Here is a 72,089-nt window from a genome sequence, read left to right on the forward strand (position 1 = left end):
AGGGAGGGAAGAATGGAAGGATACAAGGGATGGGATAACCATTGAGATGTAACAAGAATAAATTAAAAAAGAAAAGAAATGGAGTACAGAGTTAAATAGAGAATTCTCAAAAGAGGAACACAGGCTAAGAAACACTTAAAAGTGCTCAAAGTCTTTAGTTATCAAAGAAATGCATTCAAAATAACTCTGAGACTCCATCTTACTCCTATTGTATTGGCTAAGATCAAAAATTCAAGTGACAACACATGCTAGCAAGGGTGTGAGAAAGAGGGACACTCTTCCATTTCTGGTGGAAGTGCAAACTTGTACAACCACTTTGGAAATTAATCTGACACTTTCTCAGAAAATTGGGAAGAGTGCATAAGTGTCTTCTGAGAAAATTCATCCAGTAGTTCATGGAAACAGACACAGAGTCTCACCACCAAACCTTAGGCTGAGATGGGGAGTTTTGGGGATGTGTGGGAAGAAGGATAGAAGGAGCTGGAGGAATCAATGACACCACAAGGAGACTTACGGAGTAAACTAACCTGGGCCCAAGGGGGCTCACAGAGATTGAACCACCAACCAAAGAGCATGGACTGGACCTAGCCCCCCCCCCCACCCCGAACATATGTAGCAGCTGTCCAGCTTAATCATCAGGTAAGTCCCCTAACAATGGGAGTCAGATCTGTCTCCAACTCTGTTGACTGCCTCTGGATCCCTTTTCCCTAGCTGGGCTGCCTTGCCTGGTCTCAGTGGAAGAAGGTGTGCTTAATCCTGCTGCAACTTGAGGTGTCAGGGTGGGTTTTTACCCCTTGTGGGCCTCCTGTTCTCTGTGAAGGAGGAGGTATGGCGGAAAGGAGTTGTGAGGGTACAACAGGGAGGAGAAGAGGGAGAGCTAGTGTCAGGCTGTAGAATGATTCAATAAATAATAATAAATAAAGCGTCAGACACCTAAGTTTTGCCAACTGTGTCCATGTGGAAAATCACCCCTACTTTTACGAGGAAACACAGCCTTGTCAACATCTTGTCTGTGCAAGCTGCTCCCAAGCTTCTAATAGGTATAAAGCAGTAGAGGCATATCATTCAACAAACAGATACGTAACCATCTACCACCAGTGGCAGTAGAAACTTGACAGAAGCATTTAGACTTTCAGACTGTCTGAACAACATAATCTCTGGTGTTGGCACTGAGAAAAATTCACAGGCAAAAGCAATAATGCCAGTAATCAAATCAATCGACTGCATATGAAATTACTTATCATAGTTGACGTGAGTGCAGAACAAATGCTTCCAGAAGGCGGATGTACTGAAATGGAGGCGCGTTCCCACATCAACCTCTCACACAGGTAGCATGAATAAGATGTAGTCATTGAATTTCTCGACACCTTGATGTTTAGGAAACACTGAGTTCCAAAATAAAATCGTCAGGTAGCTGTACAGCACCAACTCAATTCAATAGATATTAAATTTACCTATTACATTGTAATTAAAGGTAGGCTCTTTATTACAAATGTCATCTCTGACCTTTACAACTATAGCTTCTTAGCTTGTGCACCATGACCCAAAGTCTCACGTTTCCCACTCAGTTAAAAATCAAAGTAAGCTAAAGTAAGCCTTGTCCTAGTAGGAATTTTAGATAACTTTTCATCCAAAGTAACGTTCCTCTGTCGTTTTTTTTTCATGCAAATGTATGAACGGCAATGTTCGCTGATGTGTAGAGGAAGTGTAAATACAGTCGATACAGGTAGGAAACCAAGTGTCAGATGCTCATATATACTTACAGAAAAGAAAATACAGATATGGTTGAAATAGTTAAGTGTACTGTGTTTAGGCATGCAAACAACTAAATGCTCCAGTGCTTCGAAGGGGACTGCTAATGAAACACAGAAAGGAAGGGCTGTTCAAGCATGGCAAATTCAAAGAGAATCGTGTAACAAGTGTCTTTGTTTTGCTTGGGGATTTGAGCACTAAATAAAACATCAGAGAATGCCTGCCTTACTTCAGAAGGAGAATGTCTCAATGGAAATAAGTGATAAAATACAATGTTTTCTCTACAGTAAAGGACATCAGCAAATAAGTTCAGCAAATAAGTAGTCTCTGTGCTCCTTGCCACTAAAATTCATAACACAAGAATTCCTGATCTCTTGTGAACTGATTTAGTAACTGTGTGTAGTTGTTGCACTCTGGACAGGTATAAAAAGCAGACCTCCTTGACATAATGCGTTGCGTTTTATTCCTGATAGATTCCTCTAACATTTCATTCTAACGTAGCCCCCTTCTCTTTCTCTGACATTCTCACTGCATTGAGCGCTAGAGTTACCTTACAGCTACAGAGATGTGCAAAACAGAGAACTTGTCCATGGTGAATAATGTTGCTGTAGTTGAGATGGGCGGCAGCTCTGTGGACTTCAGCACTTTCTAAGGAGTGGTGTCCAGGAAATATATGAGCCTCGTTCCACCTCTGTATGTTTTGCTAAATCAAACAACCCAGATCTGACAACTACAACTCATTCTATCCAAGCTTTCTTTTCTCTTAGTGTTCTCACTTCTGGAGAAAAAAAAACCCTAAACCTAGAGATACATTTCCCCTGTTTTGTTTTTTGTTTTTTCATTGGTTTTTTTTTTTCACAATACAATGATGAGTTTTTTGTTTTTGTTTTGTTCTTAAATTGCTAACATTCCCACTGACTGTTTTGGTTCCTTTGGAAGTCAGTTTCAATGACAATTCCTAGTAGATGTGCATTTGCTCCTCAGTGCTGGGAATCGTTGTTTCTTTATAGGCACATCCTGTTTTCAGTAATTGGATGTACCACCAAGGAGTAAAACAAAAGATGAAACATCCTTCAAAGGAAGACAAATGGAATTAATATTCCAGTTGGGTAATTACAACCCAGAAGCAGAGAGGAACCCCTTTCCTGTTCAGTCGTGGAAAGTTGTGCAACATGGCTCTGTTACACTCGGAGCCAACTTCCTTATACTACACAGGAGAAGGCTTTGCAAGTTTGGGTTAAAATAATTTAATCTTCAGAGTGGCTAGTTCATTGACTCATTCACAATTGCCTAGCAGAATACAGCAAATGATCTAATTTTTCTCAATGTTCTTGTAACTCTACTGTTATTTAAGCCCCAAGTGTTATGAACTGTTCTGCGTTAATCACAATGCAATGTGAGTTATTCCTTTTACTGTAAAGTATGGATTCAGTATATAAAAACACAGACTCAGGAGTCACATTATCTCTGCTTAAATCTTAGGAAAGCCACTGAGGAGATGAGACAAGTTGTTTCATCTTCATGTTTCAGTTTCTACTCTGCTAAACACTAATGATCCCTGTTGTGTATATACAGTATCTTTGTACACATAGTGTGGTGGTAATGTCCATCAGGCATGTGTGTAAATATGATCACCCACTGGAAATATTATCTGGCAAAAACTGAGTATCCAAAAATGCTTAGTAGTAATGATGGATGACTGTCATTAGATTTGGTTACAATCTTAAAAATAAAGACAGATGTAATAGACTACTTAGTGACTTCTTCTGACTCGATTTAGATAGGTTTCTTTTTTATTATTTTTACTCTCTAAGACAATGTTCAAATTTAAATATATCTTGACCATTTTCTTACCCTCCCATGAAGGAGATTTCAAAGGTCTCATTTCAGTCCTACTAAGAAGAAAATATGAGCTCCTATCCAGAATAACAAAAGTTTTATATTACATAATTACAATTTTTAAAACCATAGTATTTTTCAATTAAAAATAAGTTCCATATAGACAAGTCCTAGGTAACAAGAAAGAAAATATTTGATTATAATGCCAATTCTAAAAAATATGAAAGGCTCATTGAAATACTGAAGACATGCTGTCAATCTTCTTCTTTGTTTAAAACACAACTTTTGTGATAAGATGAGGAATATGTTGCTGTAGGATTAAAGATTAAAGTCTTAGACTGCTCTTTTTCTCAATATGTATCACAATTTCTAAGTTTAGGGGAACTAAATGCTCCAGGGATTTGTGGTGAAAATAGAAGCAAATCTAATAGAAAGATGTCATTGCGGGTGGCCATATGCATCTTCAATGCACTTGAGGGCATACAGACCTCCCCAGTAGTAACTCATTCTTGATAAAGGATGCTTACCAGGAGATAATTTTATTGGCAAAGGCTTACTGACAAAAAGCATTTAGGTGTGGTATCACAAAGTTGTGATCCCAGCACAAGAGAAGCAGAGGCAGGGATTCCAAGATCACGCAGCCTAAGCTCACCAGACAAATCAGGATCAAAAAGTATCCCAGATCTCGCCAGTTCTCGGCTAAAGACTAACAACAGTCACATAATATTTTTACAATTCTATAAATTTGCAAGAAAGAACTGCCTGTCATTCAAACTCCCAATTTCTTCATTAATAGTGACTTTTTTGATTATACATCTTTATAACTATGGCATTTTCATTACATTCCTGCTCTAGTTTATTTTAGTTAGTTAGTTAGTTAGTTAGTTAGTTAGTTAGTTAGTTCAAGTTCATTAGTTAGCTAATTTGGAATTTGATTGGTTGGTTGGCTCTGTGTGTGTGTGTGTGTGTGTGTGTGTGTGTGTATGTGTACACATGCACACTTGCACACTATCCAACCCAGATATTATAGAAGGGGTAATTTACCAATGTGTGTGCATGCACTTACAGTTCTGTAATCTGCTGAATCCAACCTGAAAGGACCACATCTGGTGAGGACTTAGCTGTGTATCATTAACATGTCAGTTTGGTTCAGAAAAGGGGCCAAACTCAAGCTTAGCAAGACCTTAGTCTCATAATAATGAAATGACACCAGCAATAATGCTAATCTGCTCAACTTACTTTCCCGCAAGGATCCTGTTTCAACACTATTAGACTGGAAATTAGAATCTGCCATATGACTTTGAGGAAATACTCAAACAAAGCACTAATATATACGTTCTTTTTCTAGTGCTTTGCTTATTACCATTTATCATGACAGAGTTTAAAATTTTACCAAGTTTAATAATAGTATTTCTATTTGGGATTTTAAAAAATGAATATATATAATATATATTAATTTAATATATATTCCAAAGTTATTATTTTGCTTTCTATGTTCAACATTGAATAGATTTACTGTCTTTGTTAGGGTTTCTACTGTTGTGATGAAGCATCCTGTCCAAAAGCAACTTGAAGAAGAAAGTTGTAATTGTTTTTATTTCCTCAGAGGAAGGGATGAGATCACAGACATACCCAAGATGTACAAATACAAAGCTTGGGTTGAACCTAGAGTATTTCTTTCTCTGCTTTAGCTATCCCTAGACCTAGGCCTGGGAGCTTCTAGTCACTATACAGTCTAATCTTCTGCAAACCTGGACCTTGTAGGTTTTAGATTCCAGCCTCCATCAGTGGACCTAGAATGTTTTCAGCCTTCAAGATGTACTGCTGAACAAATTCAACCAGTTCTTTCTGATCTCTGACTCACTGGTTCAACTGAACTCTTCTGACTCAAACTCCTCTCCAAGCTGATTGATCCAACCTGGCTTTTCTCCTCCTCTCACTGAACTGTTCTGTTTGGAAATTTTGCCTATGAACTCCACACACTCATCTGCACTCAACTGAGTTGCACTGAACTGCACTGAATTGTACTATACACCCAAACTCCACTGTACTGTCTCCACCACAAACCCTCTGCTCTCTCTCTCTCTCTCTCTCTCTCTCTCTCTCTCTCTCTCTCTCTCTCTCTCTCTCTCTCTCTCTGTATGTGCATGTGTGTGCTACTCTTAGTTAGCATCTATTTCCTGTCTGTTCTGATGAGAGCTGGGTGTATCCTATCTCTGACTCATTCTGTCAAATATTTCCCTGATTTTTCACTTTGTCTGCCCCTCAATTAGATGTCACTTTCAGGAATGCCTGTTTCCTTCTATAAACTATTCTTATTTTCATTGTTTGGGATTAAGGGTGTGTATAAGGGTATGTCTGCATTCCAACCAGACCACATAGACCAAGAAGGTCTTTAGAAGTGACTGCTTGCCAGAGCAGCCATGTTGCTGGATTAAAATTCCTTTAGGAAAGGGTTTGTTCTACCTACACTTCCAGGTAAGAGTCAATCACTAGGAAAAGTCAAGGCAAGGATTCAAACCAGGCAGACACACACATGAAGGCAGAAGGTTATGTCGAGGCCATGGAGAATCATTTCTCCCTGGTTTGTTCTTCATGACTTATGGAGCCTGATTTCTCATATAACTCATTACCACCAGCCCAGGGTGGTACCTCCCACCATGGGCTGGGCCCTATCCCATCAATTACTAATTAAGAAAATTGTGTACAGCCAGATATTATGGTAGCATTTTCTCAATTGATTTTCCCCCCTCTCAGATGACTCTGCCTTGTGTCAAATTGATATAAAACTAGCCAGCACACCCACTATGTGAGATCATCTGTTAAAAGCTAAAGACGTGAAATTATATGTATATATATATATATATATATATATATATATATATATATATATATATAATTTATTATGGGAACTGGTTAATAGCAGAGGCTACTCTCACAGACAACCTGGATTTTTTTCCAGTACCTACATGGGAGCTCAATGTCATCCATAATTCCAGTTCCAGGGGGTCCTACACCATCCCAAGAACAAGTTATATAAGGAAGGCTGGCTTGTGACAGACCTAATCATAGTTTTCCTGGCTCTTAACTTTTCTAGAAAAGAATAGCCATCTTTTCTTACTTATTTATTTTCAGTCTTGTAAAGTTTTCTGTATGCTAAAACAGTTTCAAAGTGAATTCTTTATGATTCATAAATTCTGGCCAGCTCCTACTACTACATAGACTCTGAAGTCCCCTCTCCAAGTGATAGCTAAAATTGGGAGAGTTTTGGAGTCTCTCTTAGGCAGGTATAATGCCCATCATTAGTGTGGGAAAAGTTCCAAAATTGATTTCACTTGTATGTAATATATGAGTAAAGAATATATTTTTAAAAGGGAGAAAAATTGTAGTTCAGAAGTATATTCTGTTATTACATAGATGGAATATGTAATGAATGTCTGATGTGTCTCCTGTTAATACTGCTATTCAAGTAGGTCACTGACTTCTCTATTCATGATGAATTGTATCTTTCCCCTCTACTTCTGTGGAATCTTGCTGCTTCTCTACTATTATGTATATAACATGTTTGTGTACTTATTCTATTCCCATAATTGATTGACCTTTATGCCACTAGAAATAACCCCCTTATATATAATAACATCATTTTAAAGTTTATATTACGTATTACTAGTACACAAAACAAAAGCCAATCCATAGCTTTTTCTACATATGTTTTTTTTTATATTCTTGACTTTTTAAGCTAATTTGCACCTTTGTATCTAAAGTGTGCATCCTAAGATATGAAAGAGATGGATTTAACATTGTATGACATTTGGGCTGTTTGCTTGTATTTCTTCTTCCTTCAGATTATGGGATTTCTCAGCCCCTTAGATTGTCCACGATAGCAGTCAGCACAGATTGGAGGATGAAATGATCATCATAGTGATTCAAATCTTTCTTTCTTTCTTTCTTTCTTTCTTCACTTTACATCTTGATCATAACCCCTTCCCTCCTCTCCTCCCACTCCTCCCATCCCTCCTTCTTACATTACCCCGCATACCCACCCCTACTCCTCAGAAAAGGAGGGTCTCAACATCAAACAACCCCAGCACATCAAGTCACATCAGGACTCTGTATCCTCTTCCTCTGTGTTCTGGTGAGGCAGCCACTCCAAGGAGAAGTGATCAGAAAGCAGGCAACAAAGTCTATGTCAGAGACCCACATGTAGACTGAGCTTGCCATTGGCTACACCCACGTAAGGGTCCTAGGTCTAGTTCATGCATAGCCCTTGGTTGCTTAATCAGTGTGTCTTTCCATATGAAAAGGGTTCTGTAACCAAGGTCCACTTTTTGTCAGAATCCTCCAACCTAAGTCCCCTCATCTTCAAATGAATGACAAATTTAAGTGGTATTTCAGGGATTTTCTTTCCACTAACAGGTCTTTTTGTTTCTGGTACTTGGAAAGGTGTTGAAGGCTCTTTTATTTCTATTTATCTTTGTCCTGCCCATCAGGATATTGTGCCAAGCACCACAGCACACTTCATGACACTAGTGAGGGATGGAATGTGTCTTTCTCTTAGTCTGTTTCAGGCTCCTGTCTTAAATTTCTTCTTGTCTCTCTAGACAACAGTTTTCTCTGTGAGAGACTGAACAGAGTAAGACATGAAGAACAATACATGTAAGTACTCAGGGACTTAAAATGCAACATAATATAATTTGATTTGACTAAGGGTTGAAATATAAACATAGTGATGGTGGCAGACTGCATGAGTCCAGCTCAAGGCCCTAAAAGTGAAACATAAAGAATGTTATTAGTAGTCAACTAGCCAGTCAGATAAAGCAACTTGAGTGTTGTCATCACCAAAAGACCACATGCAGATTTCTGTCTTGCTTTTCTCTAATAAGCATCTCAACCTAAGGTATACTTACACCCCTATACGTATCTGCGCATCTTATACATCTATTTAGAACAGATTGAAATCTTGAAAACTAAGCCTCTTTCCTGGAAATGTCCAGCACGGAGGAGGCACAAGGGAGAGAGTAGCTGGAAAAAGAATATTAGCCATGTGCCTGCTGGTGCTGTTGCTGCTCTGCTTTGCCCTGCCTTTGTTCTAATGTTTATGAGATTATTTCCCTGTCTGGTGTTATTAAAGTCGTGATTAATTATTCCACTAATTTCTCCTCTTTAGGGTAACTAAGACTGTTGCTGGTATTGATGACATAGAAGACTGGACACCTCCAGGTAACATCTCTATAGTCTTCTCTTCAGAAACGCACTCTCCATATTTTTTGGGTCTGACCCATGTCCACATTTTCAGATGAGGAAACATCTTTCCTTAACTCTTGTGGTGCCTTCTCACGGGCCTTCCTGGCAGCTCTAGTTTACCCCAGCCTGGCACAAGCCACATCATCATCACTAGGTACTTTAGGCTTGGCTGCATCTCGGTGGTGAAAAATTCCACCTAGGTTTGTGTTTTTCCGTATCTTTCTCTTACAGTAACAAGATGTACTGTCTCTTATCCAGACTTCTGTTCATCTGATCACACAGATGTAGATTCTAATGTGCTGTCTTATTTGAAAATCTCATAAAAGTTAAGACAAGAAATAGAAGAAGATGCATATGCATAGCTTTGGTGTGTTAACCCTCCAGTTTATCATCTGTGGTCCACTTCATTTATTCCTATGGATTCACGTGACTGGATTAAGCTTCCATCTGTAGTCATTTCCTTCATCCAATACCATTTCACATTCACCCATCTGTTTCCTTGTATTTTACAATAAGTTAATTTCTATATGTTATAGGTCCAACAATGCTATATATATACATATGCCTCTTTCTCAGAGACTGTTTTTCTTCATTATTTTTCTCTGGTTTTTTTTTTTTTGGTATGCATAATATATACTAATATATGTTCAAGTTTTCTCATTCTTTTCCTAGAAGAAAGTTCTTTTAGAGAAAATCTTAATTTTTCAAAAGATGTGTAGGATACTTAGACTAATAATAGTCAAGATAGACTTCATACTAAATCATTTTACTATATTTAAACATATACATTATGTATATTTAAAAATATACATAATAATATCGCAGTACCATATAAATTTTTATTTCATTTATTATACTAACTCCAAAAATTCCTTTATACAATAATTTCCTTCTACTGATACGACACACTTCATCGCAAGTTTTCTTACTTCTTTTCTCTCATAGCTACTATTTTACTTTTGTTTTTTAAAAAGTATATACTTTAACCATATGCTCCTCTGCCCCAACTCCTCCTAACTCTTTCTTGCTTTCCTACCCACCAAACTTAATGTTCCCTATATTTTCTATCTCCTCTTGGCACAGGACATTTCTCTTGTTTTAACAACAGTTTCCTTTAGGTCTGTGAACATTCTTTCAACAGCTACTTTGAAGTACTTATTGATCATAGCCCATTTCTGTTTCATTTTATATACAGTTTCTGTTATCTACTTTCGTTCTAGCTTTGACTGATTATCTTCCATTTCCTTGTGTGTTTCATATTTTTGTTGGTAAATGAACATTTTAGTTAGTAAACTGCAGCAACTCTCATTTCTTTTCTCTTCCCTTCAAGGTTGCTATTTTCTTCTTTGTTTGTTCTGCAACTAACTGTGTTATATTACTGAAAACTGTACATTGTTGGCTTTCATAAGCAAATCTGTCCAAACCTGAGCTTCTTTAAAAATACAGTGCCCAATGTCATTGTTCAAGATTCCTATTGGCGACAGAAAGGCTCTTTCCAGCTGTCTTTCCTCATTTCTTTCTAACAAAATAGCTATTTTATAGTTTATCTTGTATTTTCCTTTAATCTATGAATTGTTTTTCAGTAATTTTTCATCAAAATGCTCACTATTTGGGGCTGTTTCTCCTTATGTTGCTCATGATGTTAGTTTATTTAAAACATTAATCTGACTTCTATTCCATACAGCACATACAGGGAAAATATTTTGTTGGGTACTTTTTTGCTTCAGACAAGGAGGTTGGGGCTTAGAAAGCTGCCTTCCAAATATGGCACATGGGTAATCAAATTAGTACTCAAATACCAGTGAGGGAAGAAAAGGGCTTTCTCTCAGGTTACCTTTTCTGTCTCAAGACCACATATGCCAAAGATAAAAACAATTGCTTTCACATTTTATGGAAATGTCATTTTAAAAAGAATGATTAATCTTGTATCATAGGGGAAGAGACAAAATTCAAAGGCATACCTGAAGCTAAGAAGAACTTTGTCCCAGGCTTCTGTTGATTTTCTGAGCTAATTTTCTCATTTATAAATCATTTACTGTTGGCTATAAATTTGCCTCCAGCCTCTACTTCTTTTTGTTTCTCTCGCTGTCTCTCTCCCTTAAGCCTCAACTATCTGGCTTTTCTTTAAGTTTCATATCTTTTATGGCTTTGTGCACATGTGCATGGTACCCTTGTATGCTTTTTCTCCTGTTACTCTCTCTTCTCAGTTATTTTAGCAGTTATGACCAAAAAAATGTAAAATTCCCTATAAGAACAATAGTGAGCCTGTTTAAATGATATTCCACTTTAGCAGATAAGACCCCTGTAATTGAAATTGGATCAAAAGCCCAGAGTCTTGAGTTTGCATTCCTTGCTCTTGTCATAAAATTGTTATCCATTAGCCAGAACAAGGGATTTGAGCTACCAGTATCTTCAAACACCACTCTGAAGACAGAATCTCCCTTAGCAGAAGTTACTGTAAGAAGTAAGTGTCTTCTGCCTCTTGGCCACTGGACACTTAACACAGACAAGTACCTATGTTCGAGTAAGAAATTATGATGACCAGAGAGCTGAAGTAAACAGCCTGGCAAATGAAAAGAGATTGTCCCTGTGTTCCTGCCCACGCCAGGCTGGAGAAGTCTTTCTAGGTGACCCAAGAATAGGAAGGATGTGAGTCCTGGCTCTCACATCTTAAAATCCTGTAGTTCTCAGTGGGTTGTAGCAGGTTGCCTTGAAGACTTTCCATTTATTGCGTCGAATCTCCTGACATTTCAAACTCTTGCTTTCATCTCCAATGTTGCCAGTTTAACTTGTGTAGTAAATACTTTTCATGTTTCTGTGGCCAAATGTCTGACAAGAAGCAACTGACAGGAGGGGAGGTTTATTTCAGGTTACAGTTTGGGAAGTCACACAGTCTGCTCTAAAGGGAGGATGTGACAGTGGGAGCATCAGGCTGCCTATTCATTTTGTGTCCTCAGTCAAGGAGCGGAGGGAGATGGATGACATGGATTGGTTGACTTTGTTTTTCTTACACATTCTGGGTCGTAAGTCCATGGGACAGTGCCACCCATATCCAATGCCATTCCTTTTCAGTCAACTCTTTCTGTATATGCCCTTTCACACACACACACACACACACACAGAAGTGTGCTCCCTTTGTGATCTAAATCTTGTAAAGGTGACCAGCAAGATTCACCAGCGCACTTAGGAGTGGGTTCTACAAGCTCCTCACACAGTCTTGCGGGTATTGACTATGTTTTATCACCATTTTCCAATTTCTCTAGGATGTAGTTCCAGTATATTTCCTCATCTCCAATAAGTGTGCATTTTAGGTATGCCATTGCTAAGCTCACATACCAGCTTGTCTAGGTGTTTCAGTTTAGAGCTTCTGGTAGAATTGCATTACTTTATCATTATTGATGTTTACATCTCCCTGATAACTAATTTTATTAATTATCATTTATTATTTATTATATTTTTACTCATTGGTCAAATTAACATATTTCCTTTCAGCAGCATTTTTCTCCTTTTTTAATTATAGAAGGCTGGTTTTGTAAGCCTTTGTTTATTTTACTTTAGGGAATTTCTTCTTTTCTTATTATTTCTGTCTTCACTTTTTTAGTGATGTTTTCTGTTGAACAACTATTTATCTAGTGTAACTTTCTTATGGATAATTTTGAAGTATAGTTTCAAAAATATCATTATCTCACTTAAGATGCACACACACATCAGCAAATTTTTACCTTTGACAATAATCAACTATCTTAAATAACTATTCACATAAATGATATACTTAATGTCTATTTTATCTATTTGGTTGTATAATTTGTCTAAACTTCCTTACTGAAGAAAGGAAGAAAGGAACTTATTCCAGTTAGCACAACATATGCAGGTTGCTATGATCTGGACAGGATTTGAGTCTATCTCCTAAAAGTTAATATATTAGAACCTCATTACCTATTGCAAGGATACTGCAATGCTGTGTCATTTTAAAGAAGTGGGTTCTAGTATGAAGTGAAAGGCTCACTGGGAGTGCTGCCTCAGGAAGGATTGAAGTAGTTCTAACTGGGCCCTGATTAGGCCTTTTGAGAAAGTGATTGTAAAATATCAAGGTTAGTTTCAGCTTCTTATCTCACCATTCTCTCTCTCTCTCTCTCTCTCTCTCTCTCTCTCTCTCTCTCTCTCTCTCTCTCTCTCTCTCTCTCTCTCCCTCCCTTCCTTCTCCTCCTCCTTCTACTTCTTTCTCTCTCTCCCTCCCTCTCTCCCTCGCTCTGTCCCTCTCTCTCTCTCTCTCTCTCTCTCTCTCCCCCTCTTTCATGCTGCTACCACAGTATCATCTTCCATGATGTGATGAAATATTAGGAAGGCCAACTGCCAATGACCTCATGGCCAAGCAACTCTATTTTGTGAAACCTTCAGCATATTGAAATGTCCAATAAATGAATTTAGATAGGTCATTGGCAGTTGGCACTTTGTGGGAGACAGTTGAGACAAGGTTTCTCTATAGAGCCTTAGCTGCCCTGGACCCGCTTTGTAGAGCAGGCTGGCCTTGAAGTCTCAGTTATCCACCTGCCTCTGCCTCCAAAGTGCTGGGGTCAAAGGCATGTGCCAGGTGTGGTGGCAGTTGGCACTTTTGTGTATATTCTCTGCTTAGTTTTGATGTGGTGTTCAACAAAACAAATGTCTTTACAACTGATTGCATTGTCTTTTACATTATTTTTTTGAGTAGTAGTTTATTAAGAGAAGAACCATGGACGAGAGAATGATTCCTATTTTAAAAAGTCTTTATAGAGACTGTAGGAAGGTAAGAAAGCAGAATGCAGTGCTCAGGTGACACACCTTTGGTTTCCCTCATACCTATACAGCATTCAAACCTTATGCTAAGGGATGCTAACCACAAAACAGACATATTGTGATTATCTGTAAACAGTAGAGGATTCAGTGTCAAGCTGCACTGCCTCCACTAGGACTCCAAGCCATCAACACGGAAGTACATTAGAAGCTGACACTCTCAGCAGACTTTGCAGAATCACTGGCAGCGCCAACATCTGATCGATATGCATGTTCATCAGCCAAGCTGACTGGTACATCTGTTCTGTGAAGAAACATACATTCTGCCCCTAGTACAATCGGTGTAATTAAAAATTAACATGCATTAATTGTTCGAGCTGATGTAAACAGCTGATGTTCCACTTAGCACTGTCTTCTGTACATATCATTAGGCAAAGCCAAATATTGTTAAGTAAACAGGCAGCGCTTACAAAAAGCAGAGAAATAAGAAACTAATTCCAACTAAATAAACCGGCACTGTATTATAAGTCAAATTAAAATGATTAAGCAGAGCCAGATTAAGCTCTGGATCTTCAGAGGAAAACAATTATAAAAGTCAAGCTTAATTATTGGAATCTTATTTCGGTAAATGTAGTTAGGCTCAGCCTAAAAGAGTTGCAACGTCCTTGATTCAGTAGGATTTCAGGAGAGTAGAAAAAACCTCCAGGAAATAATTCAGGATTGATTGATGGTCGAAGTACACCATGGGATGGTATCATTCACTGCTATGCCAGTCACTGCACTCTCACGGGAGACAAAAATCTGATGTTTGTGTTAAAATGGTCCGTTCTCTTCCGCGTCCACGGGCGAAACAGTGTGGGAAGGGAATTTCATGCTTCATACTGAGAAGAGATATGCACGTCATGACTTAAGTTGTTCTCCCCCCTCCTCTCTCAATCCCTAGCTCTTTCTCCCTCCCTCCCTCCCTCTCATGTCTTAGGAAAATGATTTCTCCATCTTGTTCAAAGATAGAAAAAAAAATCCCTAACATGTGAATCTGTGCTACGAGGCAGCTCCCAGTCGGTTCAGAGGTAGCTGCGTAGTTAACAGATGGCCTGGGGGCACTCTGCTTCTTAGGGCCCGAGGCTCTTCCTTCAGGGATGAAGCTTTCCCTGAAAGCGACTAGCCTATCACCGGAAAGTCCAATGAAAATCAAGATGATTTCTTAGGCAATTCACAAAGTTTGAAGTGTTTTGTTTTCCTAAAGAAGAAAAAGAGAGAAAACCGTAAGTGTGATTTCAGATAGAGTTCCTTCCAAAATCAATTTAAATAGAAATCATTGTGCATTGGGCGGGGCGGGGCGGTGGAGGGGGGCGGGGGGGCGGGGGGGGCTGGGGGCGGGGGGAGGAATAGCTATTCACACTAGTTTGACCGTTTCTTTCCACCACCATCCCACTTTTCACTCCTTGGTTTTTGTTCTGATGACCAAGGCATTATGAAAAGGATAACTAAACATTCCTTTACCTCAATGACATGAAATGCTGAGGCTCCGGGTCAGCTGCGTCGTGGCGGACTTGAGACAGCAGCCAAGTTGTCTGTTCACAGCATGTAACGTCCAACCAAAAGCCAAATGACAAAACACTGATTCTAGTCGCAGTTACAGCATCAGGTATGTGACGGCCTATGAGTTAAGTGCAGCACAGAAAATTAGGACAAGGACCTTAGAGTTCACCAGTAAACTTCTGCATTTAGTTTGCCTCTCGGAAGTCACAGTTAATCCGCACACTTTAAGTACAAAGTTGAATGAACTGGAAGTTATAGACAGTGCTTTGGAGATTAAGTTTAAAGCCTAAAGACGGCATCGTCACTAGTCTCAGTTTGACAGCTACGGGACAATAAGGCTTATTATTATTACCTAAAGCCAAAGAAGGCACTTCTCTGGCACATTAAAAGAATTTTCCTCTCATTTTTAATAGTAAAAGCATTCTATTAGAATCTCAGATAAACTGTGATTTACAGGAAAATGAATTGAAAACGATGTTTTTGTTGATGAAAAGTTAACATATTAGAAACGAAAGAAGAGGCTTTGCTCTGGATAAGGTCTACGTTGAATATAAATCATTTCTTTACTTTTCCTACTTATAAAATCTGAATGGTTTCATGATTCTTTAAACTCTAGGGAAATTTTTCAATAGTTATTCATGAGATATTGTAGGTATTTTTTCCTTACATTTTTCTTACAGACTATCTCTCATATCAAATTTCTTGCTAACAAAAGTGTGTGCACATTTACATGTATGTGTATATGCATACAATTTATATACGTAGAGAGCTGTGGAAATTTTTATCCAATTCCAGATCATTATGTTTGTATATTTATTATACAAGAGTTTTCTAAAATAAAAGTTGGGAGAAGTTTTATATCTATTTTGTTAAAAGTCAAACCCTTTAAAGACAGGTTCTCACCTTTCAAGGAAAGAGAATGACCGGTACCCAGCACATGAGGCAAAGCAAACAAACAAACAAACAAACAACAAAACCAAAACAAAAAAAAAAACTTTGCATCTTTCTAAATCTTATGAACTTTAAAATCAATAATTCTTAAAGCTTTACAAATACACATTTTCCTGCCTCCAAAAATGTGAACATCTTACCTGGAATCTTGTACATTTTCCATGAGACTTCCAGAAATATAACAGGGATAAAGTCCTGATGATTAAAAGTGAGGGAGAAAAAAAGTAGAAAAATTATGAGTACCAAAATTTCTTTAATAGCGGGAGTTTCAGTGAGTGCTAAACAGTGTTATTTTTATGCTTCACACTGTCATTTCTACCAATCCCTACTAAATTCTTTGTGACATCACTTTGGGAAACCTCTTTTTCTTCATCGGATGATAAGCTTAGACTGTTTTTTCACATCTGGTTGTGCCCCAAGGTGATAGAACTTCCAAGCAATTGATGTGTATACTAGTTCATAGTGAGAAATGTATTTGATTGGCCAACAATCTTGCTGATTAGGTTTCAAAACCCCAACCAAGAAATTGATGTACACACATTTTTCTGATATAGAACAAAACAGATATCTATATTACAGTTAACCATGTTGAATTTTTAATTTACCTCCTAGGAAATGAAACATTTCTTACCTCTAGAGGTTTTTGTCAGATTGTTGACCATTGATTTTCTTACTCTTACTTTAGGACAACTTGAATAGTCACCAGTGTCATAAGATAGCACTGCATGTAACTTCTAGTTGGGGTTTCCACTATTTATGAGTTGTAGAAGAGAATAGAGAGTGCCAACAGGAAATGGGCTCTGGAGAGGGCACAGCTTCCTCAGGAGTCATGCAGATGTGACTGGGTGTTAAGGTTTGTTCCTTCATTGTTGACACACTTGTTTTCTGTTTGTTACTAGTGTTTGGATATGAGAAGCTCACCTGAACCCCTGTAGCTGCAGAGGTAGATTGCAATAAGTTAGGTCATTTGGAGGCATACTCCTGAAGGGCGCATGAAGACCTTGGCTTTTCCCTCTCATTCTTGCTTGATTCTTGACTTCCAGGAGATTCCAAACTGGTTTGCTATGCAATCCTACCACGGCCCTACTTTCTTTGCCTCAGGCTGGAAGGAAATGGGAACAAGCAGCTACAGACATGAATTATTTCTGAAACTGTGAACCAAAACAGGCCTTTACTCTTTATTGGTTGATTCTCTTGGGTATTTTGTCATAGTCTTCAGATACAATATTCACAATAAGAGTCAGGAGGCTCTCTAATGCTAATAAATTATCTCACCACCCTCAGAGAACCAAGAGATCTTTAGACCAGAATCTTGCACAGATTGTTACGGTCAAGTTGCCCAAAGAGAAAGAGTATAGCAATTTGTGCATATTCAGAAGAGCATCTGAAACCAAAAGTTGAAGTTAAAATTCAACTCTCACTCTTTTGTCATCCTACCCCAAAAATTACACACTTTATTTAGGAAGTATAAAAGCCACCAGGCATATTTGAGCATACCTAAAAATCTCAGGACACATGAAGCTGAGAAAGGAGGGTCATGAGTTCAAAGCTAACCTGGGCTGCATACAGGAAAAGAAAGAGAAAATATTAAAGAAAAATGAACAGGAATAAGAATGATAGAGGATAAGAAAGGGGGAAAGAAGGGAGAGAGGAAGGGAAGAGCTGAGGGGAAAGGGAGGAATGGGGAAGGAAGGGAGAGAGGGGAGTTAACTGAAGCTTCCCTGGATCTGGCTGTGTCTCTTACCTTGCTCTCTCCTTAATGCTCTGCATTGTAGGAAAAAAAAAAGCGTCATTGTCAAGCTTCTTTCTCTAAACTTGTAGCCACTTGCAAGTGGATAGGTCATGTTCTGTTGCACAGAATATGATTAACACAGTAAATTAAAATTGCATTAAGATCCTTCTGGTAGACTTATAAAACCTTCTCGGTCCCATTCTTTAGTCTCTCTTCATGTAGAAAAGACAGGCCTCGCCTTTCTCAAATATCTTCTGTGTCTCGCCATTTTGAAGTGTCAGAGAAGCTGTCTATGATATCAGTGCCCTCTCCTTCCTCAAGCCTGTGCTTTTTTTTTTCCAGTTGTTTGTATGATGATTTCTCAGTTCTCAACTCTTGATTCCTGAACATTAATTAACATCCTCCAAGGAGGAAACACCAAAAAGAAAATAACTGTGCAAGAAGATATGCCTTGGGTAATCAAGCCTACAAAGGAGAAGGAGAGGAGAGCTTCAGATCGGGGTTGATAATCCCAATAAAGGAGTCCATGGCAAAAGATGCACTGGTTAGGGCAAGTCTTAAATAGGTAACACAGTTCTGTTTCAGCCAGGCAAGTATTTCCTGGAGTGTGACCCACTGTGCTCAATTGATAACTGAACAGCCAAACAATTGTGCCTTCAGCCCCATGTGAACACAGAAGTGCAAATCTGGAACCATCATTCAATTAAGTCTCTATGGTAGGATTCTGAGTGCGAGAATCTCTTGGTAACATGCCTACCTCCTAAAATTCATTATGAGCTATCTCCCATCATTAGGATGAGGGTCGTCTAGTTCACAGATGATACAACTAATGAATTCTGTTTAGTGTTTAACTTTTGTTTTCTTTCCCCGGCATCTAGTGATCCCTTAAAGGTTATTTTCTCCTGGCTTCTCTTAGTACTTCCAGAATTTTCCTCTTAAATCTCCATTTCTTGTCAGATTCCTCCTATGAGAATCATACTTAAATTCCACTTTCTATTGTTTCTGAAATTAGAAAATGTCATTATTTTGTGCCATGGTAGACATGTGATAAACCACAAAGCTTCGAATTACCTCGGATTTTATGTCCTGTGAAAATTTTATATATTGAAATATCACCATCTGAACTTAGTTACTGTTCTACTTAACATTCTTCACCATCACAGACCCATCTTTTCTTTTTTGCACAAGTTTTTTTTTCAAACTACAAGCCATCTCCCTTCTCACTTGTATTATTGTTTAATCGCCTACCTTGGTTTCATTGACACGAGTTTTCAGTTTACATACTGAGTGACCTTGCTGTAATATAAATATGATTAATATCAACTTCTTCTTTAAAAATTTATGAATTTGTACTTTCTTCATGTCTAATGGAAGGCATTTTAATACCTATCTCCTGGCTTCTCGTCAGCCCTACTCTGTTACCTGCCACTAGACTCTACATCCAAGTCTCAACACTTCATCCAATTGCCTGCCTGTAAAATGTTCATTTTTTTTGTCCTGTGGATCACCACTAATTTCTTCTCTGACCAACTTGTATCCATTTGTCGGTGACTTCTTGAGAAACCATCCCTAAACCCTCAAATTCAAATTTATTAGCCAATTCATGACTTGAGAGTAGTTTATAATGTTATCAGGAATAGTCAGGACCTGGTTTCATCTGCTAGCTCAAGAATTCATGAATATTGGAATTACATCTCCCAAACATGCATTTTTACACCATTATTTCAGAACCACTGTCTTTTCTCTTCTATTCTGCATCTCATACATATCCAAATGTTTAATATGGAAATGAGGACATCTAAGTCAGAACCTTTCTGCATTATGACTATCTGTAACACATCGAATGTATCTCTCTAGCTCACAGTTTATTGATGTACACTGCGTTAGGTAAGTTTCCTCCAGGAAAACACTGGTTTTCAGTACACTTTTAACATCTTTCCCAGCTAATTCTAAAATATGTTGCTGCTTATATACTATTGAGTTAAGGTAGATGACCAGGGTACAGAAGATCATCACTCAATTATATTCAGCAGTTGATAGTAGCATTTCCTCTTCAGGTGGCCTTCTTTAACTAATTTAATTATTAGAAAAATTTGCGTGAGATCATATCACCAGGCTATATATGTCCATGTGTCTTCAATCTCAGATCCTAACACTGCTCAGATATCCAGTTTTCAGCTGTCCTGGATTCTGGAGATGTTTATGGCCTGCTGAGTTCACTAGTCTTCAGCTTTCTCTACAGAGTGCATATGATAACAGTACTCACGCAGAGTTTTGTAAAGAATCAATGTTACTTTTCTTAAACCGAAAAGTTTTATATAATGCTTTGAACATTTTTATAGCAAAGAATAGATACTTTCATTTTTATCCTGGCTTTGTACATGAACAATTCACCTGTCCCCATGATTATCATGACTTTAAAATGGATTTTCCCTTCCAGATATACAAATATTTCTCTAGTTTTCAAGATGCCAAAACACGCCGACCATAGTTTAACAACTCTGCGACTTCCTTTTGTGTTTTGAGTAAGCCAGGTCCTTGTTACCAAAATACATCAAAAGCATAACCTAATTACTTTTGATTTATGCCCTGTGTCCCCTGCAGATTCATTCCTACTATGCCTTCCTATCCTTCACCTCCTTCCCCATCATATGGCTCAAATAAATATGACGAGTGTTTTAGAGAAACAAGCATTGTGCTCTTTTATTTCTACTGTAATGTCTATGACCTCAAACCAATTTAACCTTCTCAAATCCATCTTGGCTTTAAGGCGAAGAGAGCTTTTCCTACAAAGACTTACTGAAGATGATGTAGAAAATCTAGGACCATGGCAAACAAAATGTCAGTTGTATGTCTGAAAAGCTAGCCCAACAAAACATAACTCTTAAGAGATGAAGACTATAATACTAGTATTTCGCAAGTGGAAAAGAGAAAAAAAAGAGTTTGTTTGTTTGTTTTGGTTTTTTTTTTTTTTGCATTACCTAATTTGAAGAATTAGGACCATCTATCCTCAATATTCATTTCTTCTGTAACCTCATCCTGTCCTTACTTCCATTGCTGCCCCAGGCAATATGGCATGAAAAGGCTCAGAGAGAAATATTCATTTGTAAAAGAAAAACAAATCATTATAGCAACACTCACTGGTCATTCTGTAGCAAATGTGCAATGTTCAGATTTTATATTTTCCTGAAATAACATGCACATTTTAGGCATGAAATTATGATTGTTTGACTGTGAAATGCTGCACCCAAACACCATGTGGCTTTTAGCAGCATATCATCATATCAAGAACTATTTTTACCCTTTGGCGATTTTTCCTGCTTTGGCTCCGAGAGCTAGTCCATACGGTATTTGTATGTGGCATCAGTGGCAAAGATTTTTTAGTAGGGAAGATTTCTTCATTTAAACAGCATTACTGTGGCATGCATGTACCAGTGATAACAGCGACGCTAAACCAGAAATCACAATAGCCGCCTTTCCGGTTCAAGTGCCAAGAAATAATGGCACTGTGAGTAGGGAATTAGTGAGGTTACGAGATGCCTTTCTTTTTCTTTAGCTGTTTGGAGCACACCACCACACTTAGGGTACCATGAGAATGACAATGTGTTTTAAATGCGCACTGCGCATTCTATCCTGGTGATTCTGACTCCTGGTGGCAATGAACTTTGCCCAGCATCTCATTAGATAAAAGCAGACAGAAAGCCTTATGACTTCCATGCATTCACTGCTTTTCAGAAGCCTGGGCAGAAGAAAAGAGCAACTCCTTGAAAGATTTAAGCACATATTGGTCCCCTTCCAGGATGCAGACATGAAACCATATAAGAAATATTTTGAAAAGACAACCAAAATTAGCCAAACTCTTTAAACTTTCAAAAATGCTTGGAGCAAAAGTCTGTTTTAGTTTAATCCAAATTAGTTTGCAGACTTAACTAGAAAGAGAAGCTATAGGAAAATATGAGCTGGCTTAACGTGTGTGTCTTGTCTGTAACTACAAAGTTGGCTTTTGTTTCTTGAAGAAACAGATCTGGTTATGGGGTTTTCCAAACCTGTGATGACATAGAAACACAGTGCATGCTATACTGAACATGGATTCTCACAGTCAAAAACCTAATTTGCATTGGAAATAATGGAAAACTACACCAGTTCACATAACATTCCCACTGCCTTGCTCTCTCAAAGGAGAGACTCAGTGTTAGAGGGATTAACTAAACCAGCATTGTTTTCTACTCGCCAAGTGTGGACTGCTGTTTGTTGTGGTGGGCAGAGGATTCCAACACTGTACAAATCAGACTGAGCTCCACCAGCTGACCCATATCTTGTCCTAGCCAGTCCTCCAGTTCCAACTCATCTAAGTAGGCTTTCAGCACTAGGGCTTTACAGTAAAATGGTCCAGAGTTTCCATACATAAAATAGAGCCCACTTGCCCATTCAACCTAAATGTTGAATGTGTGATCAGAGAAATTCCATTTTGTCAGTTGATTTATTGTTATGTCAGAAGAAATGAACTCTTGAACCCCAGTGGGGGAAAACTGTGCTGTTCCATTCTGTTTAGAACATTTCTACCCAAGGGGCCAGGCTGGGAAGACAGTGCACTCTTTTTTTTTTTTTTCAGTGAACAAACAAACAAAAACAAGAACAGGTAAATTTAGTTAAAATTAATCTCAATTTTAACCATGTGATTTTTTTTTTAGAATGTTCAAAACTCATTCTCTGTGTATTTAAAAAAAAACACCCACAAGTCCTTTAATATATATATTAAAGAAATAGGAAACTGTAAAAACTAAATGTATGCTGCATAACTATAAGCAATATATGCGTAATGCATTTCTTTCTAGCCTGTGTTCTCAGGCAAATAGCTGTGCGCGACCATTTTGTCTTGGTTGGAACACAGCACAACTGTCCGTTTTGGCTTTGATCATATGTGTGTACCTTTGCATAGATAACACCAGCAAATAAAAATAGCTGTTGGTAGGTATCTGTGGGCTTACACAAAGAGACTTACTCTCCCACTGTAGGAAAAGTAAAGCAGAGTTTCAGAGAAGTTGACTAGCTGGCTGCTGATCACAAATCTCACGTGGGTCAGTAAAATATCAGAGAGTTCCACCAGCAGGTGAGTTACTGTGCGTTTGCGGGGCTCTTGTCTCTTGCACAGGAAGCTAGCCAATTGCATTAGATTACTAAACTGATTTTATTTTAATAATATTCTCTCTCTCCCTCTCTCCAGCCACCCCACATCCTTATATGGGGAAATTATTATTTAAAACGCAGGGCTGCTTTCAAAAGGGATATTTGCATGATTAGGAAGGCTATGAGAAGTCTGTTTGCGCTACTGTAGCTGATTAACTCTGCTATGGTTGTCAAACAAAAGAAAGGGGCAAGGAATATCAAACAGAAAAAAGAAACAACAACCACCACTGAAGTTAAGATTTTCATTTCCTCAGTTGCAACGTATCAAGATTTCTCTGATGGAGGAAAGCACATTCCTTCTTTAAAAGCGAATTGTACTTGAAGTTATTTCCCTCTTACTGGGCTTTGTGCTGTGAAGAAACTTACACTACTTCAATTGTTTACTCGCTCGGCTACATGTAAAATGTGTACTTAGGAATGCTTTATAATCAGACATTCAGCAGACTCTGTCTAATTTAAGTGCCCTGATGAGAGGGGACAAGCATTTCATTTTGGCAGAGTGTGGCCCACTGCCTCATTTAATCCTTTCTTGAAATATTATTCAGCGTTTCGGATGCCGTGCTTTGAGCCCAGAAGAACAATGCGCGGGTTTCTTTTTCAATAAGGAACAATTTCGTAAAACACAATAGTGATGATGAGAAGAGAGTCAATGCAGTTCTTGGCTCTTCTGGATGGCAACTATGTCAGGGGCATGGGGGAAACGTGTCTCCATGATGGTACCGTAACAAGAATCCTAAAGACGGACAAAGAGAGACCGAAAGAAAGCTAGCTTCTAGATTACAAAAGAATCAAAGTTGAAATCTATTCTGTAGGAGTGTTGCTCGCCAAAGCATGGGTGACTAAGTGAGGAAAACCGAAGACAATTTCTGTCTTAGGAGATACTGCTGGGGGAGTAAAAACACTTGCCAGGCAGCCCGAAAACAAACCCGCCCTTGGTAGCAACAGCAACTTCAGCCAAGGGCCTCCTTGAGCAAACCCAGGGCAAGAAAGAGAAAGGGAAGGAAACCCTTTAGGAGTCATGTGAGCTGGTTTGGTTTTCAGCCATTGTCACCAAATAGGGGGGAAAAAGCATATTTGTTAGCGAGCCTCTAATCTACCTTTGCCCTTTTCTGAGGGCTTCAGGGGGGATAGAATCTGTTCTCTTGTGGATGCAGAATGCGATCAACTGTCTAAAACTAAGACCCAAGTTAAAATTTTTTGTCTGATGCTTTTTTGTCATCTTTATGTGTTGAAACTAAAGTCCAAACATATTAAATCATCTTTTGACTCATTAGTTGCCACTGGTTTCAGGAGACAGCTATACTGGCGGGTAGAGGTGGTAGCCAGTTTTCCCTGCCCTAATGTCTTCTTGTAAATTTTCTATCTATATTTTGACACATTGATAATTGTGAAAAATAATATGCTTATAATTAATGTGTACACTTAAAGATAACCCTGATTTGGTTATTTCCTCATTCTTTCTTTTTTACTCTTTACATATATTTTTTTTTTCTTCTTTCACCACAGTTCATCTTTAATTTTCCTCCCTAAATCATCTTATTAAAGTTATGTTGTGTCTCATATTCCTGACTTGGTGAAATAAGGAACTTTTGCACCAAGTTATAAATCAATAACAGAACACTTCTGTTGTTTTAGTACCACTGTGGCCAAGTACCTGACAGACACAATTTAGTAGAGGTAAGATTGACCTGGGCTCAGTTTTCAGACTATAGAGGCCATCACTGAAGAAGTTGCCACAAATTCAGCGTGTTGGCAAAAGGAACAAGTGGCAGAACCCCTATGCCACCAGCAGACCACGAAGCCAAGCACATGGCACCATGGAATCAGCAACATAACACCCCAAAATGTACCCCAGTGGCTGATTCTTCTGAATTCAGTCTGACTCCCCACTTTAATATAAAGTTTCTTCAGCTACTGTTACAGCACTACAAACTGTTTAAAGTCAGGAGGAACCCAAGGGAAGATGGATGTCACACTCAAGCCATGACATTCTATGTGCGTGCATTGGAAATGGTGAGAATTTTAAGGGAATACTATAAATGCAGTTTTTGTTTGTTTGAATTTTTCAAACTCATCAAAGCATGTACCATGGGAGTTGGGGAGGCTATACCATATCTTTTTTAAGTGTAAAGTGCTCTCTTCAACTTAACTCTTTAAGTGCTAGGTATGGAGTGCAGGGTATTTGTGTACATATAGGACAAGTATGACATTACTGAACTTTCTCAGCCTCATAGCTCTTACTTTAATATTGGTTTTCACTCATTGACACTTATATGGATTACACAGAGAGATTTCAATGCTTCATTCACTTAAAGTTTCTGATTGGTGCAAGATAAAGAGCCAGAGATTTGTAAGTTTTGCCTGAGCTGACATTACATATGTTCAATTTTTATAGACTGATACTAAAAAGTCATTGCATTGAATTTGTTGACAAGACTGTATGGTGATGAGTACAGGTTGGTCTCACAACAGTGTGAAGAGAAAATAATCTTTCTCTTGCCTTCCCTAATGTAACCAAGATATCAATGATGCACTGAACTATCAGAGTCCAAAATGCCATGGGCTCAATAAAAAGTATAATGTTGAAATAATTGGCAGGAAACTCTGCCTATGAGTTTTCTTAGGCTAGATTTGTATTGACACAACTAGCAATATTAAACTTAACATGCTTGCTTCCTATACATTCCAAGCTTGAGTAAAGACTTTTTCTTTGTACATGTCAGAAAATTCATTTATCCAAATAGTTTTCCAAATGATACAGCACACACCTATTTATATAATTACTTCATAGGGTTATTTACCACTTTTAAATTGCTGTAGGTTTTGAGTATTGCACAAAATGCAAATCTGTACAGTACAAAGGGAATTTGTAAAAGATGCACAAAGAGCTACTAGGTAACCATCTCATGAAAAGACACTATAGAAGCAAAACAGCAGTTTCCCACAGTGCCTTGCAATTAAAGACAATTAAAGGAGTTCAAACCACAGCCATTTTTAAAGAAGACATTTTCCTTATCCTCAGATTTTCCAGACTCAGTTTCCAGCTCTCATGCCCCTTGTGTTTACTCCACCCTGGGCATTGATACCAAGATCCAAACCTTAAGATCTACCTAGCTGTTGTGAGAATTGATCAATTTATTCTTATTAAAGATGAAAGACTCCATCATTTATTACAAGAGTATTGGTGAGTTGTTATGTTTGATCAGAGTATGCAAGCCTTCCTATTGGACTTTTTGATGTAGGCGGGCACTTGGCTCAGTCAGGGTGTCAAGACTAAGTCATGAGATGCTCAAGTGAGTCATGAGAAGCCATTTCTAGCATGGGATGATGACTTCATGCTACTTAAAGCAAAAATCTTTCTTTCTTGGTACAGCATTGGCACAGGTAGACAGGATGCAGAATACATAAACCTCCAAAATATAATGCTTAACAAGCTAAACTTGTAACCAGTTCTTAAACATTTAGCTTAGTAATTTCCCTAGAAAAAAATGCAATTTTTAAGAGTCTGATGGAATTTCAGTACCTAACACTAAATATATTGAATCATTGTGTGTGTGTGTGTGTGTGTGTGTGTGTGTGTGTGTGTGTGTGTGTGTGTGATGACATTAGCCAGCTAGATGGCCCCTCCTCTCTGGTTCTGCACTGAGCTGCTAAAACCTTTTCTTTAATTGTTTGCTGTCCCCATTTGGATAAAGATTTAATTCCACAAAGTGGCCCATCCATATGCATAATGTAATCTTCTCGAATACCAACAGTGGCAATTGTCTCCTTATGCTATGATTTGTTTGCTGTTTATATAATATTTTCTTGACATCTTACTTTCTCCTTGAGCTCGACATTATATATTTCTTATCATATCAGCCTTTCCATTGCCACTCCAGACAAACAGGGGAGCATTTGACCTTGTGGTTAGTTTCCTACTTTTCTATTTACTGATATTTGTGAATCAGAAGGATTGCAAATAAAATTTGTCTCCATGCTTCATGAAACAGGACCAGATACTTAGGGAATGCTAACTTAAAAGGTTTGTCTACACTGATATTTTTACTGCCAGTCTTAAAGACAGGCTTCTTGTCTTTAGGTATTTTCTCTGGGTTTCTGACAATTCAGAGCACTGCATCAGCAGTACTTAATTCTGCTCATTCTGCAGTATCAGTTTTTGTTATGAATTCAGTTTTACAAATGTTCATTACTAACGAGAATTAGATAAATTGATCTCTAGATAATTTTGTAATTTATGTATATGTTTGTTCTAAAGCTTGATATTTTCCTAAATAAATATATATAGTGCAAACTGTATAAATAGATAACGTGTGTGTGTGTGTGTGTGTGTGTGTGTGTGTGTGTGTGTGTATTCTCCAACACATGGGTGAGGAGCAGAAAAATGATATTGTTAGAAGCTGTAAAAGAAAGAAAAACAGCAAAAAGATATGCAAGAAGATTCTCAGGTAATTATAAGTATTTGGCAGAAAATTAAGAGTGCAATGCGATGGTGAATGCAAATTTAGACAAAGGATTTAAGGAGATATCTCTGAGGATGTGATATTTATGCAAAGATCTGAGTGACACAAAGGAGCCAGCCGTGATAAAATCTATGGGAAGAACATTTCAAGTAAAAGGAAGAGTTACTGAAAAGGTCAAAAGGCAGAAATAAGCTTAGTTCTGTTAGAAGTTCCTAGAAGGTCTTAAGCTTGGAAATATGTGGACTATGCAGAATTTAAAAATATCTCTCAGGCTGCAGCAGAAAGACTTGAAGAATCAGGTGTAAACAAGAGAATTCTTAGTTAATGGCAACAAGTAATCTGAGCAGGAAAGGATAGTGTCTTGAACCAGAAAAAACAGAATGACGAATAAAAATCTGTATTATATTTTGGAAGTTGCACTAGCAGAATTTAGAGAAGACTTGGCAAGATGCTAATACAAAGAGGGTAATAAATGATAATTCAAGCATGTGGGCAATAAAAGAGAGTTGTGGATCTGTCTACATGAAAGAAAAAGCAGGAGAGAGGGCCTGCATTGGGGGAAATGGGAATGAAAGTTGTGCTTCAGACAAGTTTTGATTTACAGAGTCTGGGACTGCAAATTTTTGTTGTTATTTTACTGACATGAGGGATACCAAGAATACTAATAAAACATTACTGTGAAGTACTTTTTCCTAGTGAATACTGGCTTGGAAAATATAACTAGATTACATGAGATAATAGGTGTGCAGCATGAGCAAGAATTGTCCCATCTATTGAGGGACACTTAGGCTGTTTCCATGTTCTGGCTATTATGAATAAGGCTGCTATGAACATGGTTGAGCAAATTTTCTTCTTGTGTGCTGGAGCATCTTCTGGGTATATTCCAAGGAGTGGAATAGCTGGGTCTTGAGAAAGCCCTATTCCCATTTTTCTGAGATAGCACCAGATAGATTTCCAAAGTGGATGTACTAGTTTGCATTCCCACCAGCAATGAAGGAGTGTTCCTCTCTCCCCACATCCTCGCCAGGAAACTGAGACAAAGGGGAGGACATTCTATTGGGACTCTAGATGAGAGAAGCATGGGAGAATGGCAAAGTAGAAGGATCCAGAGGGTCCTAGAAGCCTACAAGTAGAACATTATGATAGGCAGATTTGGGCACAGGGGTCCCACTCAAACTAAGGCACCAGCCAAGGACAATACAGGCGGTAAACCTTAAACCCCTACCCAGATCTAGCCAATGGACAGAACACTCTCCACAGTAGAGTAGAGAGTGGGATATTACTTTCTCATATACTCTGGTACCTCACCTTTGACCATGTCCCCTGGAGGGGGAGACCTAGTGGCACTCAGAGGAAGGACAGCAGGTTACCAAGAAGAGACTTGATACCCTATGAGCATATACAGGGGGAGGTAATCCCCCTCAGGAACAATCATAGGGGAAGGGAATAAGGGGAAAATGGGGGGGAGGGAAGAATGGGAGGATACAAGGGATGGGATAACCATTGAGATGTAACAAGAATAAATTAATAAAGGAGAAAAAAAAGAAAAATAACCTCATTAAAAAAAAAAAAGAATTGTCCCATCCTCAGTGGGCTGAATAGAACAAAAGCAGAGTACAACTTACTCAGCTTCTCAACTTGGAGCCATGTTTTGATCTTCAGTCCTTATATTTAAAAACTCCAAGGTGTCTTGCCTTTGGATATAGGACTTACACTTGTGCCTCTCTTGGGCACAGACATGCATTGAACAAGCCTCCAGCATCCCATGATGTAGGACTTATATATGTCCCATCACGTGAGACTTCTAAGTCTCCACAGACACCCAAATCAAATATTCTATCGACCCTCTCTCACCTCTGTGTTCCTGTGCCAATCCTTCATTGTCTATACACCCACAGCTACAAAAGCTTATGTCTTGTGGGTCTTGAGAGTACTTCAGTCCAGAGTTTCTGTGTGGGTAACCCCACACAGATGGTAAATTATCAGTAGAGATAAACTTAAGGGTCACTGGGGTCCTGAGATGGAAGTTATTCACCTACGCTACTTAGACAGAAGCGATGAGAGGAAGAACTGGTCCTGGGGGCTGATGGAAATTTGAGATGAAACTTTAGAAGCCAACCACAACTACTGGGAAAGAAAGGCCTGCAAGGCAGGACCTATGATGATGCTCAGATACCACTGAAGCCAGATAGAAAAAGATACGTCAGGAAGGATAAGTCTGATACATTAGAAGCTTTAACCTGAAGCCATGTTATCATAACCACCACCTACTGCCACAGATACAAATCACTTCCTAAACCGAGTTGGTTTTTTTCACGTATAACAACATTATGCAAGAGAATAATAATAACGTTGGAGTGCCTCTAATTTTGAAGATTTTCAGGAATCATAAGAGCTGTTTAAATTAATGGCGATAACTAAGAGTTTGATTTGAAAAACAAATTAAAAGAAAAACAAAATATACTGAATATTGTAAGAGCCAAAATACCAGGGAATCCTAGAAGTGAATGCCGAAAAAAAACCAGAACAATGATGACATTAAAAGACTTGCTAATGTAGAAGGGAAAAAAAGTCTCACAGGGTTCCCATTCCTATATAAAGGGATATAAGCTACTGACTACAGGAGCAGGAAGAATTAGCCTCTCCAAGGAATGAGCCCCATTATAGGCTGTCCAATAGCAAGTGGTCAGCCTTGAAACTCTATACACACAAACAACAAAATTGTATCCAGCAGGATGTATTTATCTATTTGTGCATATATATATAGACATAACAATAATAATCAGAAAATACACTATCAATTTGAGAGTGGGGGAAAAATTGGGAATGGATAGAGGAAAAGTAACTGGGAGAGGCTGAAGGAAGGAAAAGAATGAGAAAAGTGTTGTAATTCTACTTTAGTTCAAAATGTGCCATGCTTTCTCTGACTCCTATAGTAGCTAGGTGTTTTCATTGGGCTCCTAACAGTTGGAGTAAGTGTGTCTGACTTTTGCCTACTCTTGGAACTCTTTTTCTCTTATTGGGTTGCTTTGTCCAAATTCACAGGAAAGCTTTCACCTTGCTTTTTCACTTTGTTTTGTCCTGTTTGTCTGGCATCTCTTGGAGGTTTGGTCTTTTCCAAAGAGAAAACAGGGAAGGAGTAGACCTGGGGAAAGGAAAGGTGCAAGGTACCTAGGAGGACTAAAGGAAAGGGAAACAGTGCTTAGCGTGTAGTGTATAAGAAAAAAAAATCTATTCTTAATTAAAAAAAAATACAAGTGTATAAAAAATAAAAATGAAAGTATAGACAAATATATACTTATCTAAATCACTTCATAAAATCATTATCTTAGAGAAAAATGAAATATAATTTCATAATTTTTGTAAGAAATAAAGAAAAATAAACCCTTCAGAAAATAAAGTTCCATAAGTTAAAAAAAAATTATACCCTGACTCAATGTTGGACAATGTGAAACACGTTTATAATCTTTATATATAAAATAGATACTTTATATTTTAATTAAGAAGGCCTACCTTTTAGAGTTAGATAATACTTAAATTACATGGACATTTAAGAAATAAACCAAGAGATGGAAGCAGAGGCAAGGGGATCAAGAGATCAAGGTCAATCTTGGTTATATGCTACGTTTGAGAAAGCCAGGGCTACAAGAGACCCGCTCTAAGACTAACTAACTAACTAACTAACTAACTAACTAACTAACTAACTAACTAATAACTAACTAAAAATAACAGCAAAACAACAACAATGACAAAATCCTCAAGTCAACTGCCCCCCCCCCACACACACACACACAAAGTGTGCTTAATTTTTAAATCTTTCTTCACTCCTGCTTTTTAACTGGGTATCTTTCAAAAAAAACTTTCAAGTCTCAATCCTGCCGAGATACACCTGGTGCCTTCTTCTTCTTAGTCTTCTCTAGATCACCTTGCTTCCGTGTGGAATGAAGATTAGGCTCTCTGACTCCCTGATTACTTATGTTCATCACTGCTCCCTCTCTGCTCAGCTTCCTACGAACTTTGCAGACAATGAGTATATCTTCTTGGAAATGTCAGAGGGCTTAAATATCTGATCCTGCCCCTTGCCTCACAAGACCCTTCTTAACCTCCAGTGAGATGGTATCAAGATTCAAAATGATTGTTGCCCTTTCATGTTAGAAGATGACCTACCCTGCCCCAATGGTATCCCATCTGATGACATGCATTGCTCTGTCCAGTGGAATGTAAGGACAGCTATGAGTGACACTCAAAACATTGGTCACCTTACTCTAATAGCGCTTTACCCCTGCCATAAAGTGCTACCTTCGGCATAGATAACCCTCCCCCAAACATATGACTGACACAGGATAACACTCAAACCAGGTAAACACTGAAATCTTTTAAGTGTCTTACTTGAAATTGTTTGTTACTACACCGTAACCCTGTATTAGCAACTCAATACGCATTTTCTATAATCAGCATCTGTTATGGTTATTTCACTCCAAGACAAAGAGTTTCCTTCCTACATCAATCCGTCATCCACAAAATAGTCTGATGACGTTTACATGCAATGTGTACTCCATTATCATGAACAACAATACAGTCATCATCAACTTAGATCTTTTCCTTGGTGGGGTCAGAATGATTAGAGATTAATATGCTTGTTTATATTCATAGCTGACACTAATCTCTATATGAAACTATAATTTGATAATTTGTATTATATGTTAAATTTATAAGATATTGAGGCTGGTTTATATTATGTACTTAAATATTAGGAAACAACCATAAGAATGCTGAATAAAAGAAATTTAATTCCAACAGCAATAAATACTATCTCCCAAATTTCATCATTTTAGTACTAGAAAAATGATAGTCCATGAAAATGGATAATGATATGCTATTTTGCTTCAGGAAGGAATGCCAGTGTGATTATGCATTAAAAATAAAACAATATCTTATTAATCAAGGCAGACTTGGTAAAACATAACCTCAACTTGCCATTTAGTTCCACTTCTTGCAGGGTGTGGATCCAGTCACCTCCAAGGTAGCTGTGTCACCACTTCTGTCCCATTTCCATGATTCCTTGAAGAGACAGAGACTAGAATTATTCCTACCTAGCTTCTCATTGTCTCCTCTTGGTAATGACACACTCAATTAGCCAACTATTCATGTGCCCCCGTACAAAACGTCCCAGGAAGAAAAGACATGTGGAGGAGAAGGAGGAGGAACATCTGTAATATGCTCTCTTCATCTTGTAAATGACATGGAAAGGACAGATTATGGGCACATCAATTGAAACATAAGCAGGGAACGGAGCACAAGAATTATAGGATACCTAATTCCTACTTGCATGCAAAAAAACGTGTAAGGGAACAAGTATTTTCAACTAATATGATACAATGCCTGCCAATTATCCATGACATCCTGCATTTCTGTTTCCTTCACTAAAAAAATAGATCACCCTCAGAGTGCATGAGTTAATGACAATACTGACAGAAAACACTGTGATGCCACAGGGAACACTCACTGAGCGTTTGTTTTGTACTAAGCAATGCAGAGGTTTAAGGAATTGCAGCGTAAGTTGTCTCACTCAAGAAGTTCTAGCAAAGAGTTGTTATTAACCTAGGAAAATACATTTGGAATCTTTGAATAGTAATTAATACAATGAAATTGACCTCAACGGACAAAAATGACTGATACCTAGCAACACATGGTATTAATGGTAACATCTCATCCTATGAGTTCGTTTTCGTATTTCTTTACATTTACTTATGATTTGGCAGCAGTTCAAAAATAACATATGTGCATTTCAGTGCTCCAAGGATTTTTGAGTCTGTGCTAACATAAAATGTGCTTTCACCTCACCAACTTTGTGCTATGATGCCAACTGGGGAATATTCTCATGTGTGTCAATCAGACATAGAGTAGACGCTGGACGTCTTAATTCTATTTTTTGGCTAGTGCGTGAGAAGAAGGACTTAAACAAAGATATCACATGAATGTTCACACTTTTGTGGAACATAAAGGAAGAGTCATTCAAGCTCTGGATAATAAAGCCAAGGAAATGGCATTAAGATGCACAAGTGACTCCCAAAGTACTATAAATTTAACCTATAAGGAAGGTTTGGGGTATGTGAGTGTTTGTTTTAGCCTTCAAATACGTATCCATTGTATATGTATTTTCTTAGTGCAGTTTTAAAACCAGAAGAATTAAATTTATTAAGAGGAAAAAGACGACATCAAATTTTGATTCCTTCAATAATCATAAATTCTTATCCTCTCAGTACATGACAAAAGGCACTGAGGGAAGATTCACGACTTTTTAAACCATATGAAAGCAATGTCGACCATTCTTAATAGATGTCTATAAAGAGTAGCAAAATGCTACACTGGATTGAATTAACATCATGGCAGCATTACTTTACTAGTTAGATTTTTACCAGTAAACTTCTATCTCTTCATGCTTACTCACTGTGGATTGGAAAGGTTCTCAACACTGATGCCAGTGAGCATTTATAGCACGAAGTCTGATATTTCACTATCACTTCCATAGGAGGATATCAGGATCTTTATCAACTTCTTAAGCTTCATTTTTCTACTATTCTCATCAGATGAGTAAAATTAAACTTAACCACATATCTTTCCTCTTCTACACTAAGTGTGTTCTCAACTTCCTGCTCTCACATATACTGAACTTTTTTTTTCTCAGTGCCCTCCTCCATTTTATCCTCCTGGAAAAAAAAAACACCACTCATCTTTCAAAATTTAACCCCAGGATCACCCTTACTTATTTCCCTTACTCTTATAAGAGGATTTTAGCCCTTGTTCCCTAAGCTCTTAAAATCTCTTGTCTGTTCTTCTGTAGATGCACTTAATGTATTTTTGTTTGTTTAAGACTCTAAGACTCTGTCTCTCCTACTGACCTAAGAGCACAAAGAGAGTTGAACAAGCCCTATGTTAGTCATCATTATTTACTGAGGGCTTAGGAGAATGCCTGAAGTCTTGGGATACTAAATATATGCTTGTTTAATGAATGACTAAAATAAAAATGATAATATTTGGAGCCAAGAGTACAGAAGTCCCCAATAAGACCCATCAGATTTACCCAAACAGTTAACAAACGACTCACTTTTCTTTCTTCCTAGCAGAATGATGCCATTCTATTTATGCAACACTTAACAGTGAATATGGATTATCCATATTTCATTTCATCAGATATGACACTACAATGGTATATTCCACGCTCTGTCTCTAGTCTGTGCCATCTCTCATTCTAAGCCATGAAAACTGAAGAAAAACTGAATCTTAAAATATCAAGGACCCTGTTCTATGTCAGATAACTAGAAGCAGCAACTTGAACCTCTGAGTATAACCCAAACAGACATAGCTGTTCTGCATTAGGGTTAGTTGGGCATGTCTATGGTAACAAAACCCACTAAACAACATAAATGATTGATATCTAGGTATTCCTAGACAGTGCAGATCACCACGGGCTGCCTCTACAACCATAAGACAAGTGTGTAAAGACCTTGAGCCTGTAGAGAGAGGGAAACTCCTCTTTTAAGACCTATATGCCTGAGGTATAGACAAAAGAAATGTTACACACACACACACACACACACACACACACACACACACACACACACACACAAAACCCTCAGGAATCTTCACTGATGCTACACAATCAATTATGATCAGGATTTACTTACTTTTACTTCCCCTGGGAAGAGTTCATATTGTTTTGACCCCTGTAAGGATGCGGAATTGGCCTAAATGTTGTCTAAATTGTTCGTAAAGTGAAGATTCTGAGTCACCCCTTTGCATCTAACTGGTTAGCATTTTTAAAAAGTAAAGCCGTTTGTATATCTTTTTGCTTTTTCTAATTTATTGTGCTTCTGATAAAACATTTTATTACTCAGGTGAACCCTAAAAGACTTTTGTAGTTTTGTTTTTTTTCCTATAGTCAATCACATATTAATAACTTGTTTAAGCTTTTCCTTGTCTTTTTGTTGTGAATATAGTGGAAATACTTCATCCCTTTTACGTGAGTGATCCTTTGAGATTTATTCAGAAGGTGAGTCCCAAATCAATTGACTGCTTAGTTTATCAAATGCTGATGGTTTGTAAAAATACTATATTTTAAATACATAATTAAAGAAATACTCACATTACAGCTTTCAAGTGGCAAATTTCCTTAACAAAAATAGAAGACCTTTGTAGAGCTTGGAGGATATAAATTCAACAAAGGCGATGTGTGCCAGTATGGCTCTCTTCATGCGTGGCATACTTAATGAAATATGCTATTTCTAGTACAAATAATTGTCTTTATTTTCATCATCTGGCTGGGTGCATCGTAGCAGGCTACAAAATGGTGTACGTTTTATCCTGATCTACAATCAGTTCATAAAAATCTAATGGAAATGAAGATTTTGCTATTTGAAGTGGTCAAATTTCCATTTTCAAACACATCACAGCTTATAACCACTGATGGCATTTGGGTTTGCTTTTGAGTTTTAGGATAATAGCAAATTATAAAGAAAATCCACCAGCTCTTTGTTGCCTGCACTATGAGGAAAAGGCACATTACCTGCCTTGAAGAAAAGCAATTCTACATAGTGCTTAAAATGAAATATATATATATACATATACATATATATTTGTTTATGATTGTTTGCTTTTTGTAAACTTAAGATCATTAGTCTTGCTTTATTGAACAAGGACTTTGTGCAAGTAAATAAAAAACCTTTCCCTCATTTTTAAATCTACTTTAGGAATAAAGTGAAGAACTTTAAAATCAAAGTGACTGAGCTCCCTTTCGATCTTATTTCAGTGGTCTGTGATCCATAAAATATGTCTGCTCAAAACAATGCAACCTGAATGGATATATGTTGATACACACCTTCACCTCACTTAGACTTTTTCCCCCGGCATGTTTCCTGACTGAAGCTTTCAAAGACTTCTGCTCTTGACTCATATTTTACTTCTCATATAAATGTGCCCCCAGCGGGCCTTCCTAACTCAGTGACCTCACCAGTTCAACAAATATTTTTGGAGCACAGACTTGAAGATCATAACCTGCTTCCTCCTCCCACATTAGGAAAATGTAGTACAGAATAAAGTCTCCTGATGTGTTCAACTCTTGATTAAATTCTTGTATTTTTATGAGGTCCATGGCTTGGTGGGGCATCAATTTCTAAAACATATTCCCCATGCTTAGGTTAATCTCTAACTGCCTATATCTGTCCTTGTCAGACTGTTTTGCTTCTTGGTGATATACTGAAGGCAATTGCTTTTCATGTAATCAATCCTCAAATATTTTTAAATGTTTTGTTTCAGCCCTTCTTTTATCAAACTCAAACTATGTGTATTTCTTTCCATCTCCACAATATATATGTCATAATCTGTCTTCAATCTCCTTCCACATATACTTCAGCCAATTCATGTTTCTTTCTTTTTTCTTTTTTTTTTTTGAAAGGCAAAAAAGCTCTAAGTTTTTAATTATTTGCATACTCTCAGAATTTTGCTAAAATATCTCTTTTGCTGTTGATGATGTTGATATTGAATTGTGAAGCAGAGTATTTACATATTTTTATTATTTTTTACATATATGTTTATATTATTACACACATATAGAATAAACTACCTACCGCAAGAATAATCATGACACAATCAGAAATTATATAAATGTTAGTGCTTTGGCTATTTGTATTTGGCAGCCATCTTTCCTATCTTGGTGTATCTAAATTCTGATTGTAAATAAATATCTATCATATCTCCTCATTATCAACTTAAAACATCTATCTAGACCTAAAAACATCTTAACCGTAAACTAACCTATCTGGTCTTCAACCAGAGACTTAAGAAGAAATAGAATTGATTACCTGAGTATACCAGGAGTGCAGGTTAGTAGCTTTCCAAATGAGAAGATGAGAGAGAGAGAGAGAGAGAGAGAGAGAGAGAGAGAGAGAGAGAGAGAGAGAGAGAGAGAGAGAGAGCGCTACCCAAATAGTCACCCAAAACTCTTTATAACATTGGGGAATCTTCTTCAACATTCTGGCCCAATATAGCTGACAGATATATTTGTGAGGCAGGAACTATTGAGGACTTGTGTATCTAGTCTTGGCAGAATTGGGCCATCAACACTGCCTGCATCCAAGCTTGCCCAATTTTTAGGCAGAATTCTGTCTGTGGTAGGAATGAGGACATTTTGGCCTGTGGCTTGTTTGCCACATTTGAAGCCATCTCCATAAGGAAGCTCTTTGATGCTCATCATCCTCTGTGAGGTAGACTGGGTGTTGCCAGGAGTTAACCTGTCTCATTGTGGGTGAATCTTTTTCAGTCGCACAATGATAACTACATTTTGACAGCAGTAGTGTCTAATCAGATCACAGAGCTCAAATACAAAACCAGGAAAAACTGTATCTTCTATTGTTTGTACAAACTATACACAATAGATTTGAGTCAAATACATGGTTACAAAAGTATACATTAGACTTTATCCTTTTTAATTTGTATTAATCTTCATAGTTATTGATTCATTCACTGAGCAAAACCTTACTGAGTCTGTATATCTGCCTTATCGTAGCCCCTTCCTTCATCTCCTCCTGGTTCCTCCCGCTCTCCCTCTTCTCTCCTAATCACTTCCCTTACTCTTTTGAGAGCAGAAGCCCTTCTCCCCAACCAACTGACCCCAATTTATCAAGTTTCATCAGGACTGCCTGCATCCTCTTCCTCTGTGTCACTGTACGGCACCCCACCAAGGGGAAGTGATCAAAGTTCAGGCAACAGAGTCGTTGGCGAGGACATCCACTGCTTCCCTTAATAGGGGACCCATATGGAGACTGAGCTGCCTATCAGCTGCATCTGAGTTAGGGATCTAGATCATAGTCTTTCCTTAGTGCGTCAGCCTCGGTTACCTCTTTCAGAATGATCTTTTCCAGCTCCATCCATTTGCCTGCAAATTTCATGATGTCCTTGTGTTTGATAGCTGAGTAGTGTTTCATTATATAGATACCCCACAGTTTCTTTATCCATTCTTCCATTGAGGAACATCTGGGGTGTTTCCAGTTTCTGGCTATTACAAATAATGCAACTCTGAACATAGTTGAGGAAATGTCCTAGTTGTTACTCTTGTTTCCTATTAGTCTACAACATCATACTTTCTTGTATCACTCTCTCTCAAGTATGGCTCTAATGCGTAGAGGTAACTCCAAATATTACTATTAATGATAATAATCCTTCTTCTTGCTCTCAATTTTGAATTTTGTTTAGGTTATAGTTTAGAATATATATTGCTATGCCTTAGATAAGAAAGTGTACTAGAAATTTCAGCATTGCCCAAGTGCAAATGAACACATAGTCCGTTTTTTAAATTAAAAAAAGAAAAGTGCTTATTATTCAGTTAGGGAATTTTAAGGAATATTAGCCGAAATTTACTGTTACATGAAATAAATAGTAAAGAATAAAATTAACAAAAATGTACCATATCTATGTTTTGCAGGTTATGTAACATGAGTCAAAGGTGAATTCAAGTCAACAGAGACACATTGTATTGGCGTAGATCGGAAGGTGACATGGCACCCGCATGAGCTCTGCCTGACACTGCTCTGTTTATAGCTTTAGAATCCCAATAAGGTTTTCTGCAGACATGAATAAGCTTACTTACTAAACTAAGAGTAGCTTGAACAAGAAAAAAATAAATGGGAAGAAAAAAATATATCTAATTTAAAAGGCCTAATTGGTAGCTATTAGTCAGTACTTACATATTAATGAAAGTCTGTATATAGATATTCATAGCAGCTTGTTTATTATAGTTAGAAATTTAAAGTCCACACTTTTTGGGTAAGTAAGTGGTTAAAGAAAATGCAGTGCATTCGTATGATGGAATGCTACTTAGCAACAAACTTGTGCCACACAACTTGGAGGAGTGTGGGAATCACACTGAATGGAAAGCATAAATCCCCAAAGGTTCTATACTGCATGATTTCATTGATAAAAAAAATGTAATGGAAACAGTATAGAAATTGTGAAGTCAGACATGTGGGTAGAGGAACATAAGGCATGCTTCTAATGACAGGACAGAATCTTTGCATCCGTGCACGTTAGCACCATTACTATAATGTCATAGATAGCATACGTGGAGAAAAATAATCTTTCACATTATTAATAACACAATCAAGATGTGGAAGCCTCATCCGTGGACATTTAAATGCATGTTGAGGTAGACAGTGCAAGTCTGTGACAAGTATCGAACCCAGACATGTACCAAAGATCTTCCTCGTGTTCTCAAATTCTTATAAAGATGTCACAACTAAAAGTGCAATTAAATGTTTCCCATTCTTTTGTGAGAAACTGGATTATGGATTATTTAATTTTAAAGTGTCTCTTTGTTCTAGTTTTTAAACTAATGTAATAGCATATTTAATAGTTTAAAAATTTTAAGTCAATATCAGAACTTATAAGATAAATACTGATTTTTTATTCCAGGAAGATTTGCTGAATGGAGAATTTCTACTTTAAAAATTAAGATGATGAGTTCTAATTTTCCATAAAAATATTTTAAGTATATACATATATATACATATATATATATACATTATATAAATATATATAATTAAATGGTGACACCAAACAAAATAGCATGCCTAAAATTTTGAGTACTTATGAACTTTTAGTAAAGTTCTACTATCTTAGAGAATTTTAGTATATAATATTAACTACAGTCTCAATGTTGCACTACCTGCAGACCTACTCATTCTTACTGATAACTTGTATCCTCTTCCTGGGATAGATTCTCTTTCAACTGTTAATGGCGCCATAATACTCTCTGCTCTGTGCATTCAACATTTTTTTATCCTGAATGTAAATGAGATGAGATTGCATGTATGTACTTTTCTGTGGCAGTTCTTTTTCATCTGCCATACTGTTGTGTGAGGTAATCCATGATGTCTCAAATGACAGTGCTGTTGAGCTCTCTGTGGTAGAACTGTATTCCACAATGTGTATAGACCTGCACACTTAGTGATGAACACATGTCGATTCTTTTTTTAAATTTTTATTTAATTAATTTATTCGGATTACAGCTCAATTATTATCCCATCACTTGTATCCTCCCATTCCTCCCTCCCTCCCACTTTCACCCTATTCTCCTCCCCTAGGTCTAGGACTGAGGGGGACCTCCTCCCTCACTATATGGTCATAGGCTATCAAGTCTCATCTTGGTATCTTGCTTATTCTTTCTTTTAGTGCCACCAGGGCTCCCCACCAAGGGGAGGTCATCAAATATGGGGCACCAGAGTTCTTGACAGAGTTAGTCTCTGCTCTTCACATAACTGTGGAGAATGTCCTGTCCATTGGCTAGATCAGTGTTTACTACTTGTATTGTCCTTGGTTAGTGTGATAGTTTTAACAGACTCCCCTGGGCCCTGATCCACCTGTTATGATGTTCTTCTTGTAGGTGTCTAACAACAGGGACATATGCTCAACCGTGTTCATAGCAGCCTTATTCATAATAGCCAGAAACTGGAAACAGCCTAAGTGTCCCTCAGTTGAGGAATGGATAAAGAAACTGTGGTAAGTTTACACTATGGAACACTATTCAGCTATTAAAAAAAAAAAACAAACAAGGAAATTCTGCAATTTGTGGACAAATTGGTGGAACTAGAAAGGATCATACTGTGTGAGTTAACACAGAAGTAGAAAGACTCACATGGTATATACTCACTTATAATTGAGCACTAGCCCAGAAAGCATGTCCCATGAAGGTCTTCACTTACCAGGAGATTGGGATAGATGTGAGAACATCACACTGGGACTTTTGGTAAGAGAAATATAAGAGATGGAGAAATAGAAGGATTCACATGTTGATTCTTAAGGGAACCATGTATGTTAATAAAAAGTCATAAATTGAAAGTTCCGTTATCACTGGAGGATTCTGCTTTGTTTTCCCTTGGCTACACATCCAGAAGGTAAATTGTACATGTAAATGTATAGCTGTTTTGTTTATATGTTTACATGTTTGCAAAAAGCAAGTGGAAATTTAGTCTGTCTACGAGATATTTTTAAAAACTCAAGTTAGGCCTTACCTTCTAAAAGTTTTGCTGCAGTTAAGAGGTAGACATGCATAAGCTGTAGACATATTTCTGTCTGATGATAAGTGGTCAGTGCTCTAAAAGAGAAGCATCCAAAAACAGAGGAACAAATGAGACATCAGCACTGGTAAGGTCCATCACATATGTGCATGCCACAGGTAACAGCAAATGTCCTGTGACTTTAACCAAGTTAAGTTCTTCAACTTCACAAGAAGATATTTTTGGAGGGAAAAAAGAGGGGGTGAAGGCAGCATCTGGGGAATTGTTTTAGGACTCTGCTCTTCTATCCAGACAGTTCTTTTAGACCCTGCCAGTACCCCAAAACAGATTAGTGACCTTAAGTGACAGACATAGCTTAGCAGACATGGATAACAATGCTATTCTGTATCTACTGTAAGTTGGCCCTGATAATGAATATAAGCTAGGAAAATAAGTTAAAATAAATTGAAACGTTGAATGATTTGTGCCGCAGTGGATTTTTTTAAAAATATACTTTATTAGTTTATTCATATTATATCTCAATTGTTATCCCATCCCTTGTATCCTCCCATTCCTCCCTCCCTCCCATTTTCCCCTTACTCCCCTCCCCTCTGTCTGTGACTGAGGGGGACCTCCTCCCCCTGTATATGCTCATAGGGTATCAAGTCTCTCCTTGGTAGCCTGCTGTCCTTCCTCTGAGTGCCACCCAGGGGACGTTTTAGTTAGTAAACAGAAAGAATACTCAACCTGTGAAAAGATCTCTTTTTTTCTGCTGCTGTTGGGTTGATGTCATTTGGATACTTCAAAATTGAGCAGGGTGTCAGGTGTCCTACTGAACTGCGCTCATCAAGAAGCAAAGTTAATCTTATGGGATAGGGAGATGGCTCAGAGGTAAACTGCATGTATTTTTCTTGCAGAGGACCTTGATTCAATTCCCAGTATCCACATGGTGACTTACAACCATTCTTTTCCAGTTCCAAGGGATTCCATGCTCACCTCTGCATGCTCAGGCATGCAGTTAGGCAAAACACGCATACAAAATTAAATTAAATTAAAATTTTAAGAAGCAAAGTGGGAGTTTTATATTAAAAAAAAGTTAATGAGGCAGTAAGGCAATTAAACAAAGTTAATGTTTAGATTTTGTTCATTTTATAGCATGTGTATTCCATACACTGATGACCCAGTCATTTGTTAGTTGAGGCTATGTATTACAACACACACAACAGCTCCCCCTTGTCCACCATGAACAGTCCATAGATATTGGTCCATCATAAGAAGCAATTGGTTGTGGTATCTTATTTCATCCTTATTATGTCAAAGACACCTTGGTGTTTCGTAACTCACAGATTATGTATTGAAATTGCATTGTATGGATCAAGCACCCAGGCTTGAAACTAGTTGACTATTATCCCTGAAATCTTGGAAATCTCACACTTGAAGTAAAAGATGAATCTTATGGGTTGGTTATTATCCACTGGCAACAATGTTAAATAAAACCTTGGGCTTCTTCTAAATGGGCTAGTGGGTGTGGACAGGACTTTTAAGAGATGTGCCTGGAAGAGGAGGATGGTACCTGAAGAAGTTATGGGAACTGCAGCTGGTGCTTCCTCTCTCTCCACCCGCCCTTTACTCCTTCTCTTGTCACCGGTAAAATCAGGAGCCTTGTTCTGTTACGTTGTTACATTCTTCCTGTCATGATGTTTTGCCTCTCACAAGTTGAAAGTGACTTGGCTACATTAAGGGACCACTTAATACTCCACCTACATAAATTTTTTTTCTCCTCTTAAGGTTCTTTCCTGAGATGCTTTGTCACAGAAATGAAAAAATTGACTACTGCATGTCTCAAAGCCAGGACAAATTTTAACAATAGAATCTTATTAGACTCCCTATCTGACTATGGTCTTTGTTATGCTAATGGAAATGAATGTTTCTTAGAACCACGCATGCATGTTGAAAAGACAAAGTGTGTGTGTGTTTCAGTGAAGTCAGAGTGTCAACAGAAGCAATAACATAAACAATCCAACAACGGACACCCTTTGAATGAGTCCTTGTGGGAAGCAGAGTTAAAATGTCATGTTAATCTACTTTATACTTCAAAGTCCTTCAAGAATCTTATTTGAGGAATACAAGAAAGAATTCAGGAACAAAGAACATATTTTGAAACCGCTCAGTTACACCTGCTTTGCAAAAGTAGTAATGTCCAATGGCCAGAACACTGAAACACTGTTGCAAACACCATAGCGTCCTGAGAGTTCTGGAAGTACTTTGGTCTTAGACCAAAACTTAGATACATAGACATCTGTTATTAACATCTGCCTTGTAGAAGCTGATAGCTGAATAAAACACTTAGCATCTAAATTCTCTTTTTTCATTAAAGACTTTTAATGTGATGTTGCAAAGTTTTTTAAAAAATGCTCAAAAGGTTACAGAAACTGATGTATGCAAAAAATGCCCATCTAAAAATGACACAACCTCAAAAAGTTGTCCTTTTTTTTTTTAACAAGAATATTCCAAAAGAGTATGGCCACGTTTCAGAGAGACATTTCTTCTCCCAACACCATGACAAGTGTTGGTATCACTAAAAGGAGTCTGAAAATGAATTCAAGCAACATTATTTTTTTAAATGTTGGAGAAAATAAAAACGAATAGCATGGCATGTGATGTAAAGATCTTAGTTTGCACAAGATCCTTACTCAGTTCTTAATAATCACGAAGAACTACCAGGGCTTGGGCGGATCCCCCTCACAAATGTGTTTTGAAACTCACATTCACACACAAGCACAAGTCAAGGAAGTAAATTTGCACATTTCTCAGTGTGATTGAGTCATTTTATTCATGGTCTCTTGCATCTCTTAGCTGCCAAATGCGATTGGATTACTGCTAAATAATGTGAAAACAATTGTTTGTAGCTGGGGCTATTTTAAGGAGAGTTAACAGAATTTTCTGTAAGTATTCTGCAAGCCCGGGTGATTTTTTTCCCCCAAATGGTCTGTAAATTCTCCTTAAATTAAGCACTGGCATTTCACTTCCCTTCTGCTAATCAAGGCAAGCTACCTAATTCCTAACTGTAAAATCAAACGTCTTACTGGCTCTTTCTTAGCCGAGCCCTTTTGAATAGTCTCTCATATTAAGGATTCAATAGATGTGCTTTAAATGAACCCGTTTCACTGGCAGGTGCCTGCTGGTTTTTAGGATTTAAATGGTACCATTACTATCATTTATAAGGATAACATCACAATTAAGAATGTATGAATAATTTAAAATTGAGTAGCGTTCAGTTTCACAGTCTGGCTGGCATGAAGGTTGGAAAGTGCAAGGTCTTTATTTTATTACAAAACACGGGCTGTCTGGGTAAAAGGAGATGAAAAGTTACTAATTTCGGGCTTTACTTCAAACCCTTTAATCTTGCAAATAAGTGCCTTCGCTGAGGACTTTCTTATCTCCTATAGCCATGCTAGAATTGCTCCTGATCACTGTCTGTTCCCAGGGTCCTTACCTTATCCTAGGTGGGCCAAAGGAGACAAAGGGAGATCCATGAAGGGCAGGATTATTCAATAGAGCTTTGCTTTTTAAACCCTAACTTGCGCTGTTGGCAAATATCATGAAACACGATCATTTCATTGCCATAAATAATGCTATATAATTAAAATTCCATTCTGTGATTGTGAACAGTGTGATAAACTGTTTGTGAATTGGTAATTCTATTTATTAAAAACAGAGGCATTAATTTTGACACATTGAATTATAACACAGACAAACAGATCTTGGGTTTTAATTAAATGCTCTATTTGATGAGCTTTTTTGCTCTAAGATTTAATAGCAGGTCTAGAATGTGTATGGTATAGAGCTGGAGACAGTCTCAGCAGGGAGTATAGAGCCTCCGAAGGACAAGCTCTGTCAGGACGTGAACGGCACCAAGCGTGGCCTTTGTGTCCAGCCCAGGACTTCTGTCTGGCCTGCAAGGGCATCATCAAAGTCTTTGTTCCTCCCAAAGGCTTCAGGAAGACTTCCCGTCCAGTAATGCATTACGTGTTTTCTAATCATGAAGCAGGACTGAATATTTTTTAAAATAAATAAATAACACCCAAACTGCTTTGAGCTTTCTTTCACATTAAGCTACATTTAATATTCATTTCACATTTTTTTCTATTAATTAAAAGTAAACCGTGTATTGTATGGTACATTATCCCTCTAACAGCCCCATGTGGAGATCATGAAGTGGAAGACTAATGGTGTAGACTTTAGCATTTAGTTTTAACTGGAATAATTTACATATCTGTGAGAAGAGTCCAAGGCATGTGTAAATAAGCGGAACTCTGAGATATCGAGACCCTTGCTCAGTTTACTACAGACTGCCGAGCTATATGGGCTGTGTATTTATTCCATCAGTCAGGTAGTTTAATGAGACTTACACAGCATCTATTTCTGCAGAAGAGACAAAAGTTATTATTAAGGAAAGGCATGTGGCAGTAAGAAAAATGTGTTTGCTTGTTTTGTTTTATTCTATTACCCTGAGTATCAAAGGTGGCTCTATTCAACGGTCATTAAGGTATACCTTTATAATTTATCAAAAAGGACCCACATCAACAGTTTTTTGCTGAAATTTCAAAATCGGAAACATTAAAATTTGATGTAAAATGCCAGATACTTATGGAGCCTTTTTTATTAGAAAAATAACTTCATAGCTTTAATCTGTGGGGTTTTTATTAATGTGCAGCCTTATTAAATGAGCAACAGAAAGTATATTAAGGGAAAAGCCATCAACTCTGAAAGGGCATTTTAACTTCCAATTACTAGACTTTCTGGCCAGTTCTAGGAAAGCAAGGATGTTTCCTTCAGAACCAGAGAGTTTAAGTAAATGATGAAAAAAAGGCATAATTCTCAGTGAATTTGTCTGGGAAGAGCTATGCTATGTTGTAAATACTATGCAGCAGTTACTAGAAGACAGATTATTTTAAGAACACTCTCAGTTTCCTTGATAGAATTAAAATAAAATGACATCAGGCTGTAGTATTCAAATTGGTTTAAACAATCAGGTCTTGAGACACTCCTAGTCTGAACTGGATCATCTGCTAGGAAGTCATTGTGTAGGGAGAAAACAATTCCATGGGGACTGCGACTATATGATTCTGAAGAAAAGTAGAAATATCAGTCATCAAGGTTATTTTCCAAAGAGTCTTAAGTTTTGGCATCAGTGTGACCAGACAGAAATGAAAAGGCTTACCCTAGTGGAAAACAACACCTCCTTGAATAAGATATTCATAGAATTGCAAAGGTTGCTTATAGATAGAAGTTGAACCAGCTTCATATTTATGTTACAACTGTACTTTGCTTTAGCAAAATTCAAGTTAATATTAAAATATTTAGGATTGACTGAATTGTTGCCATTCCTAAAAAAAAAGATAATAATGTTCATAACCTAAAGCAACAGTAGGAGAGCACAAATGTTCAGACAGAGACACTGCATTTTTACATGGCATCTTGAGTGTTCACACTCCCACAGGGGCCGTCAGACCTGCTAAATGGCATAGCCAAATTTCTCTGGAATCTTTTTATAATACAATGATGCATAAGTGTAAGTCAATGTAGCATTTGACTCTTCAAATACCACACTGAAAAGTCCTCAAAATATACAACTCACTCCATTGGATGAATCTGAGCCAATTCTGTAGCAGTGTCTGTAACTGCATTTCCTTTGCATATTGTAACCTGGCGTGTTCAGCTTCCACACCATTCTCACTGAAACAAGAACTTAAGTTAAATTCTCTACCTTTGTAATTTACTTAACTACATCATAAGCTTAGTTGGAATTAAGTGAACATAAGTCTATAGAATGCTTATTTTTTTTGTAAACATGAATAGTGTATTTCCTCTTGTTTTATTCCAAAATATGCATTTTTTAATATTCTAAGTCTGCGAAATAAGTTATTTACCAAACACTTAATGCATTATTAGAAATATATCTCTCTATGACTCTGTAATGGTGACATTCACCTTTAATTCCTAGCTCTCAGGAGACAGAGGCAAATTTCAAAAACAGCCTGATCTACATAGCAAGTTCTCAGATAGACAAGGCCACATAACGAGACCTATTTCAAATTGAACAAAAGAATGTGAAAATTCCTTCTCTATTTTGATAAAGTTCTTCTTTATAACATTTCAAGTTTTTGTCTTGTTTTTTATTAATTTCCAATTAATTTCAGAAACTTTAACTATTGGTCAACCCCATCACCATTTCAGTTGCCACATATGTTGAATATTGACCAAATACATCTGTCCATGGGCCTCTTTGAGAATTTCAAGTAATTGAGCTGCACAAGAAATTCTGAGACTGTCATATAAACTGATAACTTCTTTGACTATAATGAATTATGTTAAAACATTTTTATGAATAGAGATGGTCATTTTTGAGAGGTTTTGTTTTCTTCAGATATTGATAGTTAAGGGAGACTGTCATACATTTTTAATAAGACCCAGTCTTGACTTTATCCTCACTTAGAATCTATAATGTATTTTACTAGCCCTGATGTTGCAGTTTATTTTATGTTTAAAAGAAAAAATTTAGCATTTCAAAATGTGATAACACAGTGATATATGTCATTTATATTTCTTACTGCATCACCAGTTAGGAAAAATGAAAAAGAGTTTCTGGGCAAACAGACTCTGGCATAAAACTTTTGCATGTATTTATTGTAACGTATTTTCTGTATTTCTGTTATATGTCTTCTGGGTGTAAATAAAGACATAGCCACTTTGTGAACTTTTGGTGATTGCTCAGAGTGTAGATGCTTATGTCCCTGTCCTACCATTGTTGGTTTAAAATAAATTCTGAGTTTGCGGTATGTGTTTAACATATGGGCTTTGGGTGTCTCCATGTGACAGTTAAGAACCATTTCTACCTTCTATGACATCATGACATAAAGCCTTCACATTCACACAGAAACTTCTATCTCTGTTTAATCCTGTGTACTATACTAGTGTTATATGATGTAACTCTAAAATGTATAAGCAAAGACTACATGATATTTCTGATTATTCAGGACCAAGCTGCTGTAATAAAGTAACATACCATATTTAAATACCCTTAATATATGGAAATTCTTCTAATGAGACACTTTGGTGTTTAAAGGTCTTTCACTTTTGTTTTCTCTCGTGGAATAAAGGCATATGAAGGTAAAATATGTGCCATTCCTCTTTAAATCCCAACACTTTTAACAAAGTATGACTTTAATTACGTATAATAAAAGGGTAAATACCTAAGGAAAAAAATAGCTCCAAACATGCACGTGAGCTGATGATGCTCAAATTATTGAAATTCAGAGGATAAATCCCTTCCCTATAATAAGAGGAATTTTATGAAGGGATCATGAGATTATACTGATATATATATATATACAGCTTGAGACAATAGAAACCGGTGCTGTGACATGGAACTGTGTTCCTATATATTAATTACCCTCCGAACGCTCATATTCACTTTGAGATTTTTAAGCAATTAGTTTGCAGATCTCACTAAATAAATGGCATCCATTCCTTAAGCAGGAACCATACCTGTTACCCAGCTCAGCCTATTCTCTCTTTAAAGCTGGGCTTGATGTGCACAGCATGCTCAAAAACTGTACTCCCAGTTCAAATGAACTGGATTACAGACCATGACCACTGAGACCCTCACATGACAAAGCCTTTGTGTAATTAATATGCAGGGTAAAATGCTCCCTGGACTCCTGCGAAAGCGATTTAAATCATGCACATAAAAAATGTAATCACAAATTTAGCATGGTGGACAGGGTAGTCACACTGGGCTTGATTGCATAGAAGGCTCCAAGTGTGTTTTAAATGTCCTTTAAGATTGAGATTAGGACTTGTACTTACAAGATGCATATTAATCTAAAACTCAACATTTTTCAGTGTGGGATCACAGTAGGAGAGCATTATGGGCAATAGAGGTTCATTCCAATCCCAGTAGGTAATTACACTTTGAAATAATATTCTTTAATTAAATCTTGTTTGCAGTTGATTGATTTAAACACTAAATCTAAAACCCTAAATTTGAGGGTTTTTTTTTTATCAATTTTTGATGCTTATTGCACACAACTTGGGCTTTAATTGATGTTTCTGAAGTTTCAAAGCTCTTGTCCACCATAACCTGGTTGAATTTAGTGTAATTATGAACATGATTCTTTAATACTCCTGATGATTTCCTTGGCAAGCTTGGTAAGTTTGAGCCACTTGCACAATTTTAATAACACTCAAAAGGCATTTCTTATGTCATGATGCCAATATTTTACATGTAAGATTCTTCAGTCACACTGTCAGAGACACATAATCTAATCCTTTATTTGAAATATTGGCCAAACATTTTAACATACATAGCCCTTGGAACATTACAAAAAAAAAAGCTACATATTTAATGTTGAACAAACTGCTTTTTTTTTGAAGGGTGAAGCAAATTTCGGAGTTATGTGTAACTCTTCAATTCTGAAATTATATTTTATTGACTAACAATTGTGTATGTGTATATATTTCACACATATGTGCATGTGTGTAACCACATCTATTTTGCATATTTACAAAAGAAAGTTGTCTATAGATGTCACCATGATGCTTATACTTATATTATCTTTCATTGCCTTGACAAGGCTTAGAGAACAAGGTTCAATGACTCTATGTGCCCGTTTTAAGATGAATTACTTTTATGTTAAGTAACCCACACCATACCTAGCCATACAATAACTTCTAAAACTAGCATTGTTCCCGTCAGCGTTGGGAGAGGAGGCTGCCTTGAATGGTTACATTAATGACTAACTGAATTTTAGTCTCAAAGATTTTGGAGGTCTGAAGATTCCTCTGTCTTCCACAATCACTGCTTTTTCTGAAAGGAAGTTGCAAAATATTTCACATCCTCTCTGATCTAGAGTAAATAGCTTTGACATACATCCTAATTTGAAGCATGGTATTATCTGTCAGTGCTGATAAGGATCTCCATGATTTGCGGCAAATTTGCAAATGACAAAGAGACCGCCTTAATAGGCATCTATATAATGAATAGTTTACAGGTTTGTGTCTAAAGACATAAAATTAGGTCTAGTGGTCTAAGGTAAAAATGGTGTTTACAGTTAAATTCATATAAACAAAGATTGGCTTGCATTCAGCTTTACCAATACCACACAGCAGTATTTGCAGATGTAGCCCAGTAAATTACATTCATGATGCCATATTTAATAACTGAAAATTCACATTTTACTAGAATTGCATTTGTCATTGCTGAAAAACAAACTAGGATGTGGAATGTTTTATTACAGTGACTACATGCTTGTGAGAAATGATTAAGTCACTACAAGAGAAAAGTAAGGCCCAAAACCACATTCACCATAACGCAAATATTAATCACACATAAATAATACAGGTGTCTTACAGTAAGCCACATTCCCCTAAAATATAGATTACACATCCTAGGGGCAAATAGTAACACAACAGACTTGAAATAAATCCCTCAAGCCATGGTGGCCAAAGGAAATCATTTATACTTTGACAGTTTAATATACTTTTTGGTTATGCATAACAGATGAAAATATTTACACCAATATAAGAGAGTGAAAGAAAAATTAAATCTGACTAATCGGCCTGTTCAAAGTATGATTTTTAATTTCAGGAAATTCTTTTATAACTACTCCAAATAATAAATGTGCTTCCTACAATTCAACCATATCCACTCATTTTTAATTATTTCACAGCAGCTAAAGAAAATCAACCATTCTTTCAAGTCAAAAAGACGTTTCCCTGTTGTACGTATATACCACATATGTGGAAGAAGAGGGTACCGTGCCAACCTAGGGCACCACAGAGTGGAAAGAACAACATGGCGAGTGGGTCTGCATGCACGGGGACGGCGGTGGTCAGGATGGTGGGGCAGGGAGCCATATTTTCCACAACTTTTATTTTCTACTTAATAATATTTAAAGTATGTGTATGTATTTCCTTTTTTTTTAAAGTCTCAATATATGTACTCAACACATCAGGAGTTAGGTTTGAGCGATATTTTACCCCTGCTTTTCTGATACAGTTGACCAAACACTGCTATTTTTGCAGCACAAACAAGGTACTAGCTATGGAAAGGGAATTGTCAGTAGCAAGATCCTTGATCTTAAAATGGATAACATTTACAGCAATTGTGATCTGATAAGTTGGATCAGAGCTGGCATTATCTACTTCTGCATAAAAGTGTTGCACAGCACTTGTTTGAGAAAAATGTGAGTAAATAGTACAGTCGGGTAAGTGGGTTTCCAGGGTGGTATTATGGAAGTTTGTTAGCTTTTCTCAGGTACTCAGACATTACCATAATAGAAGGAATCCTGAAACAGAAAATTGTACTTTTGAGACTGGTAAATTAGTGACAAAATGGTTTTTAAAATATTAACAATGCCTACACCAAAGTTTTAGAGATTTTTTCCTACAGAAATCATTTACATGTAACATCTATAAAAGACAAGGGTGCAAATTAATAGTCACAAAATAATATAGTTGCCAAACTACTATTGATCAAATGAATGAAAGACTTGCACTCAGAGGAAGGACAGCAGGTTACCAAGAAGAGACTTGATACCCTATGAGCATATACAGGGGGAGGTAATCCCCCTCAGGAACAGTCATAGGGGAGGGGAATAAGGGGAAAATGGGAAGGAGGGAAGAATGGGAGGATACAAGGGATGGGATAACCATTGAGATGTAACAAGAATAAATTAATAAAGGAGAAAAAAAAAGAAAGACTTGCAAATTTACTGCTTAAGAGACTCCAAATTGCCTGGTAAAAGTCAGCAAAATCGTGTTCCCATCTCTTTTCATGCATTTGCAGTTCATCACAAAGCAGCCTGGTACTTCATAGGACGTTTTCATCTGACCTAGTCCTAAGAGAACAGCATCCTAATCCTGTCACCTCTAGATCCTTGCTCTGCTAATCGTTAACAATGTTACTCCTTACTTTGGCTTGTGGCTTCTATGTCATCAACTTCATCCTCCCTACAACATATTTTCTGCTACCAGAAAACAAAAATGAACTAAATCCTATCATATGAAAAAAAAAATAAAGAAGGAGGAAGGACAGAAGGAGGGAGGAGGCAAGAAAAGGAATATCCAAGGACAAGGGAGGGAGGTGGTAAATTAGAGGGAAGGAAGGTGGTTTATTTTTCTCTCCCAGTTCCTCTTATGTGCTGTGTTCTGAGTCAAAAATTTTTTGACTTTTTCTTTCCCCTTTTATCAAAAGCAATTTTTTTTGTCTTATCCTCAATATTTTTTATTGTCTCCCTCCTCCATCGAGGACCATTCCAAGATGCCATTCGTTGGATTTCCTACTAAGGTCAATTTTTCAATTTTGATAACATAAATACTATCGCACTTTTCCTGTTTATACTCCCCACCTACTTGAATTCGCCTGGTACCAGTACCTGAAATGTACCTACACTCTAATTTCAGAGTTCCATATATGTTTCTAGACCTCACAGCTCATACCCAACTGCTATTTTATTCTGTTTCAATAGTAGACCAAGATTAACATTCTGATTTTTAACTATTCTAGCCAAAATTCCTCTTTTCTTTAGCTTGCCTTAGTCTGACAAGATGATCACCAACTCCTCAGCTTTTCAAGCCAAAAATACAAAGTGATCCTCTCCTGTTCTAAATTAGCTGAAATTTTCCAATGAATTCTAATCACACTACGTCAGGGAAGTCGACCCATCAGATTCTTGTTTCTTGTCTGAGGTCCATGAGACTAAACACCCATGTGCACAGACTACTGGAAGCATATGCTATAGGGTCATAAGACTCATGAAGTATTAAAGCATTGAGCAGCATGTTTTGCCCAGCAGGAACTGGACCAATGGTTAGGCTATGGTGCTGAAGCCCTTCTTATGTCAGCAATTCTGTACTCCCAACACATTCTACAACACCACATGTGAAAAGGAACAGAAGTGAGTCCATGCAAAGCCACCTGGTGTACTGTGTAACAGAATCCTGATCTTTACCCTGCTGTACAGGGCCATGAACAATCTGGCCACACACGCCTCTCTGGTGGCCTTTCTATGATCTCTGATCTCACCCTCTGTGCTCCTGCCATATCAGTCATTTTCAGTTTTAAAAAAAACATTGTTTACATTAAATTCTGGCCTAGTGAATCTAATGTAGTCATGGATGGTCTCTATCGGCTATTCTTTCCCATTCTCTATACCACTGAATCTCCTCTCTCTCTCTCTCTCTCTCTCTCTCTCTCTCTCTCTCTCTCTCTCTCTCTCTCTCTCTCTCTCCTTATACCTACAGACAGAGGTCACAAAGCACCTCTAGCCTTAGAACATCTCACATTTTCCACAAAAGGCACCATCAAGAGTGGCCAGGATGGCCTTCACTGCTGCCGATAAAAACACAAGATAATAAAAGCTTCAGAAAAGAGATCAGCTATCTCCAGAGTCTCTCTAAAGTCCAAATAAAATTCTCCTATCTTGTCATAGATATCCAAACTGAACTGTCTGAGAAAAATAAAAAAGATTATGGCACCTTTACCATAACATTTCAGAAGTCATTTCTTGAGAGTTATTTTCTTCATCTTATTGAGACAATGACTTTTGGGTTTAGTCAATGACTTAAAAGCTAGACTGCCTTGCTTTTAGAGTCCCCTTTACATTAGAAGATATACAAGTTATGGTTTTTGATAGCATTAGTTGACATGAAATGAATAAATAAACTTTATCTTCACCTGCAAATTCACAGTTAAGCTGAAATACCATGGAGAATGTCTGTTAAGCCAGCACGTGGGATGCTGAGTCAAGAGGACTAAGATTTTAGGAGAGAGCATATCCTACATCGGGAGGCCAAGTACCAAGAAATGAAGGAAGGAAGGAAGGAAGGAAGGAAGGAAGGAAGGAAGGGAGGGAGGAAGGAAGGAAAGAAGGAAGGAAGGAAGGAAGGAAGGATACAACATTCATTTTTCTTCAAATTAAAAAAATATATATTTTCATAGCCATTTGAGTATGAAGGTATTAGCTGTTGTTCTTCAGGTACTGGAAACTCAACCTGATCTGCTCACAGAAACAGCAAGACATCTTAAAGTGATTCATTTCCCAAGTGGACAGTGGGTCTTCAAAACACTGTGATGCACATAACAGACGTTCCAGTGTTCTGTATCAGTGGCAGGTCACCCAGCACACATTTGAGCACATGAAACCAAAGAACAATGGCTGTTTGCCAAGGCCATTAGAAAGGCATAAATAACCATTTCTCCAAGCAAGCAAAAGCAAAAAAATTTAAATAATCAAATGTGTTCTCATTTATTATTACTGAGCATATGGATCCACAGGGCACACACTCCTTCTTCCCTACTGTGAGAACTATTCTATTGAAGCTTACAGTGTGAAATTTATGAGATATTTTTCTTATTGTAGTAGCCAACTTACTTTTTTTTCTTCTTCATATTTCCAAACAGTTTATTATATTCTCTTCCTTACTTGTTTTTCCTCAACTTCACCCCAGATAGGCTGTTTATGCTGTCCAAAGCATCACCTGAGTGTGATGTCTGTTGCCCCAGCAACCTCTATCTCATCGAGATAGGGCTCTAGATAGAAAAATGAGTCATACTCTTTCTTCTATAATGACTGTAGAGTCCATGAACCACTGAACATCTGTCTACACTGATGTCAAAGCCAACCACTCTGACTCAGATAACCATGGAGATATTTATACCATATTAAATGCTTTAAATCATAGGTTTTACTCAATAAAGTTTTTTTAATATTTCACTATTATTTTCATCATTACTGTGTATGTGCTCTTATATCAGTGTATACAAAGTGTACTTTTTATTATCACCATTATTATTGTGTGTATATCTGTATGTGACATAATGCATATGAACAGTTCAGATGGCAACTTTGGGGTTAGTTTTCCCCTCTGCACACCTTGTTGAGACAGGATCTCGTTGTTTCTGCTCCTGCTCTGTATACTCCACGCTAGCTGTCCAGTGAGCTTCCAGGCAAATCTCCTTTTCCACCTCATGCCATAGGACTTCGGGGTTAGAGATATGGGCCACAGGACTTGTTTTATCACGTGGGATCTAGGACTCATTTTGGGTCTTCAGGCTTACACTGTAAGCCCTTTACCTATGGAGCCATCTCCTTCACCATTGCTTAATAATTCTAGGGCAAACATTACCAATTGGGGAGCTAGAAAAATGGCATAGTAAATTGTAATGATTCCTGGTCACTCAGATAATGAGAGTTCATCTCTCAGCACTCTTGTAGGGTGGTTCACAACTATCTGTAACTCAATTTCAGGAGATCTATCACCCTCTTCTGGCATCTTTGAGACATCAACCCTCAAACCCTCACACACAGGTTGGTCCAGGATAGAGGGGAAAGAAAGAAGAAAGGGGGAAGAGAGGGATGGGGAAGGGAAAGAGAGAGGCAGAGAGAGAAAGAGAGGGAGAGAGAGACAGACAGAGAGAGAGAGAGAGAGAGAGAGAGAGAGAGAGAGAGAGAGAGAGAGAGAGGGAGGGAGAGGGAGAGAATTTGTAGTCTGGTTACCTCCGTAGTACATTCAGTCTTTTTCTAATAGAATTGATTTTAAATCTATTTACAAAATATATTTTGTTGTAGAGACATTATAGTGTAGTGTCCTTAAAAGCAAACCAAAGTTCTCTGGCAAAAAAATATAGTGATGTGTTGGAGCAGTCCCAGGTACACTGTAAACTGAGGCAAGAGGATCACATGCTCAGACTAGGTAACATAGACAAGCCACTTCAAATGTGATTTCATGATCGATCCCAAGAAACGAACACCAAGTAGTGCTGAATCCTCTCACATGACATCAGTCTGTAAACACAATGGGAAACATGGTCTGTCATTTCTACAGATTCATTTGAGAGAAGTTTGTCACAAAAGGGGAAGCAGCAATGTACAATAGGAAAGAATTTATGGGAAGTAAAAAGGCCTGATTCTTTATTTTCTTCAAGCTACATAAGAGAGAAAGATACAACATATATGTACATTAAACAAGAAAAGAATATCAGTGAGCGTCACTTCCAGACTTCCAGAGCAGCATGACATGGACAAATGGCTCTAGCACTGCTATCTGCTTCATTTCTTGAGTTTATCAAAATATCCCTTTCCCCACAAACTACAATCCACGGACAACCTAACTACTGTTTCTTTGAGACTTTGTGTAAAAGTTTTGGGCATTTAGTTTCATGAACTTACTAAATTACACTGGATATTCATAGAAGAGTGTCATGATTAAATATAAACAGACATTTTATATTTCTTATATTTTTGAGATTGCAATACAATTACCTGAGTTTCCCCTTCCATTTCTTCCTTCTGAACTCTCGCACCTACCACTTCTTTCCTTCTTTCAAGTCCATGGCCTCCTTTTTCATTAACTGTTGATATATACATATACTTACATGTATACGCATAGCCATCCCTAAATACATAAACACAGCCTGCGCAATCTGTATCATGTTACTTGTTTGTATGCTTTTGGGGCTGACAATTTGGTATGTAGCTAGATATTATGGCCACTAAGTCATTGGTGAATGTAACAAGGATGCTCAGAAGTGACCATATGCTCAGAAGAGTGGAATTATTAAGGCTGTTGAGGGAGGGTACAATGGGGTTCAGTTGTGCTCTGCGGACCCATGGATGTCTCTGTAGTTAGTGCTCACCAATTGGGCACTGCCATAAGCTCATCTAGATAGATACTTGACACATAATGCCCTCAAGTTCCTTAGATGATGATTGGGGACAATCAGTTTCAGAAAAGAATTTCTGCTCCTTAAATTCATAGTGTGTTCAATGTTCAAGGAGCTAATTAGAAAAAAAAAGCCAGATTTACACATTATTTTTTTCAGAGTAGATCAAAAGAGGGTTTGGAAGTACAAGCCTAAAGTAAATAAGACCAACTGCTGATTTTTCAATTAGGTTATATTGCAGGAATACAAAATTACATATTCCTTTCCCACTCACGTCCCCTGCACTTTTAAACACCGATCAACCCATTATTAAGCTATTAATCACCTCTTCCAATTAATTGCTAGAAAATGACCCAGTTTTTAGTGGTAGTATTGCAATTGAAAAGCTCTTTGATATTTGGCAAGGTAAAGTTACAGGCGGTAGTAATTTGAAACAGTGAGGCTATTAGCTGCTGTTTCAGATCTAAATTACTCTAAAGATAGATAATTACAAACAAAACAAACTCAATCTCTTACAGTAGTAAGTGCCTCTTTTCTCTCCGTTACAGTATTTATGAGTGATTCTTTTTCAGTCACTAAATATAATTTCCATGTGAAAAAATTGACCTTAACAGTATGAAATATGGCTACAAGTAAAAGCTGTGTTTTCATAAAGGAGGATAAATATGTTTCCTCAAGTCTAGAATCAGGAGTTGATTGACTTATTGGCTCTGTATATGTCGGGCTATTGTCTTTATGCTGCTGTATGTGAAAGCTCTTCAGAGAGGAGCTGAATTCTGCAGTCGGTCTGACAGTGGAAACACACCTCTCCCTTCCTCTATGTGGGCTTTCTCCAGAGCCTGAAAATAATAAAGAAAAAGAAGAGCCCTTCTGAGGATTGGTCCGAATCATGCGAGGGCTGCTGCATCCCAGGGCTTATGGAATGTGTACTTTGACTGCTTTACTGTTCCTGAGAAGTTAATAGTGTGGGGCTCTTTCCTTTTTAATCATATTCCTTTCATAGTAAAATATTTATTCAAGCAAATGTAAAGTACTTGTCAAAATATGAGAATATGAAATTCCCATTTTTAGATTTCTTAAACACAGCAGTGATACAAAATATAAAGCGCTGATTTTTCCCCCCAGGGCTAGTTTTTAAATTCATGAAATTACTAAATATGTTTTTGTTTTATTTTCCTTTACCTTTTGGTTGCTACATAAATTAGTAAATATAATAAGAAGTCTTTCAGCTGCACTTGATCTCAACATTGTAAAATGATTTCCATAAAAAGCAATAGGGAAAAACAAATAAAGGGGGAAACACAAACCCTGAAACTGCTCTCTCTCTCTCTGAAAGTTGCCTGAACAGGAGGTAGAGTCGCCAGATCTACTTATGCCTTCAACAAGAACCACAATTCAGAAAGCAAAACAAAGGTGAGCACCACACTACCATACAGTAGTTCATGTATCTACTGGCAGCTAAAGAAAGGGAACACACATGAGGGGATTCCAGATTCAAGGCTCCCTGTGTACCCAGCAGGCCTCCAGCCCCCAACAAGACATCTTATCTTTTCTTTCTTTTCTTTCTTTCTTTCTTTCTTTCTTTCTTTCTTTCTTTCTTTTAAACTCTGGCCATGCCTTTTAGATTACTGTTGGTTTGAGTTGATAGGAAGGATAATACAATAGGTTTTAGTTTTTCCTCAAAAGTCTCTTTAACACAATGAATACGCATGGGATAGCATTCTTCATAAAATTTTAATGTATGGAGAGTATTTCTTCTAATTAAGAGCACTTATGGGTATTTGCTCATATCATTATGTTTTGCTTGATGATATACAACCTTATGGGCTAACGACAATCATAAGCATGAATTGAAAGAGGAGTTTAAACACATTTAATGTATATTAATTAAGCATACATTCCTTGCATGACAAAAGTTAGTCGGGATAATAGCTGGACAAGAGGTTAATTGGTTTAAGAAGCAAGATATCTCCACTTTCAGGTGCTCTGGCTTTTTGGGTTATTTTGACATTCTCTTACATCAGCAATCACTACTTCATCAGATTCCCAAGCAAACCCTTCCACAATACATAAATGCTTTTTCTCATTAGCTTGTCTGAAAGCAAATTGGCAAAATGCTGCTTCTTAAGTTTAAAGGGTGTAGGGAGTGATACTATGTGGTTCTCAAATTTGTGCATTGGCTATTGGGTAACTTTCATTTGAAATAAAGTTTCACAAGGTAGGAAGTTTGGTATTTCAGTTAATTTAACTTAATTAGCTAGCATGTTGTGACAATACAAGATATCTGTCTGTCTGTCTGCTTTTTTTTTTTCTTCTTTTCTGAAATAGACAGTTTCTTTTGACAGTATTTTTTGAATGGCCATTAGGAAGTGTGGGTATGGGAATTCAGGTATCATTTACTAATGAGTGTATTCTCTAGGTAAGAGTTCTGAACTCTTGTGCCATGATTTGATCCTTTCCCCTTGGCTGGGCGGCCTTGCGGGCACACTGAGGAAGGGGAACCAGGCTATCCTAAGGAGACCTCATAGGCTTTGGTCAAATGGTGGAGGAGGAGGGCCCCCCTCTCAGAGGTCTGAGAGAGAGTGGGAACGGGAAGATGAGAGTGAGGTAGTAGCAACCAGAATGTAATATGAAAAGATTATAATAAAAAAACTTTAAAAATTAAAAAAAGATTTTTAAATACTCTAACACTGAATGTTAGGATATACATCTTAATATTATGCATACATAATATATAATGTGCATTCTGATCATTTCTAGCTATATACAGTCTGCACATACTCTACAAATTTGCATTAATTCAGTGAATAAGATACAATGACTTGATGACACTCAACACTTTTTAAATCTATTTTTATTAGACTGATGGATTTGAAAAGTGTTATTCTTCTTTCTGCCTAAAAAAAAAACCAAGCAATTGTGCAGATACAAATAAAAAAAACTAATGGATGACCAACCAGAACATTGTGAATAAATTTTAACTTATGAATTACAGTGAAGCATCTACATTGCCACCAACAAGTGAGTGACAAAGCATAAAACAAACATTTCACAGTGTCTCAGCAGCAAGCCAAGTTGAAGTCATTTCATTTCTAATGCTACCTTTCTTTTTCAGTAACTGTTCTTGATGAGGCATATAAATGAATAGGTACAAAGCAGTGTGACAATGAAGGGACAAAAGACGGACAGCAAAGCCAAATATGGCAGAGCACCTATGTTGAAATGAAAAGAGTTTGCTTAACCACACACAGCCAAGTATGCTACCCTAATGTTATCCAACTGTTGAAGTGTGAGTAGGGCAAGTTACCCTGAAAACCAAGTGTGAATAGGCAGAGTCAATAAAGACAATTTTCAGAGATGTAATGGTTAAGGAAACAGAGCATCAATTTATTTATTACATTAAGTAGTGGTGATGCATTGCTATCTTTTTTTTACTTTTAGTTGTTGATCTTTTGGGACAGAGGTCTCCCAGTATTGTCTAGACTGCTCTAGAATCCATAAACACCTCACACTCTCCTCCCTGATTAACTATGATCATAGGCTGGCATCACTACACCCACCACACCGTGTGCTTTTGCCAAAAATTTCAAGCAAATGCTTCTGTTTTCATATGAATACGATTAGTCTGCCGTTTCTTTGCTTGTCCTTTGTGCTCTCTGCCTCTGTGACATAGGTAGCAAGTCTACCTGCCTTACTATGCTCAGAATAATTTACAGTAAATAGACTGAGCTGTCTGTAAGGTAGGGCAGCTGTAGAGCAGCGCCCTGATGAAACGCTAAAGTGCTCTGTAAGTCTTTAGCCATCCTTTTGGTTAAGAACACTAGTCAGATGTTGTTATCAACAGACTGTATAAGAGGAGGAAGGACACAGCATAAAGCTTTCTTGTCTTTCATTGGAAAGCCCTACAGATCAACTCTGGATGCATTTGACATCTGCACCTACAATCCATTGCCCTGTCTAATCTTCTTCTAGCCATGGAGTTTGAAAATCCAACCCTGCAGCAGATTCAAACACAAAATTAGAAATTGCAGGGGGGAATGTCTTTCTTTTCCTCCAACTGTATGGACTTTCCTACAACATTAAGTATGTAAAAAGAGGTGATTTGAAAATTCCACTTTATCTACCTGTTTCTTCACTGGGAAAGGAAATCACAATCTTGTACATAAATGGCTGCTCCTGCCTTCCTAGCTCTAAGGTGTTAAAGCCTTTTATCAAATCTGAAGTCCAGCTGAGTACTTCCTTTCACTATTACCCCCTTAAACCATGAATATTTAACGTAAACAAAGTTTAAACCCCTGACTCCTTTCACAGTTAGTGTCTATAATCCTTTTTTCCAGACTACGTACTTCTAAATGCTGTTGAATCTTTCATCTTCCTTCTGGTCAATTTCAAGGTTTTTATTGAATCAAATGCAATTTGTGTAGGCCAGTCTTTCTCTCGTTTTAGGCACACCTACCAGCTTAGTAAGATCTATTCAAATTAGGTGATTATCCTGAGTACATTAGGCTTAGGTTGATTTTTGTCCTTACAGTTAGGCAACAACCATTAAGTGCATCATATGGAAGTGTGTGTGTGTGTGTGTGTGTGTGTGTGTGCGCGCGTGCACGCGTATGTGTGCGTGTAGTCACATAAATCCATTAGTTGATTAAAATTAGTTCTGAAAAAAGCTGAGGATAGTGTTCTTTTGTCTACTTTGGGGAAAGGTTTTATTTATTACTATTATTGTGATTTACATTTTGTCAAACAACCTCAATTTAACTTTCTAGATTCCTAAAATACATAATGTTAATAAACAAATCAGCAGTTGACTATTGCACTTTCCTTGATACATTGTTGGAGGAATACAGGAAAAACAAAACAGTTGAACTCCAAGTGTGAAGCTCCTGTGTACGGTTCATTCGAACCTTAAATGATTTTATTTCCCAGGAAGTTATAAAAGATCACCTAGCACAGTGTGTTATTTATTTCACTTAAAATGTAAAACCTGAGGCAAGGTAAAGAGGAAGAACATTTAACCTCTCATGACCCAAGGTGCACTTGATCTGTTATTTTGTATTCTATACTCTTCAAAAGAGCAATATAAACAGAATTATTTATGCCCAGCAAAATGTTGCTTAATTACTTATGCACCGCTGTTTGCTTGTATTTTAAGCTCTCTCTACCACCCACAGGCAGACGTTAAACAGCTGCTAAAAGCTAGCTTTAGTCTTGCCTGTTTGAAATTAGCATACTTGAGCTTTGAAAAAACTTTGTTACCAATTTACATATGCATAGAGACTGATATTTAGACTCACCATATGATATGTCCCTCAAGAGCTTTTCTTATTGCCTCCATCCTCAGGTCTCAACCTAGAGACTGTAAATCTAGCAGGTGATTAATTCTATACCCTTGAGAAACTAGCAATTAGCACTTGCAACCAGTAAAAAATTGTCATTTCAAAACCCTGTTTACTATGCCCATGTATTCTCTATGAACTCACGGTTAACTCTAAATAGATGTGCATGGCAATAGATCTGCAGACATTTCTGTCTCCTTGTGTAAAATATAATATAGCTGCAAGCTAATCAACCTATTAAATATATATAATTGACATTCCCTTTTTAATAAAAAAAATAGCAAGATGTAGCAAGCATGGAAATACTATACATGATGTTTTATGTCACTAAACCTTAATCAGTTCATTTCAACATGATGACTTTGTAGGGTTTACCTGTTCTGTGTCAATTCTTATCTCTGATAGCTGAAATTACCGACTTCCAGATGTTCTTATGCATTATTGAGGTCTTCTGCAGTAGATGCTGGAAAAGGTAAGATAAGGTTTTATTTCTTTGTAGTACTCACAACACTGAGATCAAAGCCCAGAAAGTGCATTGCTTAGTATTGAGAACCATGATGAACCTAACATTTATTTTCAACTCACAAACCTATCATAAAAACTGCTCATCAATCTCCAGTTAACCCTTTCATGTGTGATTGGTGAATTCAGCGAGGAAACCTTTGGAAGAGCTTAAAATGGCACGTTGCTGCTCGTAAAATAAAGTGACGCGGAGAAGGCACACATATAATGTAGGTTTTAAATTGAAATGTGTTCTGGACACTCTAGCTTGTGATGGGAGAGTGAAAATAAGAAAAAATAGCAACATAGTAAAATTAATCCACAGAAAAACTTGCACTGAACAATGCATTTTGGTCAAGACTAAGAATCTGTTTTAGAAATTTGTACACATACTCACATGCATTTATATTTTTAAATGGTTCCTGATAAGATCAGCCACTGCTTTGTAGAGTGCTAACTGAAGTGAAAACAGAGTAATTCCATTTTCTGAAGTGTGTTCAGGTCATTTCAAAGGAAAGAAGATCGGTGAAAATAGCTAGAACACATGCACCCAGCAGAATGGTGTTAACATCCTGTAACAAAAACATTTCATTTTGAATGATATGTTACACATTTTTATGACTACAATAGTTTAAAAAGAGTCATGTGGTCTATCTCGATTTCTAACCTCAGTTATCAGATAGTCCTACTTTAAAAAGAGATCTCAGAAATCCAGAAAAATCCGGGCAGAAACAATTTAGAACTCTGCATTTGAATGCAAGCATTATATCAACTTCACCCAGAAAAGCAAAGTTAAGAAGAAATGCCGAATGTTTCCAGAAAAGGGAAGCTGATTTTTCCCACTTGCACAGTCATTAGATGGTCTGGAGAAAAGGCATGCTAGACTTTCTCCTAATTACATCATCAGATCATCATACAGTTAAAATCAGTTGCAGGGCACTCACACACAACTAAATCCCTGCTTCTAATTACTATTTTAGTCTCTTTTTCCCTGTGACACGTTGGTGATAGATCATTATTTTTTCAGCAATTTGTTCGCATTTATATGCAATATAATTGGATCTGATTAATTATTATGATTAATGACTGCAGAATTTCCTTGCAAAGCTATTAATACTGGTGGTATCAAATGAAAGACATGGACAAATTAAAGCCCGTGGATTCCTGTTGCTCGTACTTGCAGCACAGGAACTGAAGTAACCCTTTGCTGTTCCCCAGCAAACAGAAAGTGGCTGCGAGGCTGAGCTTTCTGAGTGGCTCTAGGAGCCTCTTGTGTGAAATATTTGGAATGATGTGAAGCTTATTTATAAGCATCATAAGCAAGCGCTATGTCAAAAAAGAGCGTATGGCATGAGCGTTATTGACTGGAAGCAGTAAAGAAATACATAGCTTTAAAAACATGTAGAACACTATTAAGAAATAATTGTCTTTGAGGATATATCTAATTTCTCCATTTTCCTCCATAAGCATAGTATTAGGCACTTAGTTAACTTCCATTAAATGTCAGATTACAACATTTCTAAAGGACATATTTATGTAGAGTGTGTTTTGTGTTTTAAATTATACTCTGGCTTAAGAGTGGGATATTACATGTAAAAAAAAAAGCAAACAACGACTGAGTAGCTTAGGGGATCGACTTTCCCATTACCTCTGGGACCTGACTTTAAATCTGGCTTTGAGCAAACTGAAGAAAAATCATTTCAATCTAATGGCAGCAGCAAATAAAAAAAAATCAGATAGTTTGAGTTCCTTGAAGCTGGGAGCAAGCTTTTTGCTTTATGAAGTGTCCAGGAATTCTGGGGTTTAAAGGGGAAAAATTGGATTTGGAGGGTGCATGCCTGATGATAAACTGAAATACAAATTATGTGAGTACAATTTGCATCTGTCATAAACAGTCCCTTCCCTGCTCAGAGCATGACTTTAACAGGGAGGCAGAAGAGCTCCAGTCTTGCTGAGAAGATGGATTCATTCTGTCTGACCCAGAATTTGTAGTGGTGCCTATATTAACAGGAAGATTTTCCAAAGATTTTAGAGGTAGCTTTTTAGGGACAAATGGATGCAGACATCTGACAATGTTCCTTGTGAAAATGCTACATGGTTCATGTTTTTTAAAATGCTAAGCACTGATTCCTGGTCAACCCAATAGACACATTTAAAGAGATAGGTTTTTCTAATTCAGTTGTAATTTCTCTTTGATGATTAATAGGAAATTAAACTCATCAAAGAGAGAAAGAAGGTATCCTAAAGCAACCATTGTACTGGGTGAAGAGTCAAGCATTTAAACACATGTGTCCTAGTGCAGTTACTTTATTTTTATTCACGTGAATTAATCCTGTGATTAATATGAGTAATAGGTTTTCAACATGGATAATAGGTTTTCAGTCAAATTCACACATTTTAAAAGATAGAGGTCGGTTCCATATTTATTATGAAAATGATTAAAACAAAGTCAAGATAAACATATAAAATCTTCTATACTCTACCAGAGTAAATCATTTAGCCTATCTGAGGTTTTAAATAAGCCACTGTCACTACCTCATTCCCAAGTTGAAAGGCTTTGTATCAATTATTTATAAAAGGATAATGCTATTTTTTCTTTTGTGAGTAGAAAACCAGGATTAATGTGAAGATCAACATCGAAGCCATTTTCACATGTTCCTTATATGTATGAATTATGTTTATGTCAATTTGTTTAGAAATTAGGGCTGGGTTTCCCTCCAGGTAAGGTTAGGGTTGGGAAAGCAGGGAGGGATCACAGGAGAAGATGGCATTTCTTTCTCTAGTAAGCTTTGACACTCAGAAGAGAGGCCACTCCTATCCCTGATAAATAGTGTTGGGTATCCACCGCTACTAATAGGAGAAAGGTAATGAAACAATTAGTAACAGAGCAATTAATGACATTATTAAATACACCATGTAGGCACCGCCATTAATAAAATTGGTTTTGAAGTGTATTCTATTGAAAAAATGCAACATAAAGCAAATAAAACCACACACCATTCAGACATAGGTGACTCCAATTAAAGTAGATGGCTAGTCCATCACTATAAAGCAATATTTTTTTAGTATGCACACTTAGGTGGTTGTGCAAAGTGATTTTGGACTGAATCGGAAAAAAAGTTAATATATGACACCTCACTGTCTTGAAGCACATGTGTCCACGAATCTTATATACATTTTTTCATTATTAAAGAGACACAAGGTTATTCCTAATATTTGCAAACAAAATACTTCCTAAAAGAAACACACTCAAGTTTGAAAACAAATAACACAGTGGTTACCATTGCATCTTTCCACACTACTCTAAAGTTTAATGGCCTATTTATCAGTTCTTTGTCTAGACAAAACCCAGCTATGTTCAATTTGGTAGGACACTGAAGAGTGAAAAGCAAGTCTCTGTCAGCTGAGAACAGACAGAGAACCATTTAAATGCTTTGCATCCACTCAGTGCATCCTCCAAGGGAAAGGATTCTGGGACCTGCTTCTTACTAAGCTAGATTCAAAGCAGCCTGTTCCTGTTTAATTCTGAAACCACGAGGCTACCCAGGCTCAGTGGATTCTGGAAAACCTTGACTGAATCCAACACTGCGTGAGATACCTTTTCAACCCATGACTCGATCAAACTGATATTTCAAAGCATAGCACATCCCCTGTAGGAATATCAAGCTTAGGTTCTGGAATGGATATCTTTAGTGTAGGAAATGGCACAAATGGCCTAAATGAGGATTTGATATGAGAATGTATATCAACCCTGAATATTCTCACTGACAGTTTGTGCATTGTGCTTCCCACCAGCCTTTCCTCTAACAAAGTCAACAACCTACAATGATGACTCGTCGCTTATTTTTCGGTGTATTTCTTGCCTTACTTAGCCAGTGATGGTACATATTTTTGACAACTGAAATTTACAATTTTCCATCTATCATTTTTAGATTCTCGGGCTACAAGTTTATAGCCCTTTCCAACATTCTTCATAGTCTCTGACTGATATAAAAGCTGCATTGTATTTAAATTCTGATTTTCTTCCATTCTAGCTTTAGACGATGAGTATGTCCTAGGAGATTAGGGTTCTTCATCTAAATCACCAACATGTTGTCTCATGCGTAAAGCATATCTTTTGAAACTATTCTCCTGAGAGTGAATTAACACTAAAAACAATCTAAATTTCTTCCTATAGTGAATTGGTTCAGCAAATGTTGATGTATTTTTACTACAAAATATGCTTAGGTCACTTTAAGGAATAAGGAGATTCGTCAGGCATTGAAAAGAAAATATGTGCTTTATGTGTGGCTAAATGTTGAAAAGCAAGCATCAGGAAGGTTTGTATATAGAATTACCCCCATTTCAAATAATCCTCTGTTAGGTTATATATAGAAAGATTCTCTGACATAATACCAAAGGTTTAGTAGTCGGTGTTTTTGAAAACTGGAATAGAAGCAATGGGAGAGATAGAATTTCATAACACACATTACTTTAGCCTGAATGATGTTGTTGCTTTTATAATAAAAATTACAATGTAAGACTAAATAAATTGTATAAAATAAAGTCCCAGATTTTATAGCCCTATTTGATATTTGTAAAAACTAACCTTTAGGGATTTTTTTTCCAAATCCTTATCACATTTTTGAGCTGCAGACATTTTTGGTAAGCAAACTGCTTAGTGACTTTTAGAAATATTTCCCTCAGTCTGGTGATGTAGACCCCCTGCAAAAAAAGAGTTCACTTTTAGAACAACCAATGTCCAAGGCTGATTCCAACACACATACTTTTCAAATATTTGGATTCATTAGGAATACAATAATCACTTAAAGTTAAAAAACAATATACAAGCTATTAAAGTTTTCCATTTGTTAAATACTGGAATACTATTTTATTACATTATAATTATATTTATGATATTTTATTATATTATAGTTACAATATATTATTATCATGATTTTATTATAAGAATAAAGAAAAGGGTGAAGGTATTTGCGTGTGTGAGTGTGTTTATTTGTGAGTGTGTGTGTATATTTGCTCCTTTTTGCACTATGTCTTTTCACAGTGGTGAACATTGTGCATTTCTTCTCTGAATGAGTGAAAAGATGAAATCCTTCAGTTGTGTAGCAACTGTCAGTGACTATGCAATACAGGCAACCTAGGGTACTTTACTTCCCTTGACTCTCATACAGTGTACATATTTTTTGAATAAAAAGTTATAATATCATATTCATTTAGTAAAATCAACTTTGTTAGAAATTTGGAGCTCTTCAGAAGACATTGTACAAATATTGTATTTGATGAACCCCGGAATTGCCCATGTTGTCGGCAGAGCAGGGTATTAGAACACTGAGCTGTGAATTTCATTTTCATCTAAAGGTCTGGTTGTGGTAAGATTTTTAGAAAATCTTCATATAAGCCATACTAGTTCTGTAAAAATTCTCTTACATCAAACCAAGGTTCTCAGTATTATAAACCATTCATTGCATTTTAGAGAATTTCTGAAGTAACATCTACAAATAAAACTAACAGTGGAAAGAAGGCAGAGAAATATTGTCTTGTAAGATGATGGATACAACTATTTAGTATTTAAAAACCAGCACTACTATGTGTTCATTTTTAAAGTATACTAATACAGGAAAGGGAGCCTTTGCATGCCAGCATTTTATTAGTTTTAATGTGACAATTTTAAATTAGCAACACTGCTTACATTTCGAGTCTTGCCTAAGACTTCTAGAATGGAAGGGGCAGCTTCGTTTCATCTGTGATGAAAGAACACACGAAAGTCCTACCATTCCCCAAACCCAAAGAACCATGGGATAGACGACAAAACCAAGAGCACCCAGGCAGTCCCCTTCATGGTGTCCTTACTGTGTCATATTCACATCCCTTAGCATCCCACACTCAGTGCTTTGATAGTTATCTAGCAAGGACAAGCACCTTGATTTTAAATTTATCACAAGAAGCCTAACTTTCAGAGATGCGGCTGTAATAAACTTCAGATGACATGCACCACAAGAGCATGAACACAACCAGCAGCGATAGTAGCCCCTAGATCTAGGTTCGCAGATGCTCTGGTTTCTCTGGTTATTTTTAATCCCAGAAGACACCCAAGCAGAGCGATAAATATGCATTAGAAATTGAACTTCGTTAATCAAATGTTTGGGATTCAATAATCTATGCATCAAAGAAGGTCAAATGACCCTGTTGTCACAGACTGCTACCAACACTGTATGTTTGGACTTCTCTGTGCTAAAATACAAATCAATGCAGCTCACTAGTGAGCATTTCTGGTGATATTCTGCTTTCCAGCTCAGTGTGTGTATCAATATTCAGGGCAATCGCAGCCCACGGGTTGCCATTTTTCTGCAAATAGTTGCCCTGGGTTCTAGCTCTATTCTCTTAATCTTCTAAGTTATATTGTTGTACAGATGTGTTCACATGCATGTGTGTACTTGTGCAGCCCTCCTTACCACAGCATGGGTTTGGACATCTGAGGACAACTTCTGAGAGTTAATTCTCCCTTGCAACCATGCAGGTCCTAGGGTTTTTAACTCAGATCATCATGTTTATGCCCAACCCACTTTGCTGGCCACAGGAAAAATCTTTGAAGTGCTCGTCTTCACTTGAGACAATATTCTGTTAGAATAACATCGGCTACAATCAGAAAACTTCATTGGAAAAACTGAAAAACAAGAAAGAAGGGTGATAGAAGGAAACTAAAATACTGGGGTGGGAATAATACAATTTCTGTCTGCAGTAGACAAAACGTGTTACAAGCAGCCACATGGTCTGTGATCAGAGAGAGCAATTACACAGTTCACTTCCTGTTTTCAAAGATGCCCCTGAGTGGTGTCTGTACAACCAAAAGATGAGCATCTTTCAGGCAGGTGACTGCTTCTCTGGAAAGTGATTTGTCTGACAACTAAATTAGGAATCCATTTGCTTCAAAAAATCTGCCTAAGGGCACTGCAAAAATCCCTCAGTGAGGAATGAAAGCAGGGATGGATTCTGGAACTAAATGTGGTAGTTTCACCTGAAACTTCAGCACTCATGAGCCTGGAGTAAGAGACTCGCTTGAGTCTGGATGTGTAGTGGGAGTAGCAGATTTTCACAGTGAGATGTACATAGAGATGAAGGGAGGAAAAATACATGCTACTTATATATATATATATATATATATATATATATATATATATATATATTAATTTATTCATATTTCATGTCAATTGTTATCCCATCTCTTGTATCCTCCCATTCCTCCCTCCCTCCCACTTTCCCCCTACTCCCCTCCTCTACGACTGTGACGAAGGGGGACCTCCTCCCCCTGTATATGCTCATGGGGTATCAAGTCTCTTTTTGGTAGCCTGATACATTCTACTTTTTGAAGGCCTAGTAGGAGAATTAGGAATCAACTCTGGTTTTTACAGAGGTAGAGACTAAGCGTAGAACCCTTGCTGTGTGAATATAAAAAGAGAAACATGTTCTAACAACTTAGAGTCTGTGGTGCCACACTGACCACACCCTCAGAGAACACAAGTAATGTTCTTTGATCATTCTGTCTATTTGAGCATAGGAGCCAATATTAGTTGCTCTGGCAATGCTAAAGAGAATTACTACAGGCTAACTTCAACAATAGGAATATATGTAGCACAGCGCTGAAATTTGCAAATCCAAGACTAAACTGTCAACCGAGTGGACTTCTCCCAAAACATCTGTCTTTGATTTACAGGTGGCCGCTTTTCCCTCTGCATCATCATTTGTCCTTCCTCTGTATGGGTAGATTTCTGGTGTCTCCCTGTGTATCCAAGTTCTTCTGAGGACATTGCTTAAGTTACATCATAGTCTTTCCATAATTAAAAAAAATTTTTTTTATTAATTTATTCTTGTTACATCTCAATGGTTGTCTGATCCCTTGTATCCTCCTATTCTTCCCTCCCTCCCATTTTCCCCTTATTCCCCTCCCCTATGACTGTTCCTGAGGGCAACTTCCTCCCCCTGTATATGCTCATAGGGTATCAAGGTCTAATATCCAAAATATATAAACAACTCAAGAAATTAAACACCACCAAACCGAATAACCCAATTGAGAAATGGGGCTTGGAACTAAAAAGAGAATTCTCAACAGAGGAATATCAAATGGCTGAGAAACACTTAAAGAAATGCTCAACCTCCTTAGTCATCAGGGAAAAGCAAATCAAAACAACTCTGAGATTCCATCTTACACCCATCAGAATGGCTAAGATCAAAAATTCAAGCGACACCACATGCTGGCGAGGATGTGGGGAAAAAGGAACACTCTTTCATTGCTGGTGGGAATGCAAAATAGTACAGCCACTTTGGAAATCTATCTGGTGCTATCTCAGAAAACTGGGAATAGGGCTTCCTCAAGACCCAGCTATTCACTCCTTGGAATATACCCAAAAGATGCTCCAGCACACTACAAGAACATTTGCTCAACCATGGTCTTTCCATAATTTTAATGATCACATTAGAAGTCCTTCCTCCAGATGTAAACATTTTCTGAAGCCCTGAAAATTAAGATAAACACCTAGTAAAACTATTTAAAACTGATATATCACCCGTATCACCTACAGTCTATCCAAAACACTCACTACTGTGCAGAGAACGTCATCTTGTCTGACCTCATCATTACTAACTGACATGAATATGTGACACGAAGGAGATACAGTCTACATTGTATTTTTCAATACTATCACTTTCCAGAGTCAGTAGTCTCTGATGAGCAAATAGATGTTTAATGTTGCTTTTTCTAGAGAACAGAGAAGTCTGTGCAACTTTTGCAAGTTTCCAATGCGTGGATGCACCTACAAGCGCAGGATATTATCCACTGATAATAGAATGAAGGATGGAAGAAAACACAGACAATGAACTCTGATGAGCTACAGGGGACTTCCACCACTGCATGAAGGTCAAAGCTTCCTGTTCAGTTTCCATAAAGACAGTGTTTATTATTTTGATTTGGTTCAAATTATTGATATCCATCAGGAACAG

The sequence above is a fragment of the Acomys minous genome, assembly GCF_964271855.1.
Source record: "Acomys minous genome assembly, chromosome: 10".
NCBI lineage: Eukaryota > Metazoa > Chordata > Mammalia > Rodentia > Muridae > Acomys > Acomys minous.